Source organism: Neopsephotus bourkii, unplaced genomic scaffold (assembly GCF_033783945.1).
Source record: "Neopsephotus bourkii isolate Nb327-2 ecotype Australia unplaced genomic scaffold, CSIRO-AGI_Nbou_v1 NB_1542, whole genome shotgun sequence".
Lineage (NCBI taxonomy): Eukaryota > Metazoa > Chordata > Aves > Psittaciformes > Psittacidae > Neopsephotus > Neopsephotus bourkii.
In genome coordinates this window covers 5,998,929-6,059,876 of record NW_026902018.1, presented here as the reverse complement: position 1 = coordinate 6,059,876, position 60,948 = coordinate 5,998,929, and the positions used below count along the sequence as shown (strand labels likewise).

The following is a 60,948-nucleotide window of genomic DNA, read 5'->3' as shown; positions in this document are numbered from 1 at the left end:
CAGTCCTCTTCAGGGGTCGCAGCTGCACAGAGTCCTGATGTTGAAATGTGGAAAATGCTGCAGAACCTCTCACACTCAAAAGTCTTGCTGATGATCTCATTCAGTACTGACATGAAGAAGTGCAAACTTGGAGTTTCTAGCACTCTTTCTATGCTTTTCTACAGATATGAATGCAACATTGGGTTTCTCCTGTTTACCTTGAGAGACATGCCAGGATCTTGGTTTAGATGTTAGGAACTGACCAGGTTACACAGAAACAGAAAATAAAACTCTATATGAGGAATAAAAAACTAACCAGAAGGCCCATCCTGAATATAGAAGTGACTCTCCTTTTCACAGATGACAAGATGGACAAGGGGGAGAAAGAAGTGTCTGTCATTCAGTGAGGACAGCAAAGGACACCAAAAGCTGAACAATGTTTTCATTGTTTTAACACAAGCGCTGCTTCTCCACTGAAAGATCCAAATGACAAGGACACTGAGGGTTTCTTTCTCTTTGCCGTTTGTTTCCCTAGTAACAAATACACAAGCTGCACTGTTAGAATACCATCCTTTTCTCTATTTTTTTTTTTTAAGATAAAGACATGTCAAGGATGTATTCAGTGCTGGCAGTAGCAGGTTAGGGTTGCTTGTACAAATGAACCTCTGATACAGCGTGATGTACCTGACGGTACTGTGTGTAGTCCACTGAGTCAGTGAAATTACTTAAAACAAAAAGCGTGGAAAAATTATAAGCTTGCATCTCAATTTCTATGCTATTTAGATTGCAGAGTCATAGGGCAAAGTCTGCCTTTCACAGAAGAGCTCTGGTCTTCATTAGCAAAGCAGATTGCACGCTGCTACTACTAAATCCTATGTAGTGTCCTAATTATATCATAATCATCATCAGTAATATAATGCACACCATTTTAATGGGGCTGATCTTGACACTGACAGCTCTTGCCTGTGTTTTTGTTGTGAGCTCTGCATCATGAAACTTTTCTTTAAACATAATTCTTTAATACAAAGGGGTGGTGTTGCTGTTTCTTGTTAGGATTCTAACCAAGGGTACGGTCTGTAGTTCTGGACTTCGCTGGGCTATGGGAATGGGAAGAGATGGCATTGCAGTCATTGTCCATGTGGTTTAGCACATTAGAAATAGAACTGGTAGGTGAATTGTATCCAAAAACATACAAAACCATACTGAAAACAGGACAAACTCAAAATACGACAGGTACAGGCAGGAAAAACCAAGGCACCTAAACTGAGAAAAAAATGTCATCATCATTCCTTTCTTTACTTCTTCATTATAAGTCTCAAAAGTTTGGAGACTTTAACCAAATTAAAAAGAAAATCAATTTGTCTAAGAACTGTCAAGCTCTATGATCTCTTTTAGCTGGAAAAAGACTACTTAAGGAAAATTTTTTTTTTTAACCATAAAGAACTTTTTTCCTATATGGTTGACACAAATATGAGATTAGTAATGAAGAAAAAAAGACAAAAAAGTTTACTCTTCTTTTCCCAGTTACTCAGGTTTCTAACATTGTGTTCTCCAAGGAAAATAAATATGCATCTATTTTCTGGGACATGGCAGCAGCAGGCCTAAAGAGTATAATATTGAAATAACTGACAAAATTAATATAAAACTTATTATATAATATGAACATATAACATTACTAATTAATTGCAAACCAGCCTGTTACTAGTCATAAATTACATCGGTATTTGTCACAGGAGATTTACTTGTCTGGATCCTCATGAGTAGGGAGGTATTTCAGGTCAACAAATGAGTACCTTCCATTTGGGATGATTTTTGAAACCAGCAGAGCTAACTATTAAATGTACTACATATGCAAGATAAAGCCTGCAAACCCAGGAAAGATGGAAGCTATTGCTTCAGTGGATCAGGGAATATCAAGTGATATGCTCAGCTGTCCTAGACATGTCAAGCTATCCTCAAGTGGAGAGTAGGTAGAGGAATTTGTTTGGGGGCTGTGAATCAAACAAATCCGTATCATGATTTTTATATGATGTAGACATCTGCTCATATACATATAAATGGGTGTGAGGTAGAAAAGATTATGTTGCTCAACTCTAGATACCTAATTCAGGAGTATATATGTTCTCTGTAATCAAAGGGCTGAAATACACACCATCTGCAAAATCTGAATTGCTCTTTCAATCCCCACCGTCACCGTGGAGGTTCTACTTTTATCTCTTCTGTGACTTTTGAAATGAGCAAACCTAGATGTTAACTAAAGTTTTGTATTCTAATATTCAGACTGACAGATACAGGTGTCCTGTCCAAAGCGGGAAGTTCCCCAAGGAATTAGCCAGCATAGAAGCCCTTCAAGCTTCAGCATGTCTTAGTAGCCAGGGTCTTTTTGTTGCTGTTGATCTTGTTCGATATTTTTTTTCCAGTATTTGGTTTTATAATATTTAAATATCTACTTTCACTAGGAATTCTAGACCTTTCACTGCAGGATAACAGTAATAGGAACTTATAAAGGTTCAGGTTTTATTATATACTCCTTTTGATCTTTAAATGAAAATATAAGGCAAGCAAAAAGAATCATCTTTATAGAAGAGTAGTAATGAAAATGGTGATAATAAGTATAAGCAACAGTCATATACTGAGAAGTTAAATCAGTGCTTTGTGAGCCATAGAAAAGCAGAGATTAATTTTCTGTTGATGGATGTTTTGTGAAAACATGTTCTTCATACACTTGCCTATGTATGCAAAACAGTTGGCTAAAGGCAAGGATTCAAACTTCTTCTGGTTTAGGGTTCTTTGGTTTCTCTTTTCCTTTTTTTTCCCCTTCCTCCAAGAGGTGTGCTTCTCATCTTAAAACCTAAACTTATATTTGCATCCTCATTTTACATCCTGTCCAGATTAAGGCATCCAGCACAAGCATATTCTATCGTATCACAGATAACAAGGCCAAGGGGATTACTGTAATCACGTGGTATAACTTGCTGCAAGATCAAAACCATGTGACTGCTGATATTACTTGTCATTTAAACCAGAACATCTCTTAGAAAAACATCCTAGAACATCCTGTCTCTACAAATTGTGAAGTTCTTGTTCCAGTCATTAATTACTCTTGTTGAGCAATATATACATCTTATTTCTCCCTTGAACATGTTTAGTTTTATCTTTCAGCTGTAAGACTGAGGAGACAATTGGACTCTGTAGATAGAAGAGCAAGCCATCCATTTGAGTAATAGCATTTTATGAAGCTCATTTTTCAATTTCTAAATAGTTCTGTATCTCTTCTCAGATCCTTCCCCAAGTTATCCAATGATTTTTTGAGCTGTGGATTCCAGCACTGATTTTGTACCTATCAAGCACAGGACTGTTCTGTTCCTGTTTAGACTGATGATGGTATCTGTCTGTTTGGTTAATTGCAAGGCATTCAACTGATTCTTCATTAGGATCCCCAAAGGCATTTCAGAATTGCTGTTCCCACTTAAGAACTGAAATACTGGCCTATTCCCACCTTTCTTTCTAAGCAAGGAGAAAAAGCAAAGTTTAAAGCCCAGACAAGCCTTATGGAGGGGAAATCTTGATGAGTCTGTTATGTTCCCTGAATTACAGAAGGTGTTTCAGATACATCAGACACTGATTTTGGTTTTGTTTGGGTTTTTTTTCAAGTTCTAACACCTCTTGCAATAACTTACTGAGAACATGGAGTAAAGTTTCTCTAATAGCTTAAATGCAAATTAGATTTGAAAATCACTGATGTTTAACGGAATAGAAGCAAAATGGACTTTTAGGAAGGGACAACATCGTAATTTGTCTAATAAAAATGTTAAGCCACACCACAGACCCCATCCTGTAGATGTTTTTAGACAAGGCTAGATTGTATCATGGTAAGAAAATACATTTGTTACCATTAATCTGTTATTAATCCACCAGCCTGACAGAAACTATTTTAATACATTCAGCTGTTTGAATGAACAATATTTAAAGATAAAATGAATGCTACAGGTGTTTTGCTTGTGTCTTTCCTACAAGCAGAGCCATTGTGCAGATCATATGCAGATTATACAAACATATCCATTCTTAAGTGGAAAGAAGCAGGGATGTGATTGGCCTGTTCATAAATGCACTGACAGTTTAATGAAGACTTCCACTACTGAGAATGTTACTATAATGGGAAAGCAAGAAAAAAAAGTTAGCTAACTGATTGTAGAAACATTTCCACCTTGTTAGTGTTTTCAGCTGAATTGGTCCAGACATACCAAGTTAAAAGCTTGGCTACTTTCAGGAGGCATCTCTTGTCCAGAATGAGTAGCTAGTCAGCTGGATTTTCTCAGAGGTGAATCAGAACATAGGTTTCCTTAGTAAAACTATAGGGAAAAAAAAATCAGTACCTATTTTGATGAGGAGGACTGACTTCTTGTGGCAGCCAGCCCATTGTTTACAGGGCAGGATGCAACAGGGCAGGGTAAAACTTCAAGGCAACACACTGTTCTCTAGAATTACATGAAGACAGGTATTATTAAAAAGCTTACTGTTCTTTGCAGCATTGAGATGACTATACAAAGTAAAAAGTAATGTTGGTCATGGTAATTTTCTGTTGGAGAAGGACAAAAATCATTTGTTTTATTAGTAATATTAAAATTTATTGTAATTAGTAGAAGTCCAGTTTAACTTAGAATGGGAAGGAGAACACTGATAACAAGTAGAAAACATACATGTTTTGTAGCTGCTGGAACACAGGATTGTGCACTATAACTTGACACTGCAGGAAGGCCTAACTGATAAATTTTGTTTGAATAACTTATCTAAGAAGTGTCTAAAAAGATTGCTGGAAGGGGAATGTACAAAGCCCTGTCTTCCTGTCCTCACTAGGATCTTTACTGTATTAAATTCACTATGGTAGGTGCTGGAGCTGCCTCTGCTGTTTTATTACTTATATTAATAAACCTGATTCTGTGAGATTAACCCAAGGACCTTACTTGCCACCCTTTAATTTTTTCTTCCTTTTAATCTTTCCTTCTTTCTTCTCCTCAAGTAATTTAATTCTGTAAACTCCCAGAGAATGCAACTGAATCTAAAGACTAGTTTTATTTAGAGTCAAGAAGGAAGCATCACTGACTTATTTTTCTTGATCAGATTAGCTGTAAGAGTTTCATTTGTGGGTTGGAATGACATGTCTATGAATTCTGTACCCTAACTACTAGATATTTCTGGGCTTTGTTTTCTCCAATGCTGTCTCAGTAACTGAGATGCGAACAATCCTCTTAAAGCTGCTGCAGGATTTCGAGACAAAATAGCGTGGAACATTTTCTTCAGCTGGGAAGAGGTACCTGGTACTGTATTGGCTCCATCTTGTGGCTGGAACTGCACGGATTTTTTTTTTTTTTTGTAACGGGTTTAATCTTCCTACCATCATCCCTACATAAATATTGATTTAAAAAGCATGTGAACTTCCCTTATAACTTCTACAACAAATCAGCCAAATGGTTCTGGTAATAGAGAAGTAGGGAGACAGGTTAAATACAAGATTAGCTCAAGCAAGCATGTCTGTTTCCATATGTAACACTCTCGATCTTAGTATTTGATCACATCCTCCTTGTTACTGTTAGAGAAGCCTCAGCCAGGCAGTGAGAACAAGCGTCTATCAGTGCTTTTTAACTCCAGCCCGCACTGATGTTGCTGCGCACTGTTAACTTGGTGTGGCCAGTGAAGAAACTTGCCACTTACCTTCAAGGATTGCATAGAATTTCTGGCAAAAACCCACAGCACAGTGCTGTTTATTCTGGCTGCACTTTTTTCTTTTCTAAAACAAATATTTTATGACTGCTTGACCGTCCAAACCATGAACCCAGCATAGGAAAGGACAAAACACACAACAGAAACTATGGAAGGCTGCCAATACCCAGACTCCCTGACCATGTAGCTCAGCAAGTACCTTGTTGCTATCCCAGTTATGTAAGTTCATATTTTGGAGTATAGCACAACTATATATTTTCTTCAGACTGCAAAGACATGTAAGTAGTTCGCTTGCGGCATCTTCAGTGTTGGCAGCAGGAAGGCAGTGAGCTGACAGGGTATGCTGAATTTTCTGTTCTCTTACATATCAGATTGTATATTACTGGATAGAGCTTCTAGCACGCACATTAGGAATTACATTCATCTCTCTAAAAAGACTGTCGGAGATGCAAGATTGCAAAGAGCAAAAAAATACAAATGATGTTTCCAGATACTGGTGCAGGGTTGGTGACTGGGTATGTGACAGGATGAGGCCAGCTGCACACGTATTTTGGGAGGTTTAATAGAAAGACATATTCCCTGATCCATGTGACATGGGAACAAAGAAAGTGCCTGTTTCCAAGGAGTCGCAGGTCCCAGCAAAATGTGCCTGGCAAGAACAGTTTCTCTTGCTATGTCATATAGAGCATCCATGATATCCAAAGGCGACTGACAAAGCAACCTTACCTTGTAATGTAAGTGTCAAGCTAGAGCACATTCCATAGCTAGAATTCCATTTTATAGATACTGCAGACATGCTCAGAAATCTGAAAATAAGAGCAGGTTTGTAAGGCTGGCACATAGTGAGTTAAGAGGATCAAAGTCTGAGTCTTTCTGCCGTACATCATATGTGTTCCATAAATCACATTTGCTCATGGCTGCACTGCAGTTTTACATGAAGAATTCCTTGCTAGATTTTGTACCAAGAAAATACATTTGCATTAAATAAATGTGTCACTTGGTCAGAAGGCACCAAGCACACAGCACATACACATTGTGCTGTACTGTGCTGTACAGCTGCTGGATACTTACTCTGTTGTGCTCCAGTACTTACATGTTTGTCAAAGTGTTTTCCGAGCCTGGCACAGTCACCAGTGTACCTCGTGCTACAGAGAGGCAGCACAGGGAAGGGGACAGGAGAGGAATGGGGTGGCCAGGCTGTTGTAACCACAGCGTGGTTAGTGTTTTAAATGGCTGGAACAAGGGTGGGAGGAAGCTATAAAAGACTCTTATATCTGCTCAAGACAGCAGCATCCAACACTGAGCATGAAAGTTACCAGGCATATGTCATGGTGTGTAATAACAATTACTTAAAATAAAGACAGAGGTAATGCTGCTGCTTCACATTCTGCAGCATGCCAGGATAGAAGGTTGACTGGTAATACAGGGCTGAATGTAAATACTGCAATGCCATCTCAGTCAGTATCTGAGTTTTGTCTCTTATCGACACTGCCCATGGGGCTCAGTCTTCAGCATCTTTTCCTGCATCAGTGTATTCAAAAAACATTACATCAATGCTGGCACACTGTGCAAAATAACTGTCAAAGCTGTGCCTGCCCTTTGCTTTTACTGGGTTTTGCTTTTGTACTCCCTGGAATCTTTGTCAAGACCTTGTTTAGCCATCCTGTCTTCCAAGAGCTTAAAAAGTACCCACATTCCAGTGCCTTGCTTCTGACTTGTCTCAAACCTTTAGGCTGCAAAAAGAAAAGTCACCCGAGACCTCGGCATGGCCAAGGACAGGACCCACGCAGCTGCTATGAGAGGAGCACTCAAGCACAAGTCAATGTAACTCACATTTAATCACAAAAATGGTATCTGCTCTTTGCCAGTTCAAGGATTTATAGAGCAGCCAGAGCACCCGTGTGAGCAGGGCGTGAAGCAGTGCATGGAAAACCACTGCAAAGCTTTCTGAGTAGCTATGGAACCAGCAAGGTCCCCTGAGTGTCCCCAGAAACTTCTTGCAAGTCACTTTGCTGCTGCTATGAACAAAATTCTGCAATCCCTTGGACATTATTAGGAGAGAAAAACAGAGTCACCTGTAAGCAGGGCTTTTGAAACACAACAGTTCAGTAAAGTTAATGTTTCATGTTATCAAGCTACAGCACTGTTTTCTCTCAGGCCTTTATCTTGAATTGCTCCTTTGAAACTTCTGTCAGTATGTGCAGAGAGGGGTGCACGGGTACGGAGATCTGAAGAACAGATTGTACAAATTTTGACAACCACAACTACCATAATAAGCATCATTAATACTTAAATTAAGAAAGTACCTAATGCTTCACCTTGCTTCTATGCCTCATTCCCTAGCATAGAGGTGGTGGTGGTGGTGTGCTTTATTCATAGATTGGAATTGCTTGGACCCACACCAGAAGCTGAGGGAAAAAAGGGAAGAACGATCAAATCAGTCCCCACGCAAGAAATTATTGTTTTAAACCTAATTTCTACTGCCTTGCCCAGTTCCACTGTAGTGACTGTGAGACTCAGCCTGCTTTAAGTGACACACACATACCAACCAACACCAAACATCCCCCAAAGAACCCCAAAGCTACCATGGAAAAACATAAATTATCCCCTAACAGTTTGAGATGTGCTCCTGCTCTACATTGTCACAAGGTAAAGCCTCCGATAAACAACAGAGCCATCATTCTAGAGGCTTTATATGATCTTTTCAGGACACTCTAGGTATTATTATTATACGTTTTGCTTTCTAATGCCCACGTTTAACTGTCGTTCAGCAGGGTTTCTATATGAACGATATTCATGGCACCTTTCCACCAGCAGATGGCACGACTACAGACCATAAGGACTCCCAACAGTTCTACAGCCACTGGAATAGGGAGGAGAGCTTTGAAACACACAGCTTTAAGCTACTGTTACGCTTTTCTATTCCTTTTACCAGCTTTTATTTGGCTTTTAACGGAGGCAAGGTTTCCAGTAGGAGGCTGAATAAAAAGCATTATTACATCTTTTCTCGGGCCAGTTTTCTCTGTTCTTTTCCTCACTGGAGACGGTAGCCTTGGTGCTGAAAATCTTGACCCGTAGACAAGATTATTGGCGAAAATGACATAAAATAGCTTCTGATTTCTAGAACATAGATTGTCTTTACATGTAAAATCCAGTGCCTGTCACTGGGTGTTCGGATCATTCATACATTCAAGTAAAATCAAAATATACACGTGCAAGATTTCTCTGATTTGACACAAACATGTCAAAAATCCATGCTCATTGCGAGCGAATGCCAAGGTAATACCTGAACATCCTCAATAAGGACTTGAAGGGCTGAACTGCACTCTCCCAGTGAATTAATTGCTCTCGTTGTTTGAGGAGGTGTGTGGCAATTTGCGGATAGAAATGTTTATACAAGAAATGCCACAGGCTTAGCTGTTGCTGCCCACCTCTCCACCCACAAACCCTGCTGGGCTCTGATCACCACCGCACAATCTCTGTTGCATGCACAGATTTCATTCATCCAAGCACGTTGCTTCAGAAACAGTTTTAGTTTTGAGTACCTGTTCCTGGGGGTTTGTCAGAGCCAGCATTCAATAGCCAGCACGGACATGACATTTTGTTCTGAAAGGGTTGATTTGTTTGGAGTATGCTCATTCTTTGAACTAAGTGTTCGCTGGCTGTAAATAACCTCAGTGAATGCTTTGAGAACCTGTTTAATCCATGTTAAATGAAACTGGTTCCAGATAAATGTTTTCATGCAGTGTTTGCCTCTTAATTCACTTAAAAACCTTGAAAAGAATCAGGCTCCCAAAGACCATGTAACAGTTGCAGGGAAGGAGGTTTAAAGGGAAGAATAAGGGTAAGAATTACAGGAGCAATTGAAAGCTGAGAAGCAGAAATACCTACTAACTGAAAGTCAGGAGCAACACTGAAAGGTCATTTCTATCCTTCCAACTTTAAAGGACTGATTTGAATGGAAAGCAAATTTCATAACTACTTAATGAAAGTGTGCAAAGAAGTTGTAGTCAAAAAATACACGTTAATACAGCCACTTTCAACAGTCTGCCTATACGGCAGTAAATGAGGAAGAGCAGTGGTTGCCTGCATCATGAAAGGGCAAATTATTTGTTCTTTGCTTATTTGTTTGGCAGTATTTTAGCTCTGAACACAGCTGACACTTTTAGACAGCACTACAAAACGGGTTTTGGCTCCCCAGTTGCTTTTAAAAGAGTTACAACTTCTTGTTTTTCGCCTCCTGGGCAGTTTCAGGAGACCTCCAAACGACATACCGTGTGCCTGTCACTGGAGCGCCATAGCCCATCCCCTCTAATAACTGTGCTCACACTGCAGAGCATCAGGACAATTCCTTTTCAAGCCGAATACCCAAAATGTTTGCAAAGCGTGAGCAGTTTTCTAAAACCAGTTTCTTCCAAATTAGCTCTCGATGACTGCTGCCACAGCACACAAGGAAGGCAGGAATCTGCTCCAGTTCATCTTGCTGTCAACCCCATTGAACGAAACAAAGCAAGCACAGGCAAAGGTGCCTGCCAAGGGTTTTATGACTGTCTCATGAGGAAGCGTCATTTGCCTGTAATAAGCACCAACAGCTCTCACCAAACCAAAACCCGAACACCAAACTGATTGCAGAATTAAAGTTGGAGTGAGCTCTGCTTTCAAATGAATGGAAAGAGTGGAGAGGGAGAAAAATCTTATCAGTCACAAACATGCCATTGAAGAGCAGGTCTGCACCAACAGGAAAAACCAGGGCATGAAGCCAGAGGGACAGAAGAGAGAACTGCAGAGGAAGATTCCATAGAGGTATCCCAACAGGACGAACAGCATTAGGACCCTCTATTTCGAATATCCTGTTCCCATCCCACCTGCCCCAGCTTGGGCAGGCTCTTCCATGGCATGGAGCATAAGGGGCTTTACCTGTGCACACAAAAGATGTTGAGGGGAGGCTCAAGTAGCTGGCAATGACAAGTTGCTTGTCTCTGCAGGACTGCAGAAAATACAGCCATCTGATTACTTCCTGAAAGTATTCTGTACTAAAACATTCATCCCACAAAGAAAAGGCATGAAAAGCCTGAAACTTTACATTTCCTCTTCTGCTACACAGACCAGCGACAGGCCCTTCACAACACACACACGAAGGCAAATCATTCAGAAGAGCTTAACATCCGAGCGCTAATTAGATCTCCTGTTTCTAGACAAGGAAGGGAGCATTGTCCATGGACACATCCCCAGCAGCACCTGCCGTACCTTTGCTCTGGCCTGCACAGCCCTGGAGCCACGCAGCCTTTGTTTCTCCATTGCTGACAGCATGCCAGCCACGAAGGGAGCACAGCACAGCAGCCTGTCTGGGGTTTTTAACCAAAACACAGCACTTCGTGCTCTCTGCACAGGTCAGACCTCTTGCACTTTTTCCGCCACACTCTCAATTGCATAGGAAACAGACAGTGCTTTGCTAGAGCTGATAGGCTCCAAGGACAAAGCGCTGCCACAGCAACAGTTTCCTAATCAGCTCCCAACTGTAAATAACCTTGCGCTCTCTGCTTGCTACAGAAATTAAGATATTTACATTAAAACGTATTATTGCTCCACTGACAATCAGTTAACATAAGTGCTGATTTGCTGTCATCCAGCAAATTATACTGCAAAGTTACTGCCTAGAAATGATTGCTGTCAATGTTCTCTTTGCCTGAAGCCTGTTACCAGATTGCTGTGGAGGCTGCTCACTACAAGGTTCTTGTGAAAGCACCGACACCAGCTTTATGATCCCCAAGCGCAATGTGCAGGTCCTTCAGGAAAGCGCAGTTGAGGTTTACAGCTGAGGTAATGTCCCACATTTACAGAGCAGCACCACAAATAACTTGACCATGTGTTTACAGTAATTTTATTTACAAGTTACCACATGACACCTGTAGTACACTACAGTTTTTATAACACAATTAGCAGTAAAATAAGTCACATCTAAGAAGAGTAGGAGGCAGCAGAGAAAAATGTTCACAGAGAATGCAGAAAAGCCAGTCAGTTATAACTGAAAGTAGGTATTTTTCTATAGACTTTGAAAGCGAGGAGGAATATACATGTTGAGAAGAGCAAGTTCTTCAGCCCTGTTATTTCTACAGCATTAAGGTTTTTGTACAGTGACATATTAGTACGATGGATCTACACACTAGCAGTCAAATGCAAGTGATGGGGAGACAACTGTCCTAGGATCTTGCCCTTATGAGCACCCAGAAATGAAAAACAAAGCTTCCCTCTTTGAAGGTAAAGTTCTCCAGGGCTGGTTTACTTGCAGAGCCAGTAGCACAGAATTGCTGCTGGCGGGGCAGGAGGGACAGAACTTAAGACTAGAGAGTTCCCATGCATTGCATATTGCCTGCGTGGTCTTATCTGCTCTCGAGTTAAGTAGTTGGTGAGCAAAACCAGTTGCAGCATTCCGTAAGTCTTTTTACAGTGCCGTGATCTAATAAGGCTGAGCATAGCTTAGCAGAATTCCAAAATCAAGCAGAGAAAAAGGAGCCCTTCCGCCCTCTGATAATCCTTGGCTCTAACAATGCTGGTGTTGAGCCTGGGCCTTTCACAAGAGCAAAAGCGTGGAGGAGCAATTCCGGAGAAACACTCTAGATCTAGATGTATTCTGATGATAAGACTCAGAAGGAAATAAGCTTAATGCAGCATCAGGTACAACACTTTTCTGCTTCAAAGTACAGCAGCAGCTTCCAGAAAGCAAACAATTTTTATTCAGGGCCTTTTCTTTTCGCACCCAGACATCTTTAGCAGCCTGGAGCAACTGTCAATGCACTTGATCCATGCTAGTGGCTGGAAAGACAATGAAAATAAAAGCCGCACAGTAATAATTATTTCCACTACTAACTACACACAGGATATATTGCTTTTGGTACAATGCCATTTATTGTCACAAGAAGAAAACCAGTGATTAAGTTGAGCACACATGAATTATGCAGACCTTTGCCATGCTGGAACAACAGCGTGTTACACTAAAGAGAAATGTCACCAAGTCAGCTGTGAAAACAGCTTAATACAGCTCTCCCAAAATACCAAACATATGCTCAAAACTAAGTCTGTAAATTAAGTTTAGCTACAAAAGAATGCTTAAGAAATGACCACAAGTTTTTTTTCCTTAATCCCTCCAATTTTGTCTGCAGTGCTGCACTTATGCTGTTTGTGAGAGCAAACACACAATCAGAACATGTAGCTATAGCAGCATCAACAACAGGCATTTAAGTATTACTGAGTATGTAGCTGGCCTGCAGAAGCTTGTGTTCCCTCCACATCTGTGGCATACCTCATTAAAAAGCCTGCAACAGTATATACATGTATGAAAACTAACAAAATGCATTTCAAAACCACAGAATGCATTAAAAAGTCTGAAGTTTGAGCTCTTGAGTCTGTGATGCCTTAGGTACATGTTAGAGTATTTGTGAACTTTAACACTTCCAGGAACATAGAAAGATATTGTAGTCAAAATTTCCTTTCAAGTACTAGCTATGGCAATGAAGGGTGAACAAGACTTGACTAAAAAACCTTCCAGCTTCAGCGAGTCTCAAGCCAAAACACTGAATATTCAGCATTTTTGCATTTGCAGTTTTAAGGCAGAAAAACATCTTCAGAACAAGCCATTTAATCTTGGATCTAACAAAAATTCCCCAAATAAGCAAAGCAAACCACCAAAACCCCCCTAAAAAGTGCATCTCCAGTTTTGCAGTAATAGCAAAGTAAAAGAATGTCTATGGCATTCTCTTATAGCTTTGGGTTTTGGTGTGTGTGTTTTTTCCTAGAAAAGCCTGAATTTTGAAATAGTTTTTCAATGTGATGAAGCTTGGCAAGAGAGGGTGACATTTTCCATTGTTATTTCTGGGTTTTATGTTCAAGGGCAGCATTAACACCGTAAGGTGTAATTCAAATCCCTGCCTTAGCTGGTGCCATCCTGGGCATAGCAATGACTGACTGGCAGCAGGAGGGGTCACACTGCCCAACGCAGGCACCCTCCCCAAAGCCAGCAACTGTAACCAGGGCCCAGCTCTATGAAGCACAAGCTGTGTCCTTGGCTCAGCTTTACAGAAGAACAGGATAAAAAGCAAGCAGAAGTTGAGCTGTGAGGCTGGCTGTAATCTACAGCCATGAGAGATAAAGAACAGCGAGAACAAGAGTGAAGCCATGGAGTCAAGTCATAGCAGCCAAAGGACTTTGGAGGAAAATACCAACATGGAAAGTGTAGAGCCCTAAGGAAGGGAAGTGCTGCTGGAAAACAGAAACTCAGCGAGAGCAAAGGTCAGCCCAGTCGAGCAGTGGTGGAAGGAGATGTGGAGCAGCAGGACTTCAGGTGACAGCTAATGCAGTCACACAAACTCAGACTCACAAGGTAAATGGAAGTATTTTTAAGCTCTATTTATAGATGAGAAAATGCTGCAAACACAACGTGCTGTCAAGGTATTTCTTTCTCTTCTGGGAAACCAGAAATAAAATACTTTAGGGCTCCTTTTTCAGTCTCCATGTACAAACATGAGCTACCTCTGTACCAAGTAAAATGAAAAGCTAAAAGGACCACACATTTCTCTAGCACATGGATTAGATGGAAAGGAAAAGACCGTAAGAAAAATAGGCTCTGTATGTATGTGCTGAGGGGAAGATGAGAGGCAGTCTCAGGGAAATAAGAGGAAGCCTTCAGTATTCACAAGGTATTTAAAAATTTAGGGTCAAAAAGAGAAAAGTTTGAACCAGGTAATGTTGCGACTTCAGGCGGGAATTCCCAACAGCAACCAGGAAACTCAATGGATCTGGGTCTCATGCCACATCATGGCCAAATGCATTGGTCTTATGTTTAATTTTATACTGTCTTCCCAGAAATCCAGTCACCAGATCACACCCTGTGCTTCCAACAGGAGTCTCAGGAGAACTTCCAGTTTTCCTGCTTACCTCTTCACTGGATTTACATCAATTTAACTAATGGGATCAATAACCTGTTGTCTATCATCAGAAAGCTCATGTACCCTATAGAAGACTTTTAGAACAGACGTAACTTTGTTAGATCCAGCTTGAATAAGACAAAAAAGTAAATGTCACTAGCAAGACACACTGAAAAACCAAAGGTCTGGAAAGCACCTGAAGGAAAGCCAACAGAGTGATTTCTAAGGAGAGCAGGGTCACTGACCAATCCTCACCTCTGCCTTCCACGATCAGCCTTCACATGAGCATCCCATGAGTGGGGCCACATTTCTGATGAGGATGTGAACACTGGGTACCTGGCAAAGCACCAGGATCTGGGTTTGCAGTCACCAAAGCTGCCTTCAGAACTGGAGTTCTAGAACTCTTCTGAAGGTAGCTGAAAAGGTTCACGCATGGTGAAAGGACACATCAGATACCATCAACATGGCACGTATGTATCAATGCAATGAAGTCTGTAAGTCTTCTACATGCCTCAAATGGGTTTTGAATGGGTATTTTTTTTAACCCATTGCCAAGTGCTATTTAACAGAAAATAACAGAAAATGAAATGCGCACAACAGAGGCTGGCATCTTTAACCTGCAGAGGGAGTCCTGCAAAGCTTGATGCCATCAAACCTACACTAGCACCTTTTCAACAAACAGGGCTTAGGCTCAGAAGTGGTTCCTCACAAGCCGCCACAAGCATTTGGGTGCACCATGGCCCCACACAGGCAGCTCGGCTCCTAGAGCATTATGGGGGCTCTTGCAGACACAGGCCAGCTCTGTGGGTTTTGACTCCAACAGCTTGAGCATGCCTGTGCTGCTGGAAGCCTGCAGATAGAGAGGATTAGGTCCAGCTCTGGTGAAATACAGGAAATCAGCACATTTCAAACTAACCTTGCTTCAGTAAGGACTGCAAAAGCGTTATGTCAATCAGCAGCTTGTCAAAACCTCCACCGAGACAAGCTGCACTGTAGTCACACGTTGGAGTAACTCACTGAAGTACAAACTGCTGTCAATACAGCATTCTGCCAGGGGAACAAAGAAAGTGAGAGGCAGCTACAGTCAAAAACATCAGAACACGCATAAACCTACCTATGGTGAAACAAAATTCTGTAATCTTCTAAGGAAAAATTGCATTCTTTGATGTAAAAGCCAAAGAAGGGATGAAGATGAATCCTGACAAGCCCATTCTCGGACTTGTTGCAGACCTGCCAGTTGCAGCTAAGCAATCCTTCGTTTCAGGTCACGTTTTCGGGCTTTCATATAAACTAGAGAAGTTTCTAGCTGCCATTATCCAACTGCACCTTTTAACAGCTCAGTTCTTTGGCACAGTCTGATTTTATGCTAAAAAAAATAAAAATTCATTAAAAGCCCATGACAGTGATGCAAACTGAGCCACACTGCTCCCAGAAATCACAGGTCTCAAATCCCCGGCCTTGGGAGGAACCGTTCTGTAGTAAAATGAAAGCATTTGGTCTCTCAGGATTGCTCAGGTAATCATGTTCAAAACTTCACGGGAGCAGTGTGATAACTACACAAATACCCACGTTAAGAATGTCAAAAAAGCCTGTGACATCAGACACACTGGAATCCACATGGATTACTCTGCGCTCAACAGTTCAAAACCTTATTTCATAACTGTCTTGTATTGAAGATGAAGCATTTCTGCCTGTCTATAGACTAATAACTTCATCTGTGGTTTTTCCAATGGCTTGCCCTAATTGAATCTCAAGCTGGTACAGCCATACAGTAGAACAAACACATTTGAGTACTTACAAATATTAAATGTAGGCTACTCACTACTGCAGCACTTGAGTGACAGTTGTGTTTGGGATAAACCAATGAAATACACATCAGTGTATTTGTGGTTTATAAAACAGCAGCTCATTTTAAAGCAAAATTCCAGTCATTCTATATATGCACAGCACTATGCTGATTTGGTAATACAGGGACACAATTTAATGATTTTCTTTGCATTTGTTTTTACAAGATTCAGATGCCAAAAACAAAACAGAACATTAAGTTACCTGATTTAAAAAAGAAAGTCACATACGTTTACAACATCAAAAGAATAAGACGAAATATAAACCTTTGCTACTTACAATTGATCTATACAGATTAACCAAATCACAAATCTGTCACAATATAAACGTTTAATTGTTACAATGAATAAGAACATACAGAAAATGATTTCTTTTTATAAAATCTTCCTTTGCTTTTTATTTTAAACTTACCATTAACTAAATCAGCTATGCAGGACTTGGGGGGTACATGACTAAGAAGGCACCAACAGTACAAAGCAAAGACAATGCAGTTTTGAGTATTTTAAGAGTGCTCTACACTGATACAACACAAGAAAAGGCAACAATAGTAAGTAAACCAGCTGCAACCTTTAGAAATTTGTTCTAGATTTACAAAGGTAGTCCAACATTTCTTCCAACGCTTCACCTAGTTTGATCACAGCACATGCTACAAAAACCACTGTAAGCTTCACTTTACTAATGTGCACTTTTCACTAATTTAGTGTCTTGATTTCAATTGTTAACTAAATCATTTGGAACCACAAATGTATTTAAAACTTAGTAAAAGGATTGTTTGGACTCTTGTTGAAACCACTGCATTTACAAAAATATTTCCCCTAAAATCTGGGATTGCTTGAAGACATTGCTGTACAAATATAAAAGTACTATGCAAAGACCAAACTCATGAGTACAAGGTGTGCATGTATAGACCTATATTTATACCATATCACGGTGCTGTAACAACACAATAAATTTATCAATAACCAAGGACTATATAAACTACACTAACATAAGCAAATATATATTAATAAAGTTTAAATCTATAGTACAGTTGCTCAGCAAACATCTTCGACATGGTATAAATATACTGTAGCATATTACAGTGGGCAGCAATGACAGGTTTTTCTTTTTCTCATTCTGTAAGGAAAACCGTGCTCAACTCCTTGGGTTTCATTTGGCCACTGCCGAGCTCTGTCACCACTGCTGCTCCTGACAGCTCACACAGCGCCCAGCCCATGTAGCGTGCTGCACACTGCAGACCGGTGAGAGGTGTAATAGGGATGAGGAAGAGCCTGGCGACAGGCAGGACAGCAGAGCAGGACAGTTATTTTGCCAAAGCAGCTGTGAGAATTTTGTTTGCATATTTTTTTTCAGCTGTAAGGTTGGAATGTTTTTGACAGTGAGCTGTTTACATTCCTTATTCCCAAAGCATCTTTACCATGAAATACGCGTGTTACTTTGATTAAGAGTTGCTGTTCTCTGCTCTAAAATATAAAAACTACATAAGGAAAAAAAAACCTATGCACAATGCTGAAATCACTGACCTAACACAGTGTTGGTATAGGCACCTTCTTTTAAACTATTTTCAAAATCTGACAAAAAATAATAGAAATCATGCTTCTCCTGTTGATACGTCAAATTCAACCCAACGATGTTCACTGAATTCTGCAAAAGACTGATGAATGTGGTTACTGATGGAGGCCAACTGGATTCAGTGAGAATAGTGAAGGAAGAAAGCCCAAAAGCACCAGATATTCAGTAAAGCAAACCCTTGGCTTCTCACCCGGAGAGACAGAACGCAAGGGCAAGTCTACACCTCCCCAAAAATGCACACTGAAAGAAAGTATTAAAAAGAAGAATTGGGAAAGAGCAGGGTGAAGTAAGCTGCCAAAGTTCTTCCTTAATAAATTACAATTGAGGAGTTACAAGCTGATCTCGGTAACAGTCATCTTTCCAACCATGCCAGAAATGAATCCTGTAGTAATGATGATCGTACAAGTAGCAGAGATTCTAGAAATATTTCGACTTCTCAAAACTGAGTGAGAAAAGCATTTTGGTAAGGATGTGTAGAAGTGTCAAGAGACATTCCTACACTTAGTATCAACAGTCAAGTGCATATTTCAATAGAAATGGTTTTAGCATAGGTTTCACACCACAATTCAACCATCACCTGTGCAGTGTCCCGACAATGCTCCTAGTATGTTCCCCGCCACAGAGATTCATGTACCACAGGAATTTCCGAATTGAAAATGCCCTTTAATGATGAACCCATGCGTATTAAAAATTAGTTTTGGCAGACTAACACTGAAACTAGAGGAAAAAGAAAAATCTGAAATGGAATCCTGTAAGCACCCTTATCTATTGAAGTCTATGTTAATGGCTTTCTAGATCCCTGTGAAGAGCAGACTAAACGGTATGAGGAAGCCTGGAGTTTCTAACCAGCCAGCATCCTTATGTACTACAGTAGCAACTGAACCTGATTTCCGTTCAAACACACTACCCAAGAGGAAACCAAAAACTAATTCTTAATGTTAATGTGAAGATATAAGATTTAAATTTATTTCCAGGAATTACAAGTGCATTTTGTTCATATTAGCAAGCAGTCTTTATACAATCCATTCTTCACTGCTGCCAAAATAAAATGAGAAAAAGACAGCAGAGATATGAAAAGCTAAAAATAGAACTATTTTTCCTAAGTTATTTGTTGAATAGCATTTCAGTTGAACACAACTCAGAGGTAACAATAGATTATTTTTTTTCTCAATCATAGGCATGTGGCACTTAGACAATCATCTTTGCACAGAAAGCTTTAACAGTCATGCGAGGGCACAGTAATTATTTTAAACAAGGCAAATTTCTCACCACAGAGAGCAGTGGGGAAAGAAAAGGAGGCACTGCACTGGAACATAACACCTAGTAAACTCCACATTATACAATTTCAGTAACAAATACTTGAAAAGATCATTAAAAGGTATACAATTTTAAACATGATTTAGTGCTAGCTTTGTTTGGTTGTCCTAACTCAGCATTATCAGAAAAGTTTGATAGTACTTGACAACAGAACAGTACTTCATGTCACGAGCTCATGGAGGCTTGATTACAAATCACCATAGTGTAGGTTGCAAGAAATGAACTTGAGATGCTGACATGCTGTAGGAGCAAAAGTAAAATCAAACTTTCTCATTTAAAGATGCAGTGTTCCTCTCGGCAAGAATTCTGAATGTCAGTGATTAGACTCAAATGTAAAAACTATCAATCCTCACTTGAAGCGTTTCATTGGTATGCAGGATGTAGACTGAGTTTATTAACATCATATTTTGGTTTCTCGCTTGCCACCAGACATGGATGCCTTCCACAGAGAAAAGCATTTGCCATTAGGTCATCATGCCATTATGTTCTTTGTTAATCTTCCACCACACGGTGAGTAACTATAAGTTGGCGAGCTGCCACTCATTCTCTTTGCACAAGTAGTACTATGCCTCCAACACAGTTAAACTTTAAATGATCTCTTTTAGAAAAGGCAGAGAGAAAAAGGTACAAATTTCATCAATACATGGAAAAAAAAATGTTTCTTGTATGAATTCAATTAAGTTGGGCTTCTATGTGGCTCTTACGCTGTATAGAATACCTGTATGTACAGCACAGGACACCCAAAGTGCATAAGCAAGATTAACATGAACACGACTTATGCTGCAATCCATAGCACAATGGTATAACCCCAGCTGGGTGTAACCATTTCTATTTAAAAAGGAAGTGCAAAAAAAATCTGGGATGTCACTGACTTAAAGTGCCCTGAATAGTAGCTTTTCTAAAAAAACAAAACAAAATAAATGCCAGCGACTTCAGTAAAGTCATAAACCCATAGTTCATGGTGTAAACGTCTTACAGGTTAATGAATTATCTTCATGGATATTGATCCGGGAGTGAAAGGAACCACTGCATCTTTCAAACCAGAAAGCAAGCAGCTAAAATACGGCCAGCAGTAGGTGCACTTACAGTACAGTACTGCCACAGGTCAACATGGGCATTACGCATAGGAGTGTCAATTACAATTCTTCAGGCTTAAAAGATTCATTGAAAGCATGAAAAGCCAAAACTACCAGGAACTGCCCTCCTGAATGGCTCAAAGGAGTTAGTGGATAAGCTGAGAGAGGCCACAAGACATGACCAACAATAAAGAACTGGGAAGAGGAACAGCAACGTTTGAGCATGCCCAGTCCTTTAAGTCCTTGTCCTACAAAAAAGAGCAGAGACATATTTCAGAAAGTTTTAACATTGCCTTTTAAAATAAGCATACTTTCCTATTGCTGTGTTTTATGCACACTGTGATTGATGAGTCAGGCACAGCAGCACCAATACATGTTAAAGTCAGAGACAGTGGATATCACTATATTTTAAATTAAAACTTTAAATCTTCAAAAGACTAGGAAGATTAATCATAACTAGTGAATGAAGTACAGTATTTAACTGATGAATTAAGTACATTACATGGTTGTATGAAGCACCGGATACTTTCACACTGCTTCTCAATGTTCTGACTACAGTCCAAGGGGAAGTTTGAGTGGGACAAGCTAGCTGGTAAAGCACAGGGCGGGAGTGGAAAAGGAAGAGACCATTACTGCCTGTTTTAAGCCAGCTCCTGTGGACTGGCCCTCACTGGAATGTCAGCTACTTATGTTTAAACTGTTGTGATGAGAAGCAGCTCATAATTCTAATCACAAAATGGCTGGGACAAACTACCAGCACACTGTTACCAAGCTAAGTGCAACATTTAAATTTCAGTATCATGTTGGCCAAATCGACTCTTTGTAGTAACATTTAAAGGTAACGTTTTTAGCCAACCAGAAATTTCCGTTAGCACTGGATCATCGGTATCTTTATCCCTAATCTTTTTATCCCTTAATCCCTAATACAACCTAGGTAAGTATGATTTGGGCAAAGAGGCAAGCAGGAGAGATCAGAAACCACAGTTCACCACAATGGTAGCTACTTGCTCTACCTTCCTTGGTACTACAGCCTATTAGTAACAGGCTTTGTCCTACTCCTAAAAATTTCTGTCTGCGTGTACTGCTCCTGCCTCTTGTACATAATGAGCTCTAGAAAACACTGATGGGAAATAAGCACCACTCCCAGTAATGTGTCCAGATCTGTTACTATTGGCAACACCCAACTAGCAAGAGCCAGATGTGTGAAACTCAGATCTACCTTATTTTCAGTTATTAAAAGAGTTGCAAATGTTAGTCAGCACGCTTCAATGAGCAAAATACCGTATTTCTGAGGACTGAGATTACTTCGTTTGTGAGCTTCTATACATTTGAATATTAAAGCCAGTGGCAACAGAAGTTACCCTAGTTAACTAAAAACAAATGTATTTTGAAGTTTCCTCAGCTGAACTAGCCAAAGGGGTATTCCATAGAACAGCACATTATGCCCAATATATAAGGGGGAGTCACCCAGAAGGGACCGACGGCTGCTCAGGTTGAGCTGGGTATTGGTCAGCGGATGGTGAGCAATCGTATTGTCCTCAGAAAACACAAGTGATACACAACACAATGTGCTCAGCTGTTCTCTGTGGTTTGTTTTTCTTTTCCAGTCAGAAAAGGTCAATATTTTAAACTTTTAGCATCACACAGATTTCACAAGTATTACAAAGATTATTCAGGTCAGTATTTGACCAATTTTGTATGAAACTACTGAGACTTGCAAGCCTCAAGCTATATGAAGACCAGTTAAGTTAATGGATTTAAAATAAAAATAGAAAAACCCTCAGGCAGTGCACATCATTACATTTTAAATCAGAATTTTAAATCTTCAAAAGATTAGAAAGATTAATCAACCAATTTTTGAATATTTAGATACCTATATTCTTATTTACTTACACTATGTCAGAGAATTTAAACCCGAAGTTAAATCATACTGAACCTTCATGGGATTTTTTCCCTTTAAAATCATTTAAGGGATTTTTCCTCTGTATATTACATTTAAGGAAGATTTCCAGTTTTGTTTAAAGCATCTGCAACAAAACAGTCTGCAGTATATGAACAACGTTTCCCCTTAGAATGTTTTTTGAATAAAATTTGCATTTCAAAGTGTTACCATAGCTTTTACTCCAAGAAGCAGTACTTAATGTAATTCGTGTTCTTTAAACGGTTGCCTGGTTTTTAGGTTACAACTCTGACAGTTAATTGTCTGGATTCCCCATAGACCTTTCCATGGGGTAGGCAAAACTATACTGTTTCTTCAATAACAGACTAGGACTGAGATCACATGAGTAACCACAAAGTTCTCCTTTAACAGACAGTTACCGTATCGATAGGAAAGGCAAGCTCAACACTTCACTAGTGGCAATGAAATCCAAAACCTCTCCCCTGCCCGGGTGCTCTCGTGCTGCTGGGACTTTACCTATGCACAATTTAAGATCGATATCCTGGCTGGAATCTAGCAGTTTCCTCAAAAATCAGTTCTTTCAGCTTCTCCTTCGGCAAGTCATCCAACTCCATATCAAACTTGAACGGTGCTTCAGCTACAGGCTTAATAATACAAAGAAATGTTATTGCTTTTTTAATATTAATATTACTGTTCTGCTTAATTTCACGTACTCCTTGTATGGGGAACAAAAACCTGAAGATGCGCTTCACAGAAGTACTTAATCCTGTGCAGTCTTCAAGGCAGAACTCGTGCTGTTAGTCCTTTGTGTGCTTTATATATTAATTTACCACATTTTAAATCAAACCATAGTTAAGTAGCTACCCAAATTTCAACCACAAGTTAAAACTATTACTTAAAGGCTCATAATTTAGTATCTACCTGAAGAGAAATTAGCTGGAACATTTGTATTTCTCAGAAGAAACATATCTCTCCTTTAAGGAAAACTATCTTTTTCCTCATCTACTTCTGTACCAAAAGTAACCTGAAATCTCAGCAGATCTGCATTCTAAACCACAGTGGGTTCACATTCAGGGGTTTTAAATGCATAATCTGATGGGGAACTCAGTCATCCCCCTCCATCTCAGACATTAAGTAAGACCATTGTGAGATGAGGAGTTCCATTTTCAGGAGAGGACACCTTAGTTAGCCTCTATTTATTGTGTTGCACCTCCAAAATGTTGTACTGGAACAAGAAATATAGAATTTTGGTAAACTGATGCAATTAATTCTTCAACTCCCTTAGAGCAGCAGAAACATTGCCCTTCAACTAACAAACTAACAAAGAAAATAACCTGTTAAACCATTAAATTAACACTGAAATTTTAACAGTGTCTTTACCTCATCGCTTGGATCATAATACTGCTCCAGATATGGATGGGCTAAAGCTTGTTCCACTTCAATCCGCTTATGAGGATTAAAGGTCAACATTTTATCCAACAAATCAAGTGCTAAGAGGGAAAAACAAAGTGAGCAAGAGTTTAATACACACCCCAAGGTATAAGATTGTTATAAACACCGATATTCCACAGAAAATACACTTTACCCCAAGTTTTGGGCTGATTTCAATTTACATCTGGAGTTCCCCAGCTGTAGGAGCAGTAACAGAAGCAACAGATTGCTTCCTGCAGCTCAGGCTTCTACGTGCCCACCTCATTCCCTGGCTACAGCTGCCTTTGGCCCAGTCTGGTCTTTGGCCTTCACTCAAATCTTTGTGCCAAAAATCCAAATAAAGACAGAGCTTTTCTGAAATAAGTAAGTAATCAAGAATATGTGCTTATTCTGAAAAGAAAACTTGGCTGTTTACTGAAGGAAATGTCATCCAGAAGTCATTAGAGTTCTAGACCATCACAGTAACTATCCTAGTGCAACTAACGGCCCAGGACACACTCTCCAGCCAGGATGCAAATACATCCATAGTCATGAGATTCAGGCAAAATCTGTTTGAGGCATCTCATAAAGAATTCACACACAACTTGAAGATCCAGTAAGACAGTGAGGCCTGATGAAATTCTGGACAAGTGTTACAAATCACAACAGCAGAACAATTGCAGTAACTCTGATGTAACACATTCTCCTTTTCCAAGAAAAGAAAACAGAATGATTACTATAGCAAGAAGCCCAAAGATATTTGCAGTATCCCAAATTCCAGTCCTCCTCCTCACCACATAATTTACGACACAGAACTTTAATAGAAGCTCTTTACTGTAGAAAAGCAGTTGTAGCTTCACACCAGGATGAGACGTGTACCAAGCACTGCAGAGGAGACTGAACTTTGCCACTGTGTTCAATGGCAGCTTGAAAAAGCTGCAAACTTGCACAGCCACTAACACAAAATACTGTAATGCCGTTCTCAAAGACTGGAGCTCCCATGCTCAAGCTGTGCTACAGCACATCATGCACAGTGCTTTTCATGGCAGTGACCGCCAAACAGCCCTTTGAAAAACTGCTCTAAAGCTACGCCAAAGATGCAGATGGGAAGGCGCTGCAGAAGTCATGCAAACGGCATGCTCCCCAGCAGCTCCGTGTCACCAGCACTGCTACAGTCTGAGCTGTCAGAAGCCCATGGAAGAAATTTTCACATTGGTAAGCACTATTACAAAAGCAGAATAAATCACTGCTGTTTCTCTCAGGGATAATCAGCTCTCCACAGCTCCATCTGCAGAAACCAGCTTTTACATGGTGGTTCACTACCTGATCATACTCACCGAGAGCAAATTATTTTATCAGTCAAAAAAAAAAAGTGACTTCTGAATTGTGTCAGAGCAGGTGAAAAGGGCACAGCCACCAACACAGCTCCATGAAGCTGAATTCATAAACCAAGTTAACAGCTCTCTGGCCAATCAAAATCGTATCTGCCCTTTACTACAGCCTTGCTTTTATAACTTCTGCTCCACTTATCATAACGGAATTTTTAATCCCATTAAATTTTAACCTTTCACACTTAGACTGATATTATCCCGTTTGATCCAGAGCTGACATGCAGTCTGTGCAAACCATACTGAGTCCAGCAATAAGCAGTGCTCTCATATCTGATTTTAGAAACAAAGTCCAAGATCTGTTTGGTGCCTGTGTCAGAATCCAGTGCCCATGTTCAGTACCTGATTAATGTATCGTGCTTTCAAAGACAGAAGCAGGAGTTAGGATTTACATTTCACTTGTCAGTTAAAGATCAACACGTAATCTTGGAGTTACTAACAACTGCTTTACAAAAATAAGCTGGTATGAGGGTTTCATGCTGGTTTATGATTTTATTAACTTTATACTGCCATTTTAAGGGCCCTGCATATTCTGTTTCCAATACAGATAAATTCTTAGGGTGGTTTTAAAACTCCTACCCTGTCATTATGTTCTGATACAATATAGTAGAGCATAAAATACCTTTGGGGTCAGCGTTTGGAAACAGCCTGTTCCATGGTACCTTATTTTTGTGTGGTAGGGAAAGCAAGTAGTTTCTGGCCTTTAAATTTATTATACAATTCAAATCTTCTTGGGAAGGGGATCCAAGTATACCTAAAAATAAATACAAACAGTGTTGCATTCCATGAAAAGCACATTAAACAGTTACATCACGATTGCTAAACTCAACGGTAGAACTGCAGGGAAGATGATTTCAGACTAAATGCTTTAATAATACAGAATAACTTGGAAGGCTTTTTAGAAACCTTCATAGAAAAGGTTTAAGTTATTTCTTCTTGTAAATAAACAAATGCATAAGTTTCTAATGATCAGCAATCCGTTTAAAACATCCATTAAGTGGCATATCTATAGAAACATAAAAACCACCCTGACCTGGACCTAATTTGAGCTTCTTAATTTTATTTTCTATTTTAAAAACATCTCTGCTGATATAGTAAATAAATTGCTGAGTAGCCTTTATCTGCCACGCCAGTTCAATGATTTGTGGTAGAAAACACTGCAGGGACCAGTGCATTGGTCAGGACAGCTCCCTGCACTGAGCTACAAGAGCAGGACAGGAGCAACCGAGCCCAGCCCTGTTGGTAGAGAGGCAGATGGATGTGAAAATGCCATTATACATGACTCTTACCAAGGATGTGGTTGAGTTGGTCAAGGTAGTGTTTTCCTGGAAAGATGGGTCTGTTGGAGAGCATCTCTGCCAGAATGCAGCCAACTGACCAGATGTCAATAGACTTGGTGTAACCCTGCAAGTAAAGTGAAAACACGTTGCCATCAAAGGAATCCTGTGTAATTGCAGCAACATGTTACTTCAGTAATCTGTGGAAGTGCACGCAAACACAGCTTTTTTATCTGAGTCACGCTTGTTAATGCTCTTTGTTTTTCCTGTACAGAATGAAATAATTAAGTACCGTACATCATAACAGCTCTTTGAAGGGGCAGCAAGAACTGAAGTAGGCAAGACATGCTTTTCCAAAAGGATTCTCTAAATTCAGCTACATATATTGCCAACTGCAAATTCTGAGTCTCCCTCATTTTATAGCAAATTTAAACTAACAAATTTTGGAAATAAGCTATTCTTCTGAATTCCAAAGCTCCTTACAGTGTGCTAACCACATGCAGGTCCTGTTCTTCCCAAGAGGACCCAAACACCACATAAATAAGAAGCCTTGAGCAAAGGGGCAAAAGGGCACCACAGACCATTGGTTAGTCAACTTGCAACACAACAGGTAAGCCAGCAGTAGACATGACGTGAGGAGGCCAACACTGTAAGTGGGATATAAGGAGAATGTGTACAGGTAACCTGCACCATCCATAAGAGAAGGCTTTTATTCAGAAGCCCACATGGGACCCATTCATCTCTAGATGGTCCCAGGAACTATCTTGCCTTGTTCCCCCACAGGCCCCCTCCTTTTAGCAGAGAGCTTCCAACCGAAGCCAAAAACTCTGCTGAATCCACAGAAAGCTTTGCAGGATGTGATCACTTGATTATGTGTTTTCAAGGCACTATTACTCTAAAAGGAATCCTGTCTATAGGCCAGGAAATTTTATGCTGATCACTTCTTAAGAAACACACAGAATATCTTCTATAAAGGCTAAAGGTAAATATACGAGGATATCTGGAAATAAGGTGAAGTTGCCCTATGTTTATGGCCTCAATGTGAGTTTAAAACACAAGAAGCTGTAAAACCCCCTCAGTTGCTCAGATGACTATTTTCTAAAAGCATTACACACTCTATTGCCACAGCAAATCCCAGCCAGATGCCAGCAAAGCAGCAACCCTACAGAAACATCATCATCCTCAAGGAATGCTAAATTCAGACACAGCACAGATGTCACATAGGTATTTTGCTAACAAGAGTATGGCTGAAGGTTCTGAAGGACACCCATTACTCACACCATACAGGGACTGGACACACCTTAAAGCAGCCACAGAAGAACACAAGAATAAATCCAAGTATAAAGAAATCAAAGAGATTATTTCATTATGAGTATGGGAATGCAATTAAGATTGACACACAACAATGATCACATGCCTTCAGAGTCAGATTCACTCTCCCATGCATTCTAAACTTGAATTAAGATGTCAAGATAACATTACGGCAACATTAGCAACAAGTCTTGATGAAGGCAGCTGTAAAGCACTCTCCTTACTAACACTTCTATCCTGATCTGTGGAAGAGCATTTGATGGAAAGAAGTCTCCCAGCTGGCAAGGACCTGGACATGTGGGAGCACATAACTGTAATGTGCTGATTTGTAGTATTCAATAATTGTATCTGGAATCAAAAACTTATTGCAAGCCAGTAGCTGTCCGTTACCACACTTCCTCAAGACTACGCATGTGTTCTGATCCTAAAAACACATCAGGGGGTAAAGCAAAACCAGTACTTGCAGGTGAATGACCAGCATCAGAAGCACCAGCCTGTGCTGTGGTTCTTACCTTAGAATTCAGCATGATTTCAGGAGCCCTGTACCAACGTGTGGCCACATATTCTGTCAAGAATCCTGTGTGATCGTGATCTGGATCTGCAACACGAGCCAGTCCAAAGTCACAAATCTGGTTTTAAAGAAATTAGGAAAAATAAGAAGGCAGATTAGACACCTGGTGATGGCAACCTGGATTTTTAGAAACCAATTATTGCACAAAGGTCAAAGAAAAGGATTTGGATTAAGTACAAGGAGTAACCAATTACGCCGTGAGGAGCCAGGAAGAATAATGGTTTGGGGAAAAAAAAAAGATGTTCCTGGCACATGATTTACGTTCCACTGTGGGTTTACTTTACCCTTTCTCTGGCAGAGAGGTGGCAGATGCTCTGCTCCAGCCTGTTACTAGACACTGACCAGAAAACAGAAAGATTAACATTTCCAGAAAACAAAACTACTGACCAACACTTGTAGCAAAGTTCAATACCCCTGTTCACAAAAGCTCCCATCGTAACTGCATCTTTGTATGAGAAACTTCCAATCCACTCACAAGATTATGGTAGACCGGAGAGATTAGAGGTTGCTGAAGGAAGCATGGGCTTAAAAAAAAATTATATATATTCTTAGCCCTCTATCAGGAATAGTTTTATCTAACCATGAAAATTCAAATAAACTCTGATCTAGACTAGTGAGTTCAGCACAAAGAAAAGTGGTTTTAGCTATACTCTGCTGAGGAGGCTCCATGGCCTTCAGAGCCATTCAGTGTCCTCTCCCCAGGGGTAAATTAAGAGCACTGAAAATGTGAAGAGAGACAGTGTTCTAGTGTACAGCAGCTGATCCTTTCTTGCTTTCCCCAGGGTACACGGCAGGCTTGTGGTGTGGCACATTAGACACATTCATGTGCTTTTGCTACCACCAAGAAAATACTGCTTTATGATAATGATCAATTTCCACAGAACGTATCTGCATGGAAGTTTGTACTCAGTTTTTCTAACTGAGGCATCAAACATAGGAGTGGCAAACAGATTGTAGGTTCCTCTGATGCATTTTATAATAGTTTACTCTAACAGTTCTGTACAGTGACAATATTAAAAATGTAAATTAATAATATGTTGTAGTCAGTAAAGACTGTAATGGAAACCCTACCAGAAACCTCCCTGTGCCCTGGCAACCTACTCCTTTATCTTACTTGAGGGACACCTTGTGAAACGACTGCTAGATCAGCCAAGGAAGAAGTGATTCAGCTGACTAGAAGCTACATCTGAAAAACAAGATACAGCAGATGACTTAAACAGAGGGACTGAAGAAAAGGCAATGATGAAATTTGTAAGCCAGGCTGCACAGGATGACTCCTCTGACTTTAGATATGTATTTAAAAAAAAAACAAATAAAACCCCCCCAGAACCAAACCAAACCCAAATCTTAAACAACAAAACCAAAGAGAACCCTTTCAAGCATGTCAAGGTTTTCTCAGGCTACAGAAACAGAGCAGCTGCCTTGTGTGCAATTAGCAGCTTATATAAAGTGAATTGGTACAAATAATCAGAGGAGTCTCCTCTATGGACAGAAGCAAAGAAGCTGCAGAGGACTCCAGAAAAATAATTATGCAGGCAGACAAAGTTGCTGTAATCTCTTTCTCCTAACCTCATCAAAAAGCTCTGTAAGACTATAGGCAAGGAGACTTTGCTTAAGAATAATGCTGTAATTCTGCACAAGTGTTATGATTTGTTATTATTAAGACAAAAGAAAGACACAGTGAGGAGAAAGAACTGGGTTACAGAAGATGTCTGTGAATCTCTGAAGTAGAAAAATGGACATGGCATGGAAAGGAAGATTAATGACAAAGAAAGCTCATTAAAATGACAAAAAGCTCCTGCTGCCTAGAGCAGGAACAGGTTAATCTGAAAAGAAGAAACACAATATAGTGAGAAAGACATCAAGGCCAAAGCTGCAAGAAGAGGCTTTTGGCTGTTAGCAGTGCTCTCACCAGCTGCATTAGCAGGGCAGAAGGAGAGAGAAGCTGGTGAGGCCAGCTCTGCCCCAGGTCCTGGTGTGAGGGGTGCAGCACACAGACCAGCTGTGCCCTGGTTGGGCAGACAGCTCTTGGCCTATGGCAATTGAACGCATTTAACAAAGCAGCTACCCTATTGAGTGGAAATAAAGAACTGTGAGTCTCATTTAAGTCTGTAACACAGCCTCGGGAAAGAGAAAGCTTTAGGTTCTGCATTTCTGCCCTGAGCCTTTCAGCTGCTCAGGACAAGATACAGGGTTCATAGACAAATTTTGTCAATAGATAGAGACTCATACATTCCTTTCCTGGAATCGGAATTTATGACCCAGAGGTCAAGATCACTTTTTGAGGGAAAAGAAAGAAGGAGCTCTTGTTACAACCTGCAGGACTCTGGGCTCCAGAAGAGATAACACCACTAAAGAAAAAAAGCTAACAGCATTATCGCTGAAGGTGAACAAACTTCCTGCCTTCCTTCTTCTGACAGTGTGATTTGTTATTCATTTCCACAGTAGCCCTGTTTTAAGTTTATGTACAATAACCAACTTCGTAAGCATGCACACGTACATAGCCAACACAGAGTTGCAGAACAGCCCTAAAAGAAACAAGTTAGTGCAAGTTCAGCATTCATCAGACAAGGACTAACATGTACTGGTTTTCTCTCCAGTTCTGTTCTTTAAACTTTAGATGTGGTATTAATACAACACCAGAGTTCCCTTCAGGTTATAAAAAAAGCATATGCTCTGTCATACAGACTACCATATTCTGCACCAGGAAGCACAGATTGCAGTGGCATGCTGTTTTTATAAAGAGATTACAGCAGTACCCACTAAGGTCATATTGTACTATTTCACCATACGGTGAGCTTACCTTCTTTTTCATGACCATCTTACTTGTGTTAAAACACAAGTGAGCCTCGCTTTATTTATTGCCTTTATCTGCACATAACAGAGCTACACTCAAACTGTTCTTTTCTGCTTCTATTGCACAGTCATCCTAGATTTTACTCCCTTTCCTTCGTGAATGGGTTAATGCCTCGAAGGGATCTGATGTGGTAACAGCTGCTGAAATCCCACAGCAATAGTCAGAGCTGACCAGTCCAGCATTAGGAAAAGCTGACAAACAGCAGCAGGAATGTAAAGAGAACCAATCCTGTGGCCAATACTGGGAACAGACCAGCACATGAACAGCAAGGACTTTGCCTGGAATTGTGACAAACTTGTACAACCAGCAGGTGGTTTGCATTTTGAAGAGGGTATTTCTGTTTTGCTTGGTTTGGTTTTTAAAATTGAGAAGGTAGAGCTACTATAAAAAAAACAAAGAGTAGTTAGGTGCAACACAGCAAGCACAGTTGTACCATGTCAGATCAAAGCAACTTAAGCTCCGTGATCTCGCTTTGTCAGTGGCCAAGGCAAATATAAAACGTAAAGTGTAAAAGGGAACATCTCCTAGTGCTTCTCTAGTGGTCTCTCTCACCTTCCATGGGTTTGCCACCACAGGACTCTCATCCAGAGGCAGGGTTCAACAGCTTTTTCTAACTTGCTTGGTGTTTTTTTTAATCACATTATCTGTAATATCTGCAATCCTCTGTGGTACCAAATTCCACCGCCTGACAATGCTGCCCTTTCACTCTGAGTACGCCACCCCCTGCTTTCATCCCCCCAGCCTTTTTAACAAGTAAAGACAGTGAACAAATGTTCTCTATTCACCCCCTATGCTACTAAATTTGATCAAATTCCATTGTATTCTTTCTTTCCTCAAGCAGTATCTTCCAGCAGAGAAGATCTAGGCTAAACTGTTCTTCCTGATGGAGAGAAGCACTCTGAAGTCCTGGTCTCCTCATTTTGAAAGGCTATCATAGGAATAAGTGTGGTAACTACGAGCACATTGAACTGAAGACTCAAAACCAAAGTTATAGAATGGCATGTTTTCTGTTTTATTCTCTATTTCTGTTCTAATTCTTCACACTTGATTTGCTTTAGTGAATGCCATTATGCATTGAGCTGACATTTCCAGGAATCATAACAGCTCTAAGATCATCCTTCTGTAGTATTAACTGGTAGAGAGCCCATCACTGGAGATGCAAATTAGGAACATTCTCTCTCCAAGCAATTGCTGTGCATTTAATCAGCACTGAATTTCACATGCCATGTTAGTTACCACTAATACAAACTCATTTTCCAACAATGAACAATGAACAGTGTAAACAGACAAATTAAGACAAGTATACACAGTTTTGAGTTGACTTTCTAGGTAAAAAACAATTCTGCTTCAGATTTGTGTTTTCACTGAACTTTCAAAAGAGGCTGTTTCAAAGTCAGCCTCCAGATGGAAACAGCGATGCACTCATTAAAACAGCATAACAGCAAGTTCTTAGTCACGCAAACCTTAATAATTACTTTATCAAAACCAATAATGTTTTGGCAGTCTTTCTAGCGTGAAAATCACACTAATCTCCAGTAACAAAACCACATTCATGGCTACAGCAGGTAGTTTATGAAGACCATTGCAGCAAAATTCAACTAACCTTGAGATCACAAGTGGTGTTAAGCAGCAAATTTGAAGGTTTGAGGTCACGATGAAGCACATTGGCTGAATGGATATATTTTAACCCTCTCAGAATCTGGTAAAGGAAATAACAAATGTGGTCGTTGCTGAGGTGTTGAGTCTTTAAGAGCTTGTACAGATCTGTCTCCATGAGATCTTGCACAATGTATCTGTAAGGCATCAGATGTAAGGCAGCAAACCAAACTGTGTCTTGCTAGATACCAACACACAGCACCCAGTGAAACTTCTGTAACAAGCTCGCTCTCACTTGACTGTTTGGTGACAATTCTGAAACTATGTAGTTGCTTCTTACTTTACAAGTTTTAAACCAAATCAACCCTGTTACATAATGCAGCCCTTTACAAATTCAGAGGCACAAGCACACAATCCTCAAATTAATCATCATAAATCTCAATTTTTTTATATTACAGCCTAATTTTCTGATAACTTATGAATACATTTGACCTGGATTCAGTTCCTTTTCTGCCTACCTGTACTTTTGGCCTTTATTTGGCAGACATCTGCAAAGACCCCCAAAACCAATAGGAACCAATGCTCATGGACCTGGGGAAATTAAGATGGTTGACTAACTTGGGCCTTGTATATCAGATAGAGTCTCCTAGCTAAGACTGCTTCATACACTAGATATCCACATGAAGTCCTAGCTACACAAAGCCAAGTTTCCCATGGAAGAGCAATTAGAATAACAAAAAAGCCAGATTTGCATGTATTAAGCATGGTTACCTGCCCATGTGCAGTTTCAGACTGTCTCATGTGCAGGAAGCACTGCAACACTGGGGGGTGGGTTCTGCTTTATTTTAATCCCCCCCCCCCCCGATGTATCTGTTCTGTTCTTTAAGAAAATTTCAGACACTTTGAGCAGTCTGGCCAGTTTATTTTCTCCTCAAAGCAATCAGTTCTAACAACAGCCTTATGAAGAGCAAATATAGTTTTAAGATGAAGTAACTAAACTAAATCATCTCTCAAGCTTATTTTTTTCTTTTCCTGAGAGAAAACCAGTGTTCACCCATATATCAAGCCTACTTATTTATCTATAAACCAATGAAACATTATGAACTTCCCTTTCAATTTACAATAATAGTAAGGAACAGGATGAAAAATAAAACAGACAAAGCAGCAACCATCACTCTGAAGAATAACTGCAGACTTTGAAAGGATACACATCTTTCATTTGTTCAATAGTTGGAGCTCTGATAATATCATTTATCCCAATAATATTCTCATGCCTGAAGCGCAGTAGGATCTTAATCTCCCTCAGAGTTCTCTGGCAGTATGTCTGATGCTCAAAAGGACTGATTTTCTTTATAGCAACTCGAACTTTGTTGACGTTATCATAGGCAGAACTAGAAAAGAATCAACAACATTAGTTACAAGGAATATTAAATTCATTCAAATCAGAAAGCAAGAACACAAGTTCAACTAAATACAGGGGTGGCACATTTGGTTTACATTTATTTTTATCAAGTTAAGAAAGGCAATAGCAGCACATTTTTTAGTTGGACGAATGGACAAAATACTGTTGTTCCATCACCAGCCTATTTGGGTATCTACACGTCTTTAGCTTTCCCAACTGACTCTTAATATTCTGCTGATCCTGGGGTACCTGAACAAAGAAAGAAGTATGCATCTTCTTTACCAGCCTGTGAAACAAACAAGTTTGAATCTTTTGTCTTTTTCTAAAATGCTGTATTTGAAAAGTAGTTCTGAGAGCAAGAATTTTTTGAGTTAATCCATTAATTTTAGGGTGCAGAAAAGCCATCAGAAATCATCTTAAAAGCAGTAGAACTCCACATCCTATATCTAACTCCTGCAAGTATTTCCAGATGTCACAACCTTTTAGTCCTCCATCCAGCTACAGTGGATGTTTTTCCACGAAGGATAGACATGGAAGAACAAAAGGGAATGGAGAATTGGTGAAAGCACCTTTCCAAGTTCAAATCCAGAGTTCAAGAAGGAAAAGAATGCACCTGACCTCACACACAAAGCAAAAGGAAGCAGCAGTATGAGGCAACACATGACTATGACCCAGATTAACACACACTGGCTGCTACACTTTCAGTGCTGTCATCTCAGAAGCTCAGAGCCCCATTCCCAGGTACAGCAATAAAGCAGACCTGGTATTCCTCTTCAAAATGCCTACGCACTTGAGTACCACAGCCTGACCCTAAGGAAACGGCTCACTAAAACATACATCATTTTCTAAGATACAGAGTCAGGTAGTAAAAACGTTATGAATTCTTACAAATTTTATGACGTTTTCTATGGTCTTGCTGATATGACTGACAAATCATCTCATTATAGTAATTTCTATTTGTATTAAAAGTAGATGTAGTTAATTAGAATTTAAATATGTGCATATGATCCTCACTCCTTTTAAATTCCTTTTTGCTCACTACTGCATTGTTTGGAAATAAAAACATAATCAAGCCTACACTGAAACCTTTCTATTAGCCTCAACTATTTCATATGAAAACACAGACACAGCAGCCGAACGGGCTTTACATTCCACCAATTTCCCATAATCATGTCCCAGAAGATTCTTCAAAATTGGTGTTTCTTTGATGAGATGCAAAGTAGAATAAAATACAAAAGCCTAATCAGAAAAGGAGGCCTGAAAGGAATTCAAATGCCTGGCCACGTTAAGGTTCTTTAACACTAAGAGTATGGTGCAAGAAGGTGGTTTTGAGGTATAACTTACTACTGTGTGCAATTGTTTAACATTTCTCACTTTCACTATTAAAAATGACCTAGAATCTGTGCTGTCAGTAAGAGCTCCATACAGCTCATGCTTATGTAGTGACATTGTTTCGCATGACTTCTCCACAGCATCACTTGGACCTGTCTGCATCTGTAACACCAGTCTGTAACCACAACCAGACTGCAGAATTTATTTGTCCCTAGAAATACTGCACTAAAATGCTTCACAGGGTGCTTTGAAATTCCACATGCCAAGCAAGTATTCATTACAACTGTTGCTATTACATATGTATAGATAACACATTAGCAGTTCGTAAGTCCCAAAACAGATAACAACAAAGTACCAGAAGTGGAACTTGGCATAGCCTTCAAGAGCACTTAGTGTACAGTAATTTTCTTAGTTCCTCAGGTAATCACCTGTGATGTTTACAATATACCAGTAAGGCAAGTAACAGGCAGAAAACAAAACTAGATATAATTCTGAAGCATGAACAACCTGTACTTGGGAATTAAAGAACCCTATGGACAATTGTATCATAACCAAATCTTAAACCTCCTTCTCTGTATTAACTTAAGTGTCATTTTTTAATCCCACAATGCAGAATCTTTTTCCTTGCAAAGAACTGGACAGCAGCTGCTATGCTGAGAAGAAAAAGGCAAAATGCCAGAATTTACCAATTGATGCTGCTTTAAAAGCTCCTAATCTCTTACAATATTTGACAAATCTCTAAGCTATTGCTTCTCAAGCAAAGATTGGTTATTAATAAAAAATATGCTTCTTTCCTTGTGTATATTCAATGAACTTGAATCCATCAATTAAACATACCAACATTTCCTCTCTTGTAGCTCTTGAAGCATTTTCTTAACAGAAGGCTTGTGCTGTTATTTAAAAAAGGACAGGTAATCTTGCTTTCAGATGGTTCAACTCTAAAATGCATGACTCAGCATGAAAAAAGCTGACAGTTTGCAGCAAAGATGCGATCGATCTCCTCTTCAGTGTACGTTCTGCATACAATCATTTTTCTGTTCCTATCAGATCTCACCAAACCACTGTAGCTGAGCATGCACTGCTGTTACCCCTGCAAACCCTCAGCTTAAAGAGAGCAAACTCAAAGTACTACCTAGCTGAAACATTAAAAGGGACACTAGATTTATTTCTGTTGTCACACTTTCTGAAGCATGAGCTTTTCTGTAACTTGACTAAATGTAGGAAAGATTATCTCAATTTCCATGAGCAAGCAGTTAATCATACAGCAGCTCAGTACATTTGCTTGTGCGTAATATTTCAGTTATCATGCATAATACAGGTACACAGAGAACCTGTATTAAAGTTAACCCCACTTCACATGCTGTCACAGCCCTCAAAGCAAATATGACTGAGTGAACTGTGTGACCCTTTAAAAAAACAACCTGCTCTCAATATGACACGTGCTACAGAAACTGTAAGAGTTTTGTTATTTTGTTAACATTAGAAAGAACTTCATCAGTAGTGAGGAGTCATGCTCTCTCATGCACACATGCTACAATCATACACCTATTTGGCCTATGAAGCTACGCAGCAGTATCTATTTCACTAGCTAGGAAACACCCTAAACTAACAAAACTGCATCCTTTACAGGTCAAACTGAACCATTTCCCAAAGCTTTCCCCATTCCTCATAACCTCCATCCAGCCACTCCCTGCCATCAACACCAGATTGACCCACTACTCTCCAGAACTCTACTGAAGAAGTAAACTCTTCATACAGTGTCCTTTGCAGTGTTTACAAATGAAACTATAAAAAGTGAAAATCCAAACCCTCGATGCATTAACCCACTGCAGTTAATGTCACAGCTCAGCACTTAACGCAGGGTCCATCTTGCTTAGCCTGAGCTAGAATTAGAGGTCTAATTTTACAACTAATGATCACCTGTGCTCCCCCTACAGTCCAAACAGGAACGGCTTCACATACACATCCCATAGCCGCCCAGCACATCCTAAATTTAGATTACTTGCGTTCTGGAACGGCTGTCCCACTGTGCACAGCCTAACCTAGCTGTCCAGACCATCAGCTTCCACTCATCTCACAGCAACTTTCTTTCACTGAAGCAGTTAACTGGGATTCCTTCTAAAAGGATGAACCTTCTATTATCTAGGCTTTTTTCCAGAGAAGATGAGTATCAGTAAGGTGGGCGTAATAGTTCACATAACAACTTTTAGAGTGCTAATTCATAGCTTTCAGTTTCTAATCATTGACCACATGTACCCATCACTGTACATATACCTTTCCCTTTAACAGCCTGCATGTTATTCACATTATTATAGGTAATCTAGTTACTGACACTTTCAATATTCAGAAGGAAGGATTTATTCCCAACCCAACAATGTGCAGCTTCACAAGCTGATGCAACCATTCAGCTGTGAGTGCTATTTATCTGTAATGTGATAAATTTAAATATAGATTTTGCAACTGCCCAACTCTAGTATACACATAATTCTTATTTCAAGCTGCGGTTACTATCCTGTGACAACCTGCAATAGCACCATTTTAAGACACCATGTGAAAATCAATACAAGCCCCAGCAGTGCAGTTTATCATTCATAATATTAAGTATCTTATAAATGTATAACAAAGTTTTTACCAACCAAGTAAAACATCTTGCACAGCTGTACAGAACAAACAAATGAGTGTTTATACCACAGAAGCTGTGCCACGCATCTTTGAAAGCCAGCATCTTATCCTTCTATAGCTCCAGTACCAACTTCCTTTTTTAAATGGAATCCAAATGCAATGACCAGGAAGTGCACCACGGCATGAGCAGCCTACAGAAAACAGCACACTGATTGCTCAGATGAACCTCTGACACGCAGCCCCTCTCCCATTAACTCCTTCTCAAGGAAGGAAAGCTTTTCAACAGACAGATTGGGACATGTGCCAAAGCTTAGCTCCTTCTACCCACAATGGCTGCTGCATGTTCTTCCATCCATTTCTATTCTTCACATGTTTCATTTTGGAGCAGAACTGGAACAAGTGAGAGCATGCTGCAGCTGCTGGGAGGAAAGGAGCCAGCTCCTGGCAATAGTTACAGCCCACAGAGGGCTGTTTCTTCATATAACCATTGAAAAACAACTGCCTACTCTGTCGGCACCCCCCTCCTCAGCACACTCCTCTGCCATGCTGCCTGAAGGCTTACCCCACCATGGGATATTCCTCAAACACTTTCAGGATTATTCACCTTATGGCTGTTTTACAGGCTGCTCTCAGCATAAGCGTACACATAAAAATACACAATGCTACCAGCAAACATCCTAATTACAACTCTAAATAAAAGACCAATTTGAAGTTTAAAAGGAATGTTTTATCAGTAGCTTTGTGTTGCTGTGGAAACAAGATTCCAAGGGCATATCCAGGGATAAGAATCTTTCTGAAATGCTGAATAATTCTGCTTGCAACCAGGAGAGGAAAGGCAAAAATACTTCCCAGCAAACAAGCTGATCTGGGAAGATCTTTAATCTTTTCATTCAATCTACATTTAGCTCAATCGCGGACATTTCTACAACATGCTGACATTTATCAAGTTACAATGCAAATAGCTTCACCTTATTTTTAAGACTGCTGTAAGTAAAATAACACATCATTATGACAGAGTAGTAACCAGCAGTACCGTAACAGACTGTTCACTACAGGGTTTGGGGGTGGGGGAAGGTGGTGTTATGTGTGCAGACTTGTGGAGGGGACTGTTCGGGGGCTTTCAGAGTCTTCAGAACAATTAGCTTTTGATTCAAGATGATTAAAACACAGGGAGCAGCATTAGTGCATTATTCTTTTACCAAAGGGAAAAGACTGAAAACCAGATAAAAGTAGTCAGTTTCAAATTTGAGGACACCCAGGAATGTGTCATTTTTATACTGCTGAATATACTTTTTCTCCCCAACTGTAAACACCCACATTTACTAGACATATTTCTTACCTTTTTTCCATTTATTCTTAATAATTTTGGAGATACATAAATATGCTATTCATCAGACCCTTTTTATTGACACTTACTTCCAGAACCAGCACCTGGTTTTAAAAGGTACCTATCCCTATTAAGATTTATCTGCCTTGATTTAACAGACCTCAGTTTAGGAAGACAGCTCTACGTATTATCTTCCTGGTCTTTAAGAAAGATTCACTAAGAGCTTACAGTGAAAGAGGCCAAAAAAGCTTGAATTCAAAACTTCAGTGCAAGCTTAGATACAAGGAATTGCATGCCAGAAGTTTGAGTGGTTAAGAAATGGTCCTCTCCTCATCATTATGTCATTGTTGAATTCTCTGCCGCTTGTCATGTGTGTTGGAAAGCTACCTCAAGTTAAAAATTACAGGATGACCTCACTTATCTTATGCCTTGTTTCTTTAGAGGAAAAATGAAAGAATATGCACTGCTGTGATGTAAGGCTGCCCACAGACCCTGAACTTCACCAACAACTGCTCCCCATTTTCTTGCATCTCATGCTACAAAAATGGCAGTAGAGGAAGACTGAGCAACCAGAGAACATTAAAATAACTGCATAGTCAAGGTGATCTAATTTGCAGTTGCATAAATCTGGCCCTACCTGATGATTCCTAACTGCATGCTATTTAAAAATCTTAGGTTTGTGTCATTTGGTGTTTTTTAAAGCAGTTTTTCATTTGTCATCTCATAGAGTGTAGTATCGGTGGGTAGATTATTACTTTGGAGCTAAGAAAATATGAATCCCTGTTTCTAAACCTTTCACCATGGCCCCTCTGCAAAGCAACTGTCATGCTTTACAAACTCCTCAGGAGTTTATCCATATTCATAACACCTTTTGTCTCTTTCTCGTTACCAAATGATCACTGGTATGGTTTTATTTTTATTATAGAAGACACCTAAACAAACTATTTTGTTTGTATTTCTTACAAAGTTGATTATTTTTCTTTTCCAACCAGGGGGTGGGGTGGGGAAATAAAGAGCACTGATTTAGAAATTATGTCATATGTCCATAGCAAGCTGCTCAAGTAATCACTGCAGACTGCTCTATCTTGCTCTTAGTTAACCTCTGAAGCTCACAGAGTCAAAACGTCACCGCATTACCTTCACCTTTACTACCTACTTTTTCAGTCCTGTTTCTCGTAACAGTCAAAAACCAATTCTAATATTAAAGGTTTCTGCTACAAATACACCAACTTTTTCCTTCCATGGCAAATGTGAATTAGTACTCCTAAGTGATTTTACTCTTTGGCAGTTTCTGATCTACTACAGGTTATTGCCCTTCACACCACAAATTACTATGGCACTTTTGTAACCTCCTACAGGAAATTTGTTTCCATATATACAATTCAAATCATTCTAACTCAAATATTTCTAATGGGTTAAAAAGGCACAACTTGATTTTTCAGAATTTGAAAAGTAGAACCTGATGAAGCCTTCCAAAGCATGACAATTTAAAACTATTTACTGAGCACATAATAATGGCTTAACAGTTTTAATTCCTTGGATCACTCCTAGTATTTTGAAAACAAACAGCCAGTCATACAAAATGGAGCCTGTTAAATAAATTACTTTCACCAGAAGCTCAGTCAATTCCTAATCCTGGGTGTGGCAGAGCAGATGATTTGTGTTTTGTTAGTACCTACTAAACAGAACTATGAAAAACAGCAATTCTAGAGCTACACCTTAACATTAGAAAAGCATCAGCTATTTCACCCAAGGTTCTGTATTGTTTGGCTAAGGATGACATTAACTTCATGGTGTTCTGATCATTGCATTTTACCTTCTACACCTTTAGATAAGAAGCACTGACTTCAAATCATCACTTATGCCTACTCTGCTTTTTGCCACTTAAGTTCAAACTGGTCTTCAGAAAATAGATAACTCTTACATCCTAGTATTTCACCTACTTCTTGCCTTCCCACCTGTGTTCCCATTTTAGGGGTTTACAGGTTCTCTGCTGCCAGTATTTCCTTTGATAGCATCTATGCCAAATTTAACACATAGGCAAACTTCACTGTTACATTTAAAGGCCCTTTGGCTATCTGCAAAATAAACCCCTCATTCCAAAGCACCCACTGCTTTTGATAAGATATTATGATATTAAATATCACCGTCTTTCTTCTCTCAATACAAACTTCAAGACAATTGCTGTGGGAATCTACTTCAGGGTAAAAACATACGAGCTTAACATCTGAGACAACCTAATGGCTCAGTGAATTAAAAAGAGTGAGTGGTTGTGGTTCAACTTCCTTTTTGTGCCTGAAATCTGGCCCCTTTCTCTTTTTTGGTTGGAACATTGGCTTTCTTGGTGCCAGTTCAGAGAAACCCGATACAAGGTCAAAGTCAAAGCAGCTCACAAACAGAAACAGTAAAGAAGTCTTCCCCTGCATATTCCTATCCCCTTCCTGAGTCAGCAGTAGGACTGGGACATCAAAAACTAGGATGAGGTTTTGTGTCACTCATGCCAACTTATCACCTTTAAATTTAATTTTTTGTGAGGTAACTTTTCAGCTAAATCAGTTTCCAACAGAGCTAACTACAGCTGTGTAAGCACCAGCACAAGGGAGGAGGAAGGAATGACATGACCTGCGGCATGGAAGGAAAGGCTGCCCCTTTCAAAGCAGCACAGCCTGAGATCAGCACAAGTCGGTCATGGAAACCACAGCTTAAGTGCCTAGGCCCAACTGTCATGAAAGCTAAACCTCCACACAAGCCGATGAAAAGCTGACTTCCTCCTCCTGTTCTTACGACTTCCCAAGAGGCAACAAAAAGCCACCAAGACAGTGATGAGATGTCAGTTACTCCAGAGCCCAAAACACATCCAGCAGCAAAGTGGGCTCTAAATGTGTGTAGGAAACGTTTCCCCTTTCCTAGAGAGAAGGGATAGCACTACCAGAGAGCTGTGAGTGGTATTAACAAACACCCCAATGTGGTTTAGTTTTTTGTCTAATAAGGTTCTAATCTGCCTTCTATCCCAAAATACTCCTCCTAAAAGCAACTTTAGAAAAAGGAAAAGAGCAAGCTCCAGACAATTACTTTATTTTTCAGTAATCAGCTTATTTAACTGATTCCACACAACAGATATCTTCAGAAAAGATAGTCTCACTCCAGAAGAAAAATAAATAAAAGCCTGAACAAACCCGTTCATGCATACTTAGAAGCAGAGGTTTTCCTGAACCTGCAGATACATTAGTGCAAAATGAAAACTATCACAAAGCCATTAGAGAAAGCTCATTGCTACTGTCAGTTCAGTATTCCACTGCAAAACAAAACAAAAACCCCAAGCCACTAGAACCAAGTGGGCATCTCACCACTATCAGGAGTTACTTCTCTTTGGTATCACTTACAAAACAATTTTTGCATGTTTTTTCTATATTTTAAGAGGACGTATGTAGCCCCTCAACATACTGACAGGTCTGTGTTTTGTTCAGACAGGGCATCAGCATTAAGACGTGCTGGCTACTGTAACTAAAAGGCAGATATTTCACAATTATGAAACACACTAAAAAATGCAATGTAAAAGTCAGCCTGAATGTCATTTGGGGTACTTTGCACCATCCAAATCCCAATGAAATTGGGTAAATTACATACTGAAGCAGTTTGGAGAGTATTGATTGGCGGTGCTCAAATGACTTCAAGGGTTACTCAGGACACATCAGCAATACCTGGTGAAACAAACTGCCTCCCCCCCAGACAAGTGAGTAAGGTATTGCAGTAACAGCTGCTGATTTTAAGAAAAACTGCAAAATGAAGTAACTGCATATTATAAACCGTAAGCCTAATTGCAAGTACTTAAAACATACCCACACCACAGCCAAATTACTTTCTACCATGTAACAAAAGCTCTCATTTGCATTCTAATCACCACAGAGTATTTCAGTATTTTATGAAAATTATCTTAAAAGACAAAAGAACAACTTCCAAGAGAAGAGATTTTCCCTCAATAGAACAAAGTTGTGGAGATTTTAGGTACTGCTAAACAAGGTAATACAAACATGTGCACAACTCCACTAAAAACTGGACCATCATGAAGATTCTACCCAAATCTAATAGAACACTATTTCTATAAAAGCCTTTCTACAAGCCATATATATATATATATATATATATGGACATGTGTGTATACCCACACACCCCCCTCAGTACTTCATACACCAGCAAGAGGCTGCCAGGCCTGGGGGGCACACAACCTTTTGGCAGCCTTTCAGCCCATGTGCCATGGCACTAGACACCTCCTGGATGGATGCTAGGACACATCCCTTCTGCCAGGGACACTAGGCTGCCCCTGGGCCAGCACTCACCCAGTGGAAAGGGGTGGCAACAGGAATGCTCCTGAAACAGAAACCAACCTACTGACACCACTGCAGAACAAGAAACCTCATCTTGCCCACATATCTACCAACAGCTTTTCAAATAACCCCATCTGAATTAGTGACATTTATTACTACTTGGACCTTATTAATCTACCTGGCCAAAGCTGACAAGGAAGTAACATGTGTATGACTTTTAATGTACCCTACAAAAAGATGAGCTTGAGAATAACTTTTTTAAACACCCAAAAGTTGGCATAAAGCAAAGGAAAATAAGCTCCCTTCTGAAAAGAAGACTGATTCACAAGCAAACAACTGTCTTTAACAGCTGACCTAACAATTAATAGAATCTAGGTTTTACACAGATAAATCACCTAAAACACACTAGTTTGCTGCATTTCACATACACTATTAATTTATCTTAAAATAGTCAATAGAAGTCAGTATAGTCAATATAAAAGTTGTATTCTAAAATATGTTTATGGCTCTGTATGCTTCATTGAGTGATTTGGAAATCAAAAGCAAATACAATTGAAATCGCTCAATAAAATCTTGTAGGGCTTGGGGTTTTTATCAGACATCATTTGAAAAGTTCATAAAGCACCTAAGCGCATGTATTTTCTGGATTACCCGAACAAGACCCAACTTCATCCGTGAGCAGCACCTGCTCACAGCAATGAAGGCTCGCCATGGACTGGGCTGCATTATTGAGTGTGCAGCCAGCAGGTCAAGGAAAGCAATGAAGGTGGTGATGCTACATCTGGAATACTCTCTCCCAATACTGGAGCAAGTCCAGCACAAAATCATCAGGATGCATAGCAGGCTGAAGGTCATGACATAAAAGAGAAAAAAAAAAAAAAATGGAAGAAACTGGGTTTGTATAGACTGGATGTGTGGAAAGCAGCTAATGTCTCTTTTAAGTTACATAAAGGGGAATTAGGGAGAAACTCAACCAGACTCTTTTCAGAGGTAAAAAAGTACAAAGGACAAGAGATGATGGTCACAAGCTGCAGCAAGGAAAACTCTCATGTTTGTAAGGGCAGAAGTGTCACTGGGCAACTGGTTTACCACTAGAACCAGAAGCTGCCCAGAGATGTTGTGGAATCTCCATCCCTGGGGATTTTGGAAACACTGAGTGGACAAGTTGAGCAACTTGATCTAATTTTGACATCAGCCCTGTTTTGAGTAGGAGGCTGGACTACATGACCTCAGGAAGTCCCTTCCAACAACATTACGCTGCGAAATATTCCACAGCAAGAGGTCATAAACATTTTTATTAAATATCAAATTGATCAGTTAATTTCTCAAAGCTATGACAAAGCATCAACATAAAAAGCATTAAAATACTATGTTGGCGAAGTATTAGTTCTCAACTCAAGCTGAGCTGTACACGTAATCGGTAACTATTAACTGTTCTGTGGGTTGCAGATTCCCCCCTCCTAAACAAGGAGCTCACCGAACTAACAGAGCCTGGTGTCCTACAAATATACACCTCTGGTCTCGAGAGTACCAATAAATCCATCCATAAAACTGGGGCATCTGTCACATCTCTTCGGGGAAATCTGACTTCTACGTGACCTCCTGATGCAGTCTCTTCCTCAGAGGAGCAGCACATAGGATCTCTTCATGCTAGCAAAACACCTATTTTTAAGAAACTTGCAGAAACTTTCCACCTTTAAGATTTTACCATCTGTCAAATTCGATGGAAGGCAGGCAACACGTTCAAAAATCACATGTAGAGGTACAAGAGATGGACTGATGTGACCACATACCGATACTGTGTACGCATAAGCTTTGTTTGCTTAATAAACTGTGATTAAAAAAAAAAACACCAAAATTATCTGTTTTGGTGGGCTGGACCTTGCAATGTTAATAAAATGAGTATTTATAAAATGCAAGTGTCCCTGAGCTGCACTCCTTGACTGTTAAGCCAGGATCCCATTACTTTGGGCAGACAGGAAAAGCTGCAACCCCTTATCTCCCTCTTAAAGACAGCTCAGATGCGATCAGAGAGCAAGTAGCTGCTGTCCTATACCCAATGCTGCTGCACAGCTTGCAAAGGGCCTGCTGCATCACAGGGAACAGAGAACAGGAAAAGCAGCTCTAATTAATCCTTTTGTGTCTCAGCATCAGGTTAAGCAAGTGCTAGAAGTCTGAGTGACTGAAGGGAAACACTAACCCCGGCCTTCTCCCCAGAGGGAAGAAGCCGATAAACAGCCACCAATTACAGTCCCTAATTCTCCACTCTGCTCCTTGCACCGAAGAGAATGCATTAAGGTTGGCTAACTCCTTGCTCCCCTTATCACACCAGAACATGTTAATTACAAGGTATCGACACCCATAAATCACCCATGCTCCCTAAAAACACACACAAACAGGGACATGAATCTCTAGACTTGCTCTGCCATTGAAGGGTGCTCTCTCTGGATCAATGCAATAGTTAACAGAAAGTATCTTACAGGCTGTTTTTGATCCCTGCCACTCGGCGGTTCTCCAGATCACAGCCTGACCCTCACAGAGGGATGGCAAACATTACCTTTTCATGTAACACTGGTCAGTCTCAAAAGGCAATATTACACAACCATCCAATCCATCAAGTTTTTTATTTTTAGCTATATATACCTACACCTTGCAGATAGTTTTGTTCCTGATTTTTTTCCTGAGTGTCTTCATATGTTTACTCCCATTTAATTTTAAATTACCCATCCTCTAAAAGCAGGGCTCTTCCAGGTACAAAAGTAAAAAGGAGCAGGACTTTGAGAAAACCACTGCCAAATGTCTTAAATATTCTTTTCAATATTACTTAACATTCATCTATTGATATTAGAAGTTAACGTTGCCATTCTTCTATAGCACATCAGTAACACAAAGATGTCTTTGTAACAACACAGTCAAATTGAGGCCAAGAAATTCAAGACTGAGCTTCAAGATTGTTTTCTCCCAATTGCATTCATCTTTGTTATTTATATGCAGTTATTTGCAGCTTCCATTCACATGAGCCTGATGACAAAAGGTCTTCCAAAAACTAGAAAATACAAGATAACATCCCTATCATATTCCCATTCACCATTTATTTCCAGAAAGATTGTTTTATGATGTCAAATTATCATTCTTGCCAAATTACCACTGACCACTGGATGAAGAATAATTCACACTGGAAACTTAAAGGTCAGCACTATCATGTTTTAATCACTGTTTCAGTGTGTTTAAAGCACAGCCTGCTAACCGGTTGTTTTCCACCCCTTACAAAAACAACCAGAATTTGGGGAGGATGAGACAATCTCAAAAATCTTTCATGTTTTACTGTGTCAGAAAAGCAGTCCTTAAATTTTCAGATCTGGTCTGAAAGTCACTCCCAGCTGACTCTGAGGTTGACAAACTCCTATTGTGGAAAGAAAGGGAACATCACATGAAGAACTTCACACTAAAACCCCTCAAAACAATCCTGAAGCAAAAGGGGAAAAAAAAAAACAAACCACCAACCAAAACCCCACAACATTTGCATATATTTGGCTAAATGAATTCAGAGTAACGAACAGGACCGTATGACTAAATAATTGCTCAAAGAATGTCCTGCAGTCCTAGGAAATGCTGAGCATTTTGTCTAAAACTTTGTGCTGTGGTCATCCCTTAGTTTCACATGCAGAATACTGAAAATAAATAACAGGATAGAAATGTACACTGCCATGGTTGTCCAGTTACTAATCACTTCACCCCCGGCAACCAACTTTCCATGCAGGATGCAAGTCTGTACCCAGGATGAACACTTTTGGCAGAGTTTAACTGGAGGACATTGAGAGAGGGTTTGCCTGATAACACGTCTTTCTGCTTACAAAGCTCAGAAAGTGTAACCACAACACAGCAGTAAATACACTGCTCTGTTCAGTTTATTTTTACTCAAAACCTGATTATGTTAAAAATAACTGCACTAGGGAAAAAGAGTTAAATGCCTTTAAGGATTTTCAGATCCAGATGAGAGAACATTCGCGTACAGTCTATTCAGTCAACATCTTCCTCTATTTCCTGTGCTGTTGTTTTATGTTGTGATCAATATTTCTCAAACATTCTCCCTCCTGCAAAATCAAAATGGAAGACTGACTGTAACAGCACTATCCTAAGAATACTTCAATTACACTTCTATTAATTTAATTAAAAGAACGGTACTGTTTTCAATTCCCTAATCCAGTAATCCAGAAACATAAAAATTAGGAAAAACAACGGAAAGAGTGAAGACTTTTAAGAGTTAAGTCACTTTTTTTCCATGCCACAATGCACTGCTAAATAACTAGCATCTCCCGAGTGATACACATTAGCTGGGGGTCTAAACCAAAATCATCAAAGCCTGCTCTGCGTTCTCTCATTGAAGTGTACGAATTCAGATGGATTCTGCAGTTGCAGGAAACACCTCCATCTGCACACTCATAGCTTGCCCTCTACCCTGCCCCCCAGGGAGAAGCTTCTTCAGATCCTCACTGCATTAGCAATCAAAGCAAGGAAAGAAACATACTATGCACTAAACTTCATAACCCATACGTCTGTTGATTGGCAAGTAATCTTATTTAATCATAGGAGCTTGCATGTTAGGCACTACAATACATTACAGTTGCTATGGCATTTAACTACAAGTGTGTGCATCCAACACCTCCCTTATCAAGTATACAACATAAACTGAGACTTTGTTCCCTGTCATTTCACACCCAAGACAGAGAGCAACAACTAAGAGCACAACATACTGAATTCAGTATTTCATGTTAATAATTTTAGAATAGAAAAGACAGGAGCCAAGTGCATATTTCAGCTGAACTGGAGATTTAGAATTTTTGGTTAGTAATTTCGTACAGCATTCAGAGCAGACACAATGTGCTAGAATAAGTTTTTAAATAAAAGATACCCTTATATAGTTTTGAGGGGGTAACAGTTTCAGTAGAGAACTTAACATACCATTTGAAGGGGCAGAAAGTGGCCCCGTTTCCCCTGTACGTGCTCACTGGCATAGTGACGCCAAAAAAGGGCATCGGCTGCCACCCTACTGCTGGTAATCTCTGATCTGTGGTGAAACATTTCAGCTTTAACACGTTGTCTGTTGAACACACTTTTAACAGCCCCTTGATAGGAACAGGACTATCCCACAGCACACAGCTTGAAAGTACTATTCCCAAGCATCTTACTAGATCAGACTGCAAGTGTAAACCAGTGCAGTTCACCCCGACATTATCTTGCCCTGACTCAGGTGATAAAGTACACTGTAATGAAATACAGTCTGTACCATAAGCTATAGTTTTACGCTGCACATATTGATGTGGTTTCTAATGCTAGAACAATAACAAGGGTATTTTTACACCATAAACACAATTTCTGATTTAAATTGTGAAGGTTCTTCCCACAGCAAAAAAGTGAAGGCCACAACTCCAAACTTTGTAAGAGGCTAATCTCCCAGCTAAATTCAGGCCTAGAGGAAAGCTTCCACCCTGAAATACAGGATGACTTCATCTTAACAGGCCAGAACAATTCAACGACTATATGCAAAAACCTATAGCTATAAAAATCTGTAACATACAGCTGAAGGCTGTGAAGAGCCTCTGCTGAGAAATGCACTAGTTCACAGAAAATCAAGCATTAGAGAAAGAAAATAATGCTGATAAAGCTTTCACAAAGTCAGCCTCATTTAGTACCTCTGGTCAAAAAACATGCCAAAGAAATGGAGACAGGACTGGAGGGAAGTTGACGAAATAGTAACAGAAAAAGTTTTTCATCTGCATCCCTTAAATTCTTTCAGAAGTCGAGGGGGTTTAACCTGTTTTACTAATACAAGACAGAATATGAAATCCTAACCACGCTGACCAGGCATGTCAGATTTATAACCCGGTCACTAGATACAGCATCGCACAGCATCAGCCCAACTCATTTAGATTACTAAAAGCAAAACCCGCATCTCGCCCTCTTAATCCTGTTAGCTCACATTTTCAGTATTTTGCAGTTCGTTCACCTCGCTCCTTCAGACTGATACCAACCAAAGCAAACACTTGCTATCGTTTTTCAGTGAGACTCAGTGCAAGCCTTCACGATACAAAACAACCCCGCGCTAGAGCGGCGGAAGGGAACTTTCACCTGTATACTCGTTAAATCAGACGCTAACCTCGCAGCCTGCGCCGCGCAGGCAGCACGTCCTAGGCAAAACCAGGCAGGGGCAGCGACCCGTCTGCACAGATTCACTTTTCTTACCATCCCTGACCTCAGGGACGGGCAGCCAGGTGAGCACAAAGGGAAACGCGGAGCTGCTAGCAGAATTTTACGACCTTTCCCCCTTTTTGAACGCCTGCAATCACGCTAGAGACGAAGAAAATTAAGAGAGCAACCTACTCTGGAGGCAGGGGCGAGAAACAGCCAAGAAAACAAACGCACGACTGAAAGGAAACGAGTCGTTCAGTTGCACTCATAGATGGAGGGATTGAGGGGCGGGGGGGGAGTGCAGCGAAAGAGGGGAAGGGTGATGCCGAGAGGCATCCTCGGGAGCACGGAGGTCAAAGCAGAGCTGAGGAGAGCGAGGCGGAGATGCTTGAGCCCCGGCTTCCCCTCCCCCGAGGGCAAGGCAGAGGCCTCCCCCCATGCAAGGGCGGGCCGGAGGCCGGGGCCAGGCCCCGGGGAGGCTGCGGCCAGGCCGGGCAGCAGGGAGGGAAGGAAGGAGGGAGTTGTTCAGGGCAGGGGCGCTGCCCCAGCTGGGCTCAGAGCCGGCACTCACCACACCATGCCGTAAGCCCCCTCGCCGATGTACGAGAGGTTGGTGTAGCGGGGCCCCACGTCGAACGCTTGGCCCCGCACCATCTCCGGGCCCCCGGCGCTGGCAGAGCCGCCCGCAGCCCCGGCCCCCGACACCGCCGCCATGTTGTCCGTGCCGGGAACCGCGGTGACTGCGTGCGGGGGGGGCGGAGGCGGGGGGAGGAGGAAGGAGGGGGACGAGGAGAAGGATGCGGGAAGGAGAAGAGGCGCCGCCCGCTCCGCAGCTCCGCCGCTGCCGCCGGCTCCGAGGCCCCGTAAGCGCCGTCACCGCCGCGGCCGCTGTGAGGAGACGCTACCGGCCGCGCGCGCGCGCATCGGCCCGGGCCGGGGGGAGGGGAGGAGAGGGCGGGGGCTCGCGCGGAGGGAGCGGCGGGGCGGGGCCTGAGTGAGGGGGCGGGGCCTGAGTGAGGGGGCGGGGCCGGGCACTGCGGTAACCGCAGCCGCTGGGGAGGGGGCGCGGCGCGCGGGTCACGTGGCGGGCGTGCCGGCTCGGCGGGCGCGCGGCCGGCCGGCGCCATTAGAGGCGTCAGGTGACGGCAGGCCCGGGGCGGGAAATGGAGCCGAGCCGAGCCGAGCCGAGCCGTGCGGTGCGGGCGGCTCCGGGGCCGAGCGAGAGCCGAGAGGAGGCCGCGGGAGCGGGCCCGGGGTCCCGCGGGCCTTGCGCCCTGCCGCGTGTGTGCGGCCGGTGACCGGCCGTGAGGCGCCGGCAGGAGAACGAAGGGCCGCGGCCGGGCTCGGGGGCTGGTTCCGGAGGCGGCAGGGCCGCGCTGCACCGCCCGGTGTCCCGGCCGCAAGGTTATTGTACGCGAAAGCGGAGTTACTGAAACAAGGGCAGGTTTATTTCTGACGTTTCCCGACTCCAACGCGTAGTTTTGCAACATCTGTTTAGCACGTTGGTTTTCTATGGAATTACATCTTCCCGGTAGTTGTGTACCATGTAAGTAACTGGAGGCTTTGAATAGGAGGTGAAGCTGCTGTTGATGGTTGGCATCATGTCATGGTCGCTGCCTGCAACAGCATCGCACCGTCACTGTTTTCTTGCAGGGCTCCTGTCCTGAAACAGCTTTTGCTTGATCTGGAAGTTTACAGAGTTAGGCACGAGGACCTTAGCTTCACTTGTGAGGTTTTCCTGCAGTGCTCTGATGATCTTAACAAATACATTGACCCCTGATAAAAAATCCTGCTGCTGCTCCCCTTAACTGCTATGGCCGCAGCTGCGTGAGAGATGCTGTGTCTTCTGTACCTTTCAAAAGTCACTCAAGTGCGTGCCTTCATACATCTTAGCGTGTCAGTGTCTGCTCATGCATACCCACCCCAGTCCATAAGAATGCCCCATTGTGGAAGGAGCCAGTATCCCTTGACAACAAAGCTTTTTTCCTTGTGAGTAGCCAGTAACTTCACAGGCCTCTGTAACAGTGCTCAGGCAGAAGCTGTTACATGACAAGCCAGTCTCTCTTAGGTTCCCAGAGGTTGTACTCTGCTGCTTTCTATCTGGCTTTCAACATTTCTCTCTCAGCAAGCTGTCTTTCTATTGACATTTGTACTACTGACATCTCTGCTGGCAGTTCCGAGCTTCATGTCGGTCTTTCCCTTGAAGGTGTCCCTGCCAGTGCATTTTGTCTTCCTTCTCCCAACTGCCAGAGGTTTGTTTCTGGGCATCCCACCTTTTGTCACTACTTGCTGCAAGCAGCAGCTTCCTTTGCCATCGACTAAACAATCGCAGTTTTCCATGGCTGCTTCCAAATGGTTGCTCTACAGTCTCCTGATTACAGCTTGCTGACATCCCCCCAAGCACCAGGCTCACTGTTTGACCAGTAGTCAGGGGGGAAGAGTTACTGGTTCCAGTCGTGCAGCCGGTTAGCCACACTGCAGCCCGAGGACTCTCTTTGAGACAGATCTACCCTGCAGGGTCTGGGCTTCAGATGCAGCTCCTGCCTACTCTGATGGAGTGAAAGCTGGCGAGGATGACCAACAGCTTAATAAACAGTGTTTAACAGACATCCAACCACACAGTTGAATGTGTTTGAGTGGGATAATGCTTCTGATGTATTTATTTTCACTTGTATAAAGTGCTTTCCTTTCCATGATGTGTTCTTGAACACTTCAGAAATGCAGCGTTATTTTTCTCAGACATTTTAGGGAGCAATAAATGTGAACAAACATTTTAAATTTTCTGAAACCAAATAAAATATTATTTAAAAGGTTCTCTTGACTCTAAAAATGAAATGATGGTTACAGTCCTGATTGCATACATAAATAAATCTGTCATCAGCAAATGCAAAACAAATGATTATAGAGAATCGAGCTTAAACACAACCTGTCATAGCAAATCTAATTACAGACTGGTGTGTATCTAGATTATTTTATACCTTCACCAGGATGTGTCTGATCAAGAAGGAAACCAACCAGGCAGACCAGGAAATTGTGGGAAGCCTGTCAGCTCCTTTGAGTGCTGTGTTCAAATACATGTCTAACCCAATTAAACCCAAATAAGCGGTCAAAAGGCTTTGGCATGCTTTGCCAACAGCTTTCCTCTGTGACACAACTTAGGGTATCTATTTCAGTGAAGCACTACAGTTACTGAGATAAGACAGACACATTATCAATTGCTTTTCAAGCTATTTAAATAGCTGCCATTACCTGTAGTTAATGTTGGGTCTTTTGCTTTAACAAGGTGACATTAAAGCCTCATCTATGATCAAAATAAAGGGTTATTATGTTGGGGAGAAGAGGTGATACTTGCTAAAAACATGACAGCAGATAATGAAAAGCAGGAGGAAAAATACCCCTTTTATTTCAAGCAAAGCACTGCTAAGAAGAGTTTGGACAAACACAGTATCTTCAGTTCGAAGGCTATCTTAGGAAACAGCCAAGCCATACAATAGGTCAGTTTAAATATGTCATGGTTTGGACTATATCCATCTTCATATCAAGTTCAGGAGTCTCATGGATGAGTTCATCCTACAGTCATGGACTAGAAATTCTCTGTGCTGTTACACGTATCTGTTAACTTTGGGTTCTCTAAATAGGTCTCTTAAAAAATGAATGTCTTACTACAAAAGGCCCATTGAGCCCTGGAGACAGCATTACCAGGTTTAGGAACAGGACAAACGCTGAAGGGCTGCCCTGCACTGCTTCTCTTGACTGGGGCTGGAGAGATTTCACACCTTTGTGCTGATTTAAAACTAAAGCTACATCTGCCCAAATCATCATAGAATCACAGAATAGTTCGGGTTGGAAAGGACCTTAAGATCATCCAGTTCCAGCCCCCCTGCCATGTGAGGGACACCTCACACTAAACCATGCCATCCAAGGCTCTGTCGAACCTGGCCTTGAACACTGCCAGGGATGGAGCATTCACAACCTCCCTGGGCAACCCATTCCAGTGCCTCACCACCCTAACAGTAAAGAATTTCCTCCTTATATCCAATCTAAGCTTCCCCTTTTAAGTTTGAACCTGTTACCCCTTGTCCTGTCACTACAGTCCCTAATGAAGAGTCCATCCCCAGCATCCCTATAGCCTCCCTTCAGATACTGGAAGGCTGCTATGAGGTCTCCACGCAGCCTTCTCTTCTTCTCATCATTATATTAACTGCATTATTTGTGTGGGGACACTGAAGATGTAGCTTTCTTGGTAGCTACTGTAGGAGTATGGCATTTGCTTTCATAGTACCTCAGCATGACCCTGAGCCTCCCCATCATTCCAACAAAACGCAGGCATTAAGGATATAAAGCAATTTTCCCAGCATTATTTAAGAAGACCTCAAGCCTCTGTGCGGGGGTGACAAGGGAGAGAAATAAGACACGTAAGATGTTTTATAAAGATATATTTTAACTTCTAAGGCACTCAGGAACCATGGTGATGAATCTGACACAAACTTAAATTGCTTAGATAGGAGCTCTGATCCACTGGGAACTATCCTGACATTCATAAAGAGCATCAGATGCTAATAACTTCTAGTCAGTACTTACCTGGGCCTGATTTAACTGGTGACATACAGCTGAAATCCCTTGAGACTGATTTTCATTTACATGTCAACCACTGCTTTGACAGCGTAAAGTGACCTCAAGGAAAATGAGAATCTCGCTGTCATGCCATTGGGAAGTCAAAACCACTCTCTCACCCAAATTGCTGGGCAACTAATGCCAAAACATATTCACTTTCCCCCCCAGCACTTCCTTTTTCCCCATTCAGCATTCTGACTGATTTTGCAGGAAGATTATGGTGGCTTATACACCATGGAGTTAAAACTCATAAACAGACTGCTGTTTGCTTTGTGCATGCCAAAAGGAGCACAGAAGATTATTAGTTGCAGAACTCTACTGTCAATAAGAACCTTGATCTTGCACTGGGTATCATTCTGTCACTGTCAGAATGTGTCACTGTTATAGGAAATGTCTTGTACTATCTATCATGTTCTTGTTAGATGTGCTGTTCACAAATACAGTTTCAAAACACAGTTGTAATTTCAAGTCATTTTTATCTTCCTTAGTTTTGTACAAGCAGTTTACAATTATACTTTAAATGTTTCTAAAGGGATCCATTTTATAGCAACCTGAAAAGCTGATAATTGTAACAATTATGATTAATATACTGACATTTTGTTGCTGTCTATGTAAAAGTTGGTTTTATTTTTCAGCTGCAGTAGCAGCAGTATGGAGGCACTGTCCTGCACTTCAGTAATGGAAATTTCCCAGCCTCAAAGCACACTCTGTCTTAGTCAGCTGCAATGAAACAGTGATTTCAATATTGTTGTGTGCTTTACTTGTCCTCGGTTATCTGGAGCTTGTATCTTTTGAAAAGCAGCTACTCCTCATGAGCTTGCATCATCCCGCCCAAGAGTTAAAATTCAGTCAACAAGCTGTGGATAAGAGAATTGAGCCACCGAATGAAAGCTTATTTTACTGGACTGACAAAACACAACATACACAGTCAGTATCTGTACAGTGAGTTGTGAGGATGCCACTGAAGCCCTGGTGTGTGACCATGGTTTTCTTGTGCTGAAGCTTTATGCAGTGGACAGATATTTAGTTTTTACAAAAGATTTAGCTAGTGCATAATATCTGTCTCTTTTCTTTGTATTTCTGGTATCATTTATCGATAGGAAAATACAAGAAAATACAGAAAAGGATGTAGGATTATTACAAAAGAATATCAGAAGTCTCATAATTTACAAATACTAAAATATGCAGTCTCTTTCCCCCACTTGTTCTCAGTTCAGCTGTAGACGGGACAAGCAATGCCTCCAACAGAGGCAGAAGTCAAAGCATGTAGAAACAGGAATACTGGGGGGTTGCATTGTCCGGATATTGCGTAACTCCATTTTTAATACTTCTTGCTCGTAGCTAAAAATTTAGGGAGCTTTTGTGATGAAGATGTGGCTGATGTGAGCACAGAGGATAAAGGATGATGAAGGAAAGAATAAAAGAGAATATGGGGAGGAAGAATGTAAAAGAAGCAAAATGAGGAGGTACTGAGAATGCATTATGGGAATAGAAGGGTTGCAGTTGGAGGGGTGACATCCAGACCCCACTGCACCCGGCTTTGTGCAAGTGAAACAGTTGGCAGACACAAGTTCCTTCATGGGGAACTAGTTTGGGGAACGATACCAGATCTCCTAAAAAGAGCTGACCAGAACTTGCTTTCACTGATGTTGTCAGCTGGGGTAATGCTCATCACAAATACACATTTAGCTCATGACTTTCTGATGGCACAGGTTTACTTCCTAGTTGCCCACTGTTATTATATTCAGCCCAAATGATGGGCAGTGGCTGAACAGAAACAAGTGGTAGGGAACAGTCTGCTACGGGGATTCTGTGATTAAAAAATCAGCCAACATTGATACATCACCACCTGTATGAGCAAGTTGGAGGCCATGGCACAGTTATTCGGAATATGAGTTTGCACATATCAACTGTCACACTTAGCTTTCTTGTTGCAGATAACAAAGAAACAGGACTGCCTGCTTCTCCTTCACCAGCCACATCTGCTGACACCAGACTGCAGCAGAGGTGCTTCCAGATTTATGGCTGAGACACCCTGAGCACCTGCAGGGAAGTCTGCATCTTTGCTGTCTAAGCTGCTCCTGTGCTTTGGGAGGGAAGGAAGATTATGAGCCTCTTCTTCCACTTTGTTCTGTCCACCAACCTAAGAGCCCAAAGAGTCCATTCTGCATTTTTTTACTAGAGATCACATACATGCATTCATTACATCTGTTTCTAGAGTCCAAAACTGATGAATCATCATTCATTTTTAAGGCACCCATTTCTTACAGCAGAGAAGACCTGTGCAGGCCCGAGAGATTTCCTGAAGGAAATGGTGTCACAGTATTTTGTAAAGAAGAGGCAAGCTGTTGGAACCTGTGTTGCATTACAGGGGTAATGCAATACCTCTGAGCGCTTCCTGTGTATCAGAGATACAGTTTTCACCACATCATAAAACTTTCAAGCTTTTGTTAATAAACACTGCTAGAGAAAGAATAATATCCAAATATACACCCCCTGTGGCATCTGTTATTATAAACAAAAGAAGGTTTTCATTACATACATATATATATGATGAATATATATATTTATCAGGGGAGTATTTGTGTGAGAGAAGCAGATTTGAGGGCCCTATCCACTGCCACATGTTGCATCTCTCATTAGGCCATTTGGACTCCAGGCATATGACTTTTGTTGTATGTAAATAGTGAGATGTTTGAGCAAATGTGATTTTTTACTACTGGTATTTGTCACTTTTTAAACAATGTGGATACCCAGAGAACCAACATCTGCAGAATTACAGCACTGAGCCTTGTATGAAAATGGCAAAAATAGGATTTGCTTCCAACAAGAATGATCTACAAGGGCTGAGGTACCTAATCCAATACACAGCTTGTGCAGATGCTCAGAGCAGTGTCAGCTCGATGTGTGGCCTTTCTCACTTGACAGCTTTGTTGTCTCAATTAATTCTCCAGGCTGAATTAACCGAGCCTGGAAAGGTAGAGCTGGGGAGCAGAAGGGTGGAGGTTTTTCAGCACCAGCGACCTTGCTGGTGCAGTTTGCACCCCAGCAGATAAGATCTGTGGCAAGGAAATGTGAATTATTGAGACTGATCTTCTTGTGATCATGGTGAGGACTTGGTCTGCAGCAGACAGGCTCATGGGGTGGGGGCTGGGGAAGAAATTCGAGGTTTCTGCCAATTCTATCGGGAATAAGCATTTTGATAGGTAACCACAACAACGCAAAGACAGGCTTGGGTCTCATAGGGCTTTGTCACTGAAGGAAGCTTGGGAAGTTCAGGGCAAACTGTAAGACAGCTGTTTGTTCAAGCTTTCTGGGACAAATGGGAACATCTGAACTGCAGTTTCATGGGGTAATCCTGCTGCATGGAAATGCAAGACTGGAAACAACTGTGTACAGTTCTTGCTTCTTTAAATGGCTATCATATTTTAAACACTGCCACATAGAATATTACCAGTTAGAGCAGGGGAAAGACTGAGCCTCAGGAAGGTGCTCCCTCAGCCACCAGCACTAGACCAGCAGATCAAATTAATAATTAAAACATTTGTAGCTTCCAGTATTTTGTAAGTTTTAACAAGGGGAGAATTATCTGGCTCGCATTACTGTTGTCTTACCTGACATATGGTGGTTATTACTCCAGATATTCAGGGCCTAATGACAAGAGATGCCTTTTATGAGTGCAGTACATCCATTGTAATCAAGTGCTACATTAATCTTACTGCATTACCGAGTCTCTGGGTTTTGTACAAGTGACACAAAGTTGTTGTGAGGATCTGCCAGTCTCCTGCATCTCAGATAACTTTTCACTATGATGTCTCATTTCTTATTGATGTTAACAGAGCCAGATTGAATCCCTGGCCTGGAAATCCTGAGAGAAAGATCAACAGCAAGGAAAAGCATTTTTTACAATTGCAGAAAAGGCTGCTTTAAAAAGGAAAAAAAAAAGAGAGAGAGAGCACACTGCTCTTTTTGAAGGATATGGCAAAATATCTGCAGAGCAATGCTCTGCATCCAATTTAACAGGTATCATTAATGGCAATAGGGTAAGATTAAATGATTAGGCTCTGCCAAGCAGTATGTGTGGGGGGAGCAGACAGCAGATGTCCAGCCACTTAGGCCTCTGCCTTGGGCACCAGACCGTGGTATGGAAATACGTGTGGATATTTAATTGTTATTCAACTACAAGTTGCCTGGATTTATGAGTCTGGGAAGCACATATGCTGCAGTGAGAAATGAGTGTTTATTAGCACAGCAGCTCTGCCGGCCTTTCCCGCAGAGAGACAAAGTACCTCCATCTATAGAAAATGGATTAGAAGGGAGCAGCATACCGCTCTTATGTCCCATTTACCTTTGTGAAGTGCAGCTGGATAAATGCCAATATATGGATACGTTTCCATCATGAACTCTGAACAGCTTTTACTGCTGCTTGTTACACATAATAAAAAGGCAGCAGCTGTCCTCTTATCAAATCGCCATTTGGAGAAAGGTACACCTAAGTAAGGGACATAAACAGGACTCCTCCTTCAGGGACAGCTAGGGGGCTACATGAAAAGAAACCTTTTAAGAGCTAGATTAGGAAGATGGGGCCATTGCCCTGCATTCAAGCATTTTTCCAGTGCTTGTTGCAACAACCTTTTGTGGTTGCTCTTAACATGTCCTCTTTCCTCCTTGGTTCCTCTTCCACTACTCTTACCCATGACAACATCCTCCTAGAGTCCAGATCAATCCTGTGCTGTGTGGGCTGCTGCTGCTGTATGACCTCCCTTCACCTATCCAGTCAGCCTCCCCCTGTGTTCAGCTATGCTCTTTTTAAGGCAGCACCACCTAGGAGGTGAAGTGTGAAGTTAAGCCTAGAATAGCAGTGAGGCATCCCCCAGCACACTCCAGATCTGCAGCAAATCCAACACCTGTATTTCTCCCACTCCCTGCTGTTCCAGTCTCCATTCTCAGTGTCCAACTCTCCTCCTTTCCTGGGCTGCTCTGTTTTATACTCCATTACTTTTCTTACGGTTTACTGAGCTGCCTGAGCTCAATAAAGGGCCAGACGAGAATCCAGCCTGTACAAAGAAAGCAGCAGGGCTGGGAGCAGAAGTGTCCTTTTGATACCAGTGGTCCATTAGTTTTGGCTCAGCTGCCATGACTCCCCAACTCAAACAGGGAGGTTTGACTACAGTGCTGAGAAGACTTCAGCCACTTCTTTTGCCTTTGCCATCCTTTGCTGCACTTTTCTCTGATCTTGAAAAACATGGGGGAAAACTAGTCAGGTTTATAGTAACTTCCTCACCATCTCCTTTGTGCTCATCTTCTTCCTTTCCTGTTTCTGCCATTTACTCTTCCAAAATCTCTCTGCTGTAATTCTCCATGCTCCTGCTGTCTTTGTCCTACCGCTCAAGCACCTGTTGACCTCTAGAAACACATTCCTGATCCAGGATCCTTCTCCCTGCAGCCACAGCACAGCAAGGCAGACAAATACAGGCCTCCTCTCTCAGGACAGGCATTCAAAATAAAAAGTATTACACAATCCACAAGACATGCGCATTACTCACCAAAACAATCATGGGTATCCTATTTCTGCAGCCCTGCCTCTCAGTGCTTGCTTCTTGCCACTCTCATGCCAGTGTGCTGAAGCCAAGACCCAGGAACAACTGTGTGTGGGAAAACCTAAAGCCTGCAATGGAAGGGATGTTTCTGTACAGCTGTAGCAATGATCAGTCTGACTGCAAGGGACAGAAGCATCTCACTGTGTTTGTTTTGTGATGTGGTCTGATCATTTATACTGTTGAATTAATAAAAACAACAAGATAAAAGCTTGCCAAATGGTATCCATTGCTAGCTGTCGTTCGTTCCTTCATTCTTATTCCATGTACACTAGGAAGTGTGCATTATCTGATACATCAAGACATAAGAAACAAATAAATGTCTTTATATTACAAGGAAAAAAAAAACAACTTTCTAGAAATATTGTAGAAACATTCACATCCTCTATTTCTGTCTTTTATAAAAGGCAGGCTGTGTCTTATTATCATCAAGGAAGAAGTAAACAAATGTAATTTAATCAGTTCTGTCTTTCGTCGATTTGCATCAGCAAGAATAAAAGACAAAGGCAGAATGGAAAACAGCAGCTTTGTGCTAAAAGTTTGAATGCACAAAATACTTCTTTCTCCAGCTGTCAAACATTAAAAAACGCTATGCATACCAGTAATAATAAAAGTGTCAAACAATTGACCACACTAGGAATCACAATGCTTCATTAAAAGCTCTGGAGCAGAGTAGAAAAGCTTCCAGCCATTTGTTAAACAGAACTAAATGCTAAGATACTTTCAGAAAGTGTCAGAAGACGCTTTCATCTAGTCTAGCCAGGCAGATAAACATCTCCTTGCTTACTGCAGCCCGGCC

The 60,948-nt window shown here is 41.0% G+C and overlaps 1 protein-coding gene across 1 annotated transcript; it reads right to left on the bottom strand.

The window, feature by feature from the left end:
• Positions 1 to 16,781: 16,781 nt before the first annotated feature.
• On the bottom strand, positions 16,782 to 50,868 carry MAPK1 (mitogen-activated protein kinase 1). The gene is made up of 9 exons (XM_061370809.1): positions 50,510 to 50,868; positions 33,950 to 34,132; positions 32,749 to 32,938; positions 28,230 to 28,346; positions 26,419 to 26,533; positions 25,752 to 25,883; positions 23,712 to 23,821; positions 22,848 to 22,975; positions 16,782 to 20,679 (listed from the first exon to the last, which is right to left on the bottom strand). Exons 1-8 carry the CDS (start codon positions 50,650 to 50,652, stop codon positions 22,859 to 22,861), a joined length of 1,107 nt encoding a protein of 368 aa, XP_061226793.1. The 5' UTR covers positions 50,653 to 50,868; the 3' UTR covers positions 16,782 to 20,679; positions 22,848 to 22,858.
• Between the last annotated feature and the right edge of the window lie 10,080 nt (positions 50,869 to 60,948).

Bases quoted from the DNA above. Each gene is read 5' to 3' on its own strand.
- MAPK1 (XM_061370809.1), bottom strand. From the start codon at position 50,652: ATGGCGGCGGTGTCGGGGGCCGGGGCTGCGGGCGGCTCTGCCAGCGCC. The intron at 26,534-28,229 runs GTAAGAACCACA...CTTTACTTGCAG, and splicing joins AAATCATGCTGAATTCTAAG to GGTTACACCAAGTCTATTGA. The intron at 22,976-23,711 runs GTAAAGACACTG...TGTATTATTAAG, and splicing joins ATTATGATCCAAGCGATGAG to CCTGTAGCTGAAGCACCGTT.